Here is a 68,621-nt window from a genome sequence, read left to right as displayed (position 1 = left end):
TCAGAAATGGTGAGTCAAAATCTTTCCTCGCTGTAGATGTTGAAGTCAGATGTATTGTCATGGCAATGAGAAAAGTAATTGTAGACTCGATGGCTCACCCTCTTGGCCAGCACCTCCCTCCTGACGTGGTCTCCGGAGCTCGCTGGTTGAATCCAAATTGCATACATATTGAAAACTATTGAACCAGAGGGCCACCAATGGTTCAGGTGACAGAAAAGCTCCTCCAAACAACCAAAGTGCACAATTTGATCAGAAAGACACAGAGATACCACGACTGGAATGGGGGCTGGAGGAGGAGTGGTGTTGATGTTGAAAGGCGGTGGAAATAAAGAATGGTAGTATTCACCATGTCAAACCAGCATACATCAAAACTCATGAACTGGTACAAAAGCAGATGTGGGCATGTAGACGAAGGACGTGAGGCATACACAGTCCTAGACAACCCATCAGGGTTTGGACTTGATTGAGGAAGAAATAAGAATTCCAGTGTCTTTCATTTGAAAGAAACAGGAATAACGTGGTTTCTGAGAGAAGGGGTTAGCAACAAACCAGGTCCCTCAATTAGCACATACTCCCTGTTTATTTAGTATGCGGGCCATCCAGACTACTCCATTAGGAGGTGATGGTTAGCTGTTCAGTTAAGGACATCACAATTATTAATATGAAATGCATACCAAGTATTCCAAATTATTAATGGTTGCAAGAGCTGTCGTTTATTTTCAAATACCTTAACAAAAGTACATAATACACACACACACACACACACACACACAGAAGTTTGGCATAATGTTGTTGGATCTCCCTTGGGTAAAAAAAGTATTTTTACACTATTTTCTGTGTATTTGTACATTTTCATAATAAAGATGAAGCTAAAAATGCTGTATTTTGTATGCTTCTTATAGAAGGACAAAGACAATAAACTAGCAATGCTTATTCTGTGCCGTCTGTGTGCCAATGGTTTTGGCCTAACTCAGGCTGGGGCTGTAGCTCAGTTGGTAGACTGCTTGGCTGGCATAAACAGAGCCGTGGGCTGGAGAGATGGCTCAGGGGTTAAGAGCACTCACTGCTCTTCCAGAGATCCTGAGTTCAATGCCCAGCAACTACATGGTGGCTCACAACCCTGTAATGGGCTCCAATGCCTTCTTCCGGTCTGTCTGAAGACAGCTACAGCGTTCTCATATAAATAAAATAAATAAATATTTTAAAAAGCCATACACACCAAAGCTCAGGTGAGCACAGGTTGCCACACCCCACACAAACTACCCCACACTGATATTCCACCTTTAGTGAGTTCTTATTGCAGAAGCATCATTTCATGTAATAATCAGTGGCCATGAATGAAATGGAATGGCTTTAATTAAGTTCTCGGCCCTTTCCAGCAAAGTTTCCAAATGGGGAATGGTTTGGAAAATGGGACTGTGCCTTTGAGCTCCTGCAGTCTGACTAACTCCAGGTATAAGCATTCTTGTTGGCACCTTTGTATGAGTAATGAATATTATGTGTATATGAGTGATATGAACGCTAATGGTCATGACAAATCTTACTGGTTTCCCTGTGTTAACAGATCTAGAGAGACCTGGAGACATGATATTGTCCAGTATCACTCAGTGAACAAACAGTGGAAGTAGAATTTGAACTCTGACATGCCGCTGCAGAACCTGTGTAGTTGATAAGAAAAGAAATGTAGTTTGGAAATATAAGTGATGAGAATTCCTTGGTAGGTAGAGCCAGGGAGTGAGTGCTGGAGGTTCAGTCCTGTCTCCTTGGCCCTCTAACCAGCATTCAGAGTAATGACACATTTTCAGAATGAGACACTAAGCACAGAAGTATCTTGCTCCCTGCAGGAGAGATTCAGCGGTATTAGCAGTGTACACGCTGTTTTCCAAGGCCATTAAGTGGACTAATGAATTTTACAAAGAAACCCAAGAGCTTGAAGAGAGTGGGCCTCTTCATTAACCCTTCCCTCACCCGAGTAGCCAGACCCCCACATTGTCTGAACATGCTCGTTCATAACAAACTTGCTCTAAGATTCCAGTGGCCTGGGAAAATGCTTGAAAGGGGAGCAGCCCTGCACCTCTCTCCACTAATTGATAGTTGACAATAGTCCAAATCTAAATGGCCTGGGCTTCAGAATTGCAAAACAGTGTGGTGGAATTATCATGCCCAAGAGAAATTATATGAGGTAAGACCCATCCAATTATCACCGTTTCTATTTTTCTTCCCTTTTGTGAAATCCAAAGTGCTTCGGCCCGAGAGTTCTCAATTTAACTGACAGCGGGTTTCAAGACTTTGCAAGCCGTTTGATAATCGTTCTAAACTGACTAGCTGAATCTGCATCGCAGAATAATGTTACGAAATCCACACAAAAGCATTCTCTGCACATGCAAAAGGAGTGAGAATGGCCCAACGCAGTAGCCACCAGGGCCGGGCATGGATCTCTGAATGTGTGCACTGATGCGTTAACAAGACCCTTAGCCAGTTTGAGGGTACCACGCTTCTCTTACCATGACCAGAACCCCGAAGTGAGCAATTCACTACAGGGAAGAAATTCACCAACGCCAAGAACACATGAGAACAAGAGAAATTCAAGACTCCAAACCCCTGGTGCCATTTTTATTCCGTCCATGGAGCCTAATGACTAAATTAATTCCTAAAGAGTTTTAATCTATGTCCTTCAATGAAGTTCTTTGATTAGCTCATACCTCACCTACAAAAACAGTATCAAAAAAAAAAAAGCCATAACTCTGAATACTGTGCTTTGAGATGTTGTTCTCTCTGACCCCTACCAGGGTTTCTCAATCATTAAAGAACTTGATTGTAAGACGTAATTGCATATTGTCCCAAAAGCCTGTTGTAAAAAAAAGTAAAATAAAGTAAAACTATGAATTACCAACAAGGAAGGAAAACAACTAACAATGTTTCTATGTTTCTTCATCTGCAAAGTTAGAGCAATCAAACTGAACAAGGCCCTTGTAGAGGGAATAGTGTCAGTTCAATACCGGGAAACCTGTTCTGTCCCTCCATTGAGTACCATGAGGCCATTCTGGACGCAGAGCAGACAAAACGAGTTTCAAGCAAGTCCCAGCTTAGTGAGGCATCACACCCTCGGTTTATTTTCATTCTATGAGTTTTTGATTTCTGCATACTTTGAAGTTTGCCTCGAGGGAAAAAGTTGAATTGGGACTCTGTGACCAGAATCTTTGGCCTGGAAGACTGGCGCCTTCAGCTGTTTCTCATGCCAAGCTTTTGAGATTCCATTCCCATTCCAAATGCTGACAGGATCTTCCTTGCAAGTTCCTCTGAAAGAAATGAATGAGACAAAAATCTAACAGATTCCTGCCTTTATTGGTCCTCAACGAGACTAATTAGCTTGGTGAATTAGCAGCAAGGAGGGCAGAAGGCGGAGTGCATAGAGCCCCACCCCCCTCCGACTCAGAGGGGTGGGGCGTGGGGGGAAGCACGCAGCAGGCAGGATGGACCAACCATCCAGCCCCTGGAGTGGCCACTGGAAGAGAGTGCCAAAAAGCTGCTGTCCTCCTTTGCCTAGATCTACAGGAAATGTGGAGTTTTTGAACTTTGAGACAGACAAAAAGTATATTTCTTTCCAGAAAAGACTTAATAATGCCAAAACTAGTGGGCAAGGGATGTTACATCATGGACACCGTTGGATCCAAAAAGGAAAACTTTAAGGTGGTTCTGAGTAGTTCTTTCTAACTTCAAAGAGAAGAAAAAAAAGTAATTGAAAACGGCAAATGTCATTAAATAATGAAGGAGAAATCCAGACTAACCCGAGGCATGTCCAGATCTTCCGACGAGAAGTCTCAGCCGTGTAAGAGCTACCGGCTAGTGTGGCAAATATTTGATCGTCTCTTCTTTACTACCTCGGCATACAACTCATAGCCATACATCCACTTACATGCAGAATTTCAAAGCCTCAACGCTCTGTATCAAATATAAATGAACACTAAGAATATAATGTATAGTAACCTCTGTACATACACGTTTGTGCAAGGCTTTGCCAGAGGATGCGCTGGGGCAGGTATATGCACAGAACAGAATTGCTTTTATAACAAAGAATATTCCACAGATTATTAATATATTTCCATTTTACTGGAAGCTCTGGAAATAGCAGTGCGAATGGCTGCTATCGTACCGGAAATACTGCATACAGCACAGCTGTTGGCAGTGTGATTTCTCAGAAAGGGTGCATAGTGCACGTTAAAGTTTTAAACTAAACAGAGCTTAAAATCGGGGAAAAAAATTCAGAATATTCAATATGTATATCTTTTTTTAAAGTTAGGCTCTAGACTTAGATACTATAAATGGGATGTATTTTTAAATCGACACGAATGTTCAGTGGATATGAAGTCATAGGAACCACAGGGCAGTCACACATTTGACTGGGGAGGTTTGCACATTGCTGGGTGGGATGGCTGATGTGTGCGTAGGAAATGCCAGTGCCTCATCCCAGACTTTCCCTCACTTGCTTCCCTGCTACACCATTTGGACAGCTAGAAATGGCTTCTCGGGAAACTGTAGCATTCTCTGAATACAGGAGACGCCACTGACAGCACTCTAGAGTCTGCTTCTCTCCCCTCCCAAACTCAGAGAGGAATTCGAGGTCAGTCCCAAGGCACAGAATCTGTGTCTTGGGATGGCTGTAGTCCAACAATGGCCTCAAAGTCACAAATAAACTTCCTTCTCTGCCACTTCTAACACTTTTGAGTGATTTTTTTTTACTTGTTTTAAAGTAAAATTCTAAAAGTACACACATACAGACACATGTGTACGCCATGAACCCAGACACTAGAACAAATACAATTGTTTTAAAAAACAAAACATAAGGGTTTTGTGGCCCTGGGATAAGCAAGTGGGGGGTGGGATTTAGAAATAAGTTACTGGTGTTGAAGGGTGTTCATGGAAGAAAATAAAATGCTACTGGGAAATTAAAGAGGAGAAGAAAGGAGATGGATTGGAGGTAAGGAGTGCTTCCTCCACGGGCAACCGAGAAGCCGTGGCAGTGAACATGCAGTAGACACTGCAGCCTGTGACTCGCAGGCCATTTCTATGAATGGCACCAAGAGATCTTGGAGCTGACAGCTACACGCCTGATTTTTTTTCCCTAGCCTGGGCATGGGGGTTTTCATGGACTGTTATGAATAATCACGGTTGTAAAGAAACATGCGTAAGCTTATCGATACAATGTACAATTAAAACTGCAGAAATAAAGAAGCCAATAACTGTGAAGAGACAACCTGTTTCTGAAAGCCAGCACTGAACTCCTGGTTTTTATTGCCACCAGGACAACCCGATGGGCCGTACGGACTAAGAATAGAGTCTCTTCCCAGTGTTTTCTTCGCATGAAGGGAACAAATTTGATTCTGTTGTTGAGTTAAAAGTTGCCAAGAGGTCCTATCTATAGAAAACCTCAAAGTAAAGATACATGAATAGAAAAGCTTTAACAACTACGTTTTTAAAAAGTGCAGTAGGGTGCTGGATAGATGGCTCAGCGGTTAAGAGCACTGACTGCTCTTCCAGAGGTCCTGAGTTCAATTCCCAGCAACCACATGGTGGCTCACAACCATCTGTAATGAGAACTGATGCCCTCTTCTGGTGTGTCTGAAAAACAGCTACAGTGTACTCATATATAATAAATAAATTAACTTAAAAGTGCAGTAGGATATCAGCATCTGCTATAGTAAAGGATCAATTAATTTCAATATGCTAGCAGCGTACACTCTGAAATGTCCTAAAACTGCACTTTGGTGGTAGGAATATAATTTGGCAAATTTACCCACAAAACAGCTGAATTGTACAACTGAAAAATACATATATATGTATGTTGTGTTATGAAAATTATTTCTCTAAAAAATCTTCTTAATGTACGTGTATGTGTGACTTAATATACATGTATGCATATTCACATTCATATGAATACATCTATAAGCCAAAAGAGGGTGCTGGGTCCTCTGGAGCTGCGGTTAGAGGCAGTTGTAAGCTGTCCACCATGGGTGATGAGAACTGAACTTAGTCCTCTGCAAAGGTAGGATGCCTCCTTAACCAGGTGAGCCACATCTCTAGGCCCTCACGAAATCTTTTTAAAACTGAGATTTTTTTTGTTTTGTTTTGTTTTGGTTTTTTGTTTACTTTTTGCTGTGGCTTTGTTTTCTTAAGTAAAATGGTGAAGGATGGCTTTTCCACAGAAGGACTTCATTCAACCCATATGTCCAGGTCTGTGTTGTAATCTCTGGTGTCAAACACATTGACCTTAATAATTTTCAGGAAGAGATCAACCAGTTCGGGTATTTCCAGACCTTTTACAGACAGAAGTCAAATGTTCCATTGTTATACTTAACACACACACACACACACACACACACACACACACACACACACATCCCCCCACTGTTGTTTTTTTAACAAAATCTCAAACATTCAATTTTACCAATTAAGACAAGAGATTCAGATGCTGGTGTGAAAGCCTGCTAGCTCGGTGAGGCAGAGAAAGCACCCAGCTGACCTTTCTCTTCAGCTGACTTCCCATCAAAAATGGCCCTCTCTCAAGAAACCTTCAAAAGTCTCAAAAGACCTTCAAACCAAATCCCTCCCTCTACTTCCTGTGTATCTCTCTATCCAGCCTCCTGACTCCCTCTTACTCTCTATGGTTTTTCTCCTTAGTAATCCAATGTTTGCTTCCTGTCAAATGGATGCCTGCTCCACCTCTTGACCTATGGTTGACTTTGTTTAATCCTGTTTATAGTATTCAAGCAGAAAGCTCTTGGATTAAAGGTGTGTGCTAAGGCTGAGTCACACAACAACTAAAAACGGGTTTTTCCAGTAAATAACAGTCTAGAGGTTCATGGTGTGATTAAATATCCTGGAACACCCCTTACACACACACAGACACACACACACACAGACACACACAGACACACACACACACACAGACACACACAGACACACACACACAGACACACACACAGACACACACACAGACACACACACAGACACACACAGACACACACACAGACACACACAGACACACAGACACACAGACACACACACAGACACACAGACACACACACACAGACACAGACACACACAGACACACACACACACAGACACACACACAGACACACACACAGACACACACAGACACACACACACAGACACACACACACACAGACACACACAGACACACACACAGACACACACATACACACACACACAGACACAGATACACACACACAGAAACACACATACATACACACACACAGACACACACACACACACACACACACACTCCCATTTCATTACTATTTAAGGAGCAGAGTATGGAGCACAGAGGAGTTGCTTTCAGCAGAAGAGGTGAAGAGAGAGGTGCTCCACCATCAAGGAGAGGAGGAGTCACAGCCTTGATTTTAGACTGGGGACATCTCAGCTCCTGGGCCCTAGTCAGTACTGCCAACCACAGTAGAGATGTTGCCTTTGGGAACTCAGAACCAACAGAACACTCAGAACTCTCCCTGCTCCCAACCCCCCCCCCCAACATCTTTACAGACACAGATCCTGGGAAGGATCTGTAAATGATCACTATAGAAAATTCTAGACTATCATTCCTACCTCGGCCCTCTTCAACTTTTAATTGCCATCCCTACCCCATTATAATTTAAGTTACATAAATCAATAGGCACCACATAGAAGATTAAATCTTGACATGAACTCATCTTATTGCTAAACCGTCTGAGAGAAAACAGAAGAAACTTGCTGTGGCAACCGGTATATCCTCTATATTTCCCGTGCTGTGTGCACATTCTAATCGGTAATCCTCTAGTCTTCCCAAGTGTGTTGGGGTGGGAGTGGGGGTGGGGAACTATCATCATTCTTATTTCACAATTGAGGGATTTAGGAATAATGCTTGCCAAGAGATACTCACGAAATCTGCAGCTAAAACAATGAAACAGTGGCCACCCATGGTAAACCAAACTGTGTTCTGTGTTCTGCGTGGTATCTGTCGATTCTTTGGTGAGAAAGGATGCACCCTAAGTGGTGTGAGAGCTTCGATATAAAAATGAACTGTCACAGTTTTCCTCCAAAAGCTATGTCTAGTCTTGTGTGAGAAGGTACCACCCTTGTGATCCTTGGTAGCAAACGCTGCCTTTCCCTGAAAAAAGCCCCACAAATGTTATTAATGCTACTTTGTGGTTGGAAATCCCTAATGTGTAGGCAAGTTAGTAATCTCTTCAGATTCAAAATGTTGGCTCACGAGGAGGAACAGTAAGAGAAAACAATTCCATGTCTACAGTGTAACTCAGGCATTGAAAAGGCGATTTATTTTTAAAAGGCAGACTAAATGGGTTTCAAGATGCAGTAACGAGTGTTAAATTAGGCTTTTTATATCTTGAATAAAGGACGTTGCATAGTGACCAAATACAATTTTGTTCAAATTTTCTTCTTTTATATTGGCATTTGTTTCAGAATAGCCAGTTATTTATTCTTTAGCTGCCTCCTGAAATTAAATAAATTGAGTTTAGAAGAGAAGGTTTTATTAATTTTTTTAAATTAAAATACAATTACACCAGCTCCCCCTTTCCTATCATCCCTCTGGTCCTTCTCATGTGCAACCTCCCTGCTCTCTCTCAAATTTATGGCTTAAAAGAGAGGTCTTTAATAAGATATTTCTGTTCTAACACCTCCACCCACTGTGTGTGTCCTTCTGGACTCCAAGACCTAAAATGTAATTTGGGGTGGTGTGTCCTTAGGACCAGGTGAAGTGGCAGTCGTCGAAGTAATGGGGTCAGCAGAGGGGCAAATAGCTCTTCCCGAATTAGCATGTGAGAAAGGAATGTGGGTACATTAACCTTGTGACACAGACTCCACATTTTTCTGCCGAGTAGACTTACTGAGTAGTCTCTGGAACCAGATTCATCTTCAACAATGGAACTCCTCAAGAACTTCCCTCCGCGTCCCTGGTCATTTGTGGGCACTGCAGTGGCACTCGGGTGCATTCTGCACCTTCTGAGCTCTGTGCTTTGGGGTATGTGGTGTCATCACCACAAAACCATGTCGGGACACTGATTTCCTTACATTCACTGTAGGGAAAGACGACTGATTTTAGCCTGGTCCAGGAGGAGCATAAGGAATTAGCATTTGTAAAGTTAACAGAAAGACAATAGAAATAGCTTTTGGAGAGAAACCGTGACAATTTATTTATTTTTCTTGATGCTCATGCCTAAGTTTTGCACATCTTTTCTCATTACTAAGTACCATATGGGACCTAGAGCCGCCTCTCTGAGAAAGCTGCCATTTTCAAGGTTAACTGTAGACAAAAAGGCCTAACTTTCACCCCACAGGGATTAATCAAGAGTTTAATCTGAGCTAAACATGAGTGTCCATGGCCCAGGAGCATGGCTTCCGGCAACTGCAAATACCATATTCAAAGGTGGTGATAGTATCATGACATTTTTATAGTTACCGAACAAAACAAAGCCATAAATCAATGCACTTCTCAAATAGTGGTGAGAATATCATGTAGTTGGTTAAAGCAAATCCGGAGAGTCCTTGCTATAGGTTTCAGATGGCATCCTATGACATTTTTAGCCTTTGGCTTGATGTAATCTAATGTGTTATGTACTGGCTGGTTTTATGTGTCAATTTGACACAAGCTGGAGTTATCACAGAGAGAGGAGCCTCCCTTGAGGAAATGCCTCTGTCACGCACAAATGAAATCTATACAGCCGTTGTCCAGGGCTAAGGTTAGGAGAGATGGGAACAACCTTTTGCTTTTTTTTTTACAAAGAGCTGCTGCAGGCTACTGAGATGTCTCCATCCTGGCCTACTGCAGGCAGCCTCTTATTTCAGATGGCAGGTCCCCTGGAAGGATGTGTCTCCAGCTTCTCAGGGTCCCAGATGCCACCCTTTTTTACAAGGAGCTACCTTGGGCTTCTGAGATGTCTCCATCCCAGCCTACTGCTGGCAGTCCTTGTCATCATATGCTGTCCCCAGAAAACTGTAAGGCATTTTCTCAATTAGTGATCAAGAGGGAGGGCCCAGCCCATTGTGAGTGGTGCCATCCCTGGGCTGGTGGTCCTGGGTTCAATAAGAGAGCAAGCTAGGCAAGCCAGAGGAAGCAAGCCAGTAAGTAACATCCCTCCATGGCCTCTTCATCAGCTCCTGCCTCCAAGTTCCTGCCCTATATGAGTTCCTGTCCTGACTCCCTTTGGTGATGAACAACAATGGAGGAAATGTAAGCTGAATAAACCCTTTCCTCCCCAGCTTGCTTCTTGGTCATGATCTTTTGTGCAGGAATGGAAACCCTGACTAAGACAGGCTATTAGTAACATGCCCCCAAAGCTGTGTGTTATAGTCCCCAGGTGTTAGGTCAACTGTAGAGGTAGACAGTGCATGGCTGCTGAGGGGGCTTCAAGTAACCCACAATAATTCGGCTGTGGGTCTGCAACATTGCATCTCTCCATAATCAGGAAGTTTAAATCAGTGAATGGGCTTGCAGACACTTATCACAAGTGAGTCTTCCCCCAACTCTGAGAACTTCATTTCATAGTCACCCAAGACACTATATTTAAAAAAAAAATCACAAGGCAGAAATTCAGACTCAAGAATCTGTTGCTGACACTGCCTTTGGCCCCCAGGAAGCTAGCCAGAGATGTTAGAATCCTACTGCAGTTTAGACCTCACCTCAGACTCTGTCTTGCCTGCAGAAAAACAACCCAGTGAAACACAACAATGGCTCCCTCATATCTGCCTTCCAGATTTCAAACAAATTCATCAAAGTGACAGAATCAAAATCTAACCAATTCCAGCTGACTTTGGGAAAGGCGCACTTCTGCTTCCCAGCTTCTGTGGGAGAGGGCCCCCGGAGAGTAGGAGAATGGGGGCTAAACAAGGAAAGCCACATGAGTTAGAGAGTGCAGTTTTGGCCCTCACGCATCCCCCAACATTTGATAAATGATCAAACTGAGGGATGAAGTAAAGAGTCAAGGTCACCACTTGCCCTCTGTTCTTCAGCCTGGACTCTTTACCAGGAAGGTCTGATGCCCCACAGGAGTTCAGGGGCAGCCCGGTGTACCAGAGGCCAAATGGAAATTCCATAAGATTGTTTGCCAATGTGAAAATTTCCTATACCAATGATGTTGATGGTGGTGGTGGTGGTGGTGGTGGTGGTGGTGGTGGTGATTTCCCAACAAGGCTAGAGTGCTTGCCTAACATGTACAAGTTCCTAAGGCTGAGAAAAAAAAAAGAAATTAGGAAAGAGGATAAGCCTTGATACTTAACAGAACCTTAACAACTTTTACAACACTGAACAAAAATTCATTTACTGCAAGGGAGCTAGCAAAGCTCTTGAACTTTACCTTTTGTGACTCTCTGGACCATTAATTCAGATACTCGTAGATGTTGCTGAGGTAGAATGTTCAGGGGTCAAACACTGGAGAAATCCTCATTAATCACTAAATAATTCAACCCCCAAATCTCAGAATGCATTGCTAAAGAGTCACTAGGAGACTCTTTCAGAGATAGTGTGACCAAACTTCCAGAAGCAATGAGGAAAACGAAATCTACCTGTTAGTCCAACGCTTGTGTTAGTAACAGAGTCAATTGCTACACGTTCATTTTCTTTCCTCCTGGACGCTCCTTGGTGCAGCGCGGACCATGCAAGTTTTGTGAATGATATTTGGAGGCAGCAGTGCACACTACCTATAGGCCGAGCCTGTCCTGTGGTGACTGAACTATTTGTTGGCAACTGCTTGAGGCATCACTATGTAGCAGAAGCCCTGGCTTCTCCTGAACAACTGCCAATTCCATGTGGCTATATAATGTGAAAGGAACTTACTTTCACCTTTTCACCAACCTAAGACACTGTAGCCATGGGCTATTTGGTCAGAGAAGCTAGCTGACTAGGCCATAGGGCATAAGCTTCTCTCTAAGGCAAGGAGCTAGCCTGTAAGCAGAGGGAGGCCAAAAGGGTTTATAGGGGAATGTGGAAGTGGTGTTACTTCAGAAGCCTCCATGTCATGGCTTCTTACCTACCTTGGAATCATCGACAGGAGTCCAGTTCTCAAGGCTCACTGCATTTCCTGCTCCTGATGCTTGGCTTCTGGCTCTCAGGGTCAGGGCAGAGGATCTGAACAGTGTGCAGAGAGAGGAAAGAACTAAAATGGAACAGAGAAAAAGGGATTTCCCCCATGATCCCTTGCCTTTAAACTCCTCGTGAAGTCCCAACCACCAGGACCTGAGAAATGGTTCAGTGAATACCAAAGGGCAGTGTCTACATCCATCCTCAAAAGCAATTTGCAAGGGCACACACTTCTGCATCGAGATGAGAGCTGAGGCAGATGTGCCTGGAAGCTCACAGTCAGCTAGAGTGCATAGCACATCGGGAGAAAGCATTGCCACTCTCGTGGAAGGTGAAAACAGACTCCTGAAAGTTGTTCTCTGACCTCCGTACACACAAACCCTCAGAACCCCCACATTCAGAAAGAATGACCAAATAGGCAAATGTTAAAGGGAAGTTGCCCTTCTGAGAGTCAGACATCCTCCCTGTATACACTGAAGTTACACTGTTGGGGTCTGTTCTCCTACACGTGGGCCCCAGGGGTCGGAACCAGCCCCAGGGGAAGAGGGAAGCAGAGAGAACAAAAGACTTGGTCTTCTAGGATCATTGATGATCAAGGGACAGAGCTGGGAAATGAACTTCTTTTTTGCACTATGAACACAGGAACAAGCTAACCCAGGTTGTAGTACCTTAAGAAGAAAATGCTAGGGGCCGGAGAGATGTCTCAGTGGTTAAGAGCTCTGTCTGCTCTTCCACAGGACCCAGGTTTGGCCCCCAGCACCCACATTACCTGGCTCACAATCTTGTTCCAGAGGCTCTGACTCCCTCTTCTGGACTCAGTGGGCACTGCATACACAGACAGATTTGCATAAACAAAAATTATTTTAATTTTTTAAAAAAATGTTTATGTGTATGGGTGCTCTGCCTGCATGTGTGTCCATGTATCACAAGAGTGTCTGGTGCCTTCAGAGGCCAGAAGAGGCTTTCAGAGCCCCTGGTACTGGATTTACAAATAGATATGATATGCCAGGATGCTGGGAATCAAACCTGGGTCCTCTGGAAGAGAAGCCAATGTTCTTAACCACTGAGCCATCTCTCCAGACACAAATACAAGTCAATTTAAAAAATATTTAAAAAAAGAAGAAAGTGCTAAATCACCTTAAAGGCACCATTCCTATGGATAGTGTGCAACCACGGGCTTTTCTCCCATGTCCCAGTTTCCGCTTACTGACTTGGAGGCTATTTATGTATCAATAAATGCCTAGGTCAGAGTGTTGGGCTTGTTCCTTAACTAGCTCATAACTTATATAACCCATTTATTATACTCTATGTGTGCCGCATGGCTGGTTACCTCTCCTCAGTTTCATAAGTCCATCTCCTCCAAGTCGGGGGCAAAAAGTGACCGACTCTTTCCCAGAATTACTATCTCTTTCTGCAAGATGTCCCGCCTTCTAATCCTGCCTCCGTTCATTGGCCACCAGCTTCTTATTGACAGGGGATGCTCCCGTACGGTGCGTGAGAGATTCTTTGTACAATAGTGAGTGTGCTCACTGCAGATCACTCTTAGCCTATTCTTCAAACTGAATGCCCCCAGGAACATTTCATCCCAACACTTTGGAAATTAGACTTTGCGATGCTATGTAATTGAAAGCAATAAAGCTGAGCACCTGTTCTATTTCTGTTCAGTTGGAAAACTGGGCACCCAACCTCACATCTCGTCTAAGGCCCCTCAGTGACCTCAAGAGTAGTGGCAGGAAACTGTGTGTGTCTTTTGTTATATCACACGAGCTTGTAGAAATGGGGCTTTTAAGTTGAAGCTATATGAACTAACTAAATGATGAGTCCGTTTTTTTTTTTTTTTAGGTACAATCAGTTATCACAAAGGATAATAGGAGTTATTTCATGCTATTTGGAAATTCTGAGAAACATTTTAATGTCTTTGATTACATTAAGTGAGATGGATTAATCAACTCTCTAAGACTTTCATAAAGAGGGAAACTTTAAGAAATAGTCTCCTTGGAAAGTTATTGATGACATCTTAACCATCTATCCAATAAAATAGGGAGGGCTCCCAATGGTTCTTAAACACTTTAACCTCCCTGTATCCCACCACCCACCAGGGGTTGTGGAAAAGATAGGATACAGTGGTGGGGGGAGTGAACCTGTTTAGAGAGGTTCTTTGGAGCAATGCCCATCTGTGTTGTCTGGAAATCGGCAGTTCAGTTCACAGCTCAGAAGCGGCAGCTCGATCTACTCACAAACACATTCACGGAGTCGGGGCAGCAAACAAGAGTCAGCAGCAGTGGCACTACCTAGCAGAGACAGCCAGAGAGGGACCAAGAGGGACACCAGGAGAAGTTCTCAGCTGTACCTCTCTCAGGGAAGTGAAGTTCAGTGAAGACTAGAGACCTCTATGCAGTGCACAGCTAGCTCTATAAGCAAGGCACGCTCTGCCTCTGTCCCTGTGGAGTCCTTTTTATAGTCCCTCCAAGCATGACGTGTCCTCCATGGGTCTGTTTCTGCTGACATCGCTCTGCTAATCAGCCGGAGTCCACAGAAGCAGCAAGAAACTGCAGCACATCACCAGAAGTTTGGTGTTTGTTTGTTTGTTTTGGTGTGTTTCTCTCTGTGGAGTCAACTATGTAATAACTTAAGGTGGACCAATATGTGCGTGTTTTTAGCAAAGAATCCGTCCTTCTTCACGTGCCCTTTCACTGGCTTGCTTTAGCAGGACATCTTCTCTCCTGTGTCTGCTTCAGTGAAACATTCCTTCGGGAGTCTGCCTTAGTCTTTCACCTGTGTCCACTTCAGGAAAATACTCCTTCACGTGTTTGCCCCAGCAAAACACCATCCAACACAACTGACTCCCCAAAGAACCCTTAAATTTCCATTTCAGCTCCCCGCAAGGCCCAGTGCTCCCTGAGATTTAGGCCCTCAAGTAGCCTTAACAGTAATAAAGAAAATGGTCACCTACATGATCCATGCACAGGAAAGTAAACCAAAAATTACAATGATTGTGTTTTTATTTAACAGTCCAAAGGATTGCTCTCCCTATGGCTTAAACCCATAGGACATGTTATTTAGATGACCAATTCTCACTGATTTCATCTTGATAAGGAAAATGCTTCCAAGACATAGGACATTATGAGCTTGGCTCAGTTTGACACTGCACCACATACTTGTAGCTACAAGAGGGTCACTATTGTTTTGGCCTAAAATGCAACCAACTAAAACATAAAACAAACAAACAAAAAAACAAATGATGGTTAATTCTCTCCCTCTCTAGAAGTATCTGGAAGGGACCTTACACTGATTTCTAGACTCTTCAACAGTTAACAAACTTCTCGAAGGCAGATCCCGAGTTCATTCCGGGACTCTTGACTTAGTCTTGGAAGATAAAGGAAAAAGGAAAGAAGATTCCAACCGATGGGTTCTCTTGTGAGCCCGTCAAAGGATTCCGATGGACTTTGATTTTGACATTTAAAACTATTCTGCTGTAGCTTCTTCTGGTTCTCTGCCTAGAACATATGATACCAATAACTCTTGCCTTTGCTGTAATTCTCCCTCCTGTCTCAATCTAAGCTTGAGGCACCAGCCAAGAACTTCTATTTCTCCCTACACTTGCTACTATAAAAAAAATGGGGCTGGAGAGATGGCTCAGTGGTTAAGAGTACTGACTGCTCTTCCAGAGGTCATGAGTTCAATTCCCAGTAACCACATGGTGGCTCACAACCATCTGCAATGGGATTTAATGCCCTCTTCTGGTGTCTCTGAAGACAGGTACAGTATACTTATAAATATAAATAAAAATAATTTTAAAAAATGGAACTGCTGATACACTCTCCTAGATAACTCCTCTGTAGGGGAACCCCACTGTTACGTCTGATGACCCACTCAGCTCAGAAAAGCTAAGTGGCTAATGCACCGAGTCCCTAAGTGGCAGTTATTTCCTATGCAAGGGATGGAGAAATGACAAGAATAGGAGAAAGAAACTAGCCAGACAGGCTTAGGGCTGGCACCAGCAGCAACAGTTTCAGGAATGTCCCTGAACCAGAAACGTCAGAGGGAGCTCTGGCTTCTTGTCTCCTCCCAAAGGATCATCCTAACCTGGAAGCTGTGTGTGAGGTTTCGGACTTAACACTCCTAGTCCAGACACTAATCTGTTTCAGCCAACAGCTTTGGGACTGGGCCTCAAATTTCCATGATGAAAATGGAATATATACTCTCCGATTTTAACCCATCTCTAAATATTATACAGTACAATCTTCAAAACGGGGTGTTACAGTAGCCTTGTAAGGCCCTTTTTTTTTTTGGCAAGCAATATCAGGGTACTTTACTGGAAGCATCACTTCTTCACAGTTGCATTGCATATAGTCTGGTCCATTCATTATTATCTGGCTATCAACTGATCAACTGAAATCAACAAAATAGCCAGGACCCTCCCTTTGTAGATAAAACGCCTTTTTTTTTTTTTTTGGCCTAGTGGGGACAAACTAAACAAAAACCTAAGAGTTAATCCATTTGTGCTGGTCACTCATCTGGCCAAGGGACCACCCCTCAGGAAGGTGGGCCACCCTTAAAACATTCTGAAGACAAAGGTGGAAAAATTTCAGATAATGTACTTTTTCCTTACAGGATTTCCCCACCCGGCCCAACTTTTTTTTTTATTAACTTGAGTATTTCTTATATACATTTCAAGTGTTATTCCCTTTCCCGGTTTCCGGGCAAACATCCCCCTCCCCCCTCCCCTTCCTTATGGGTGTTCCCCTCCCCAACCTCCCCCCATTGCCGCCCTCCCCCCAACAGACTAGTTCACTGGGGGTTCAGTCTTAGCAGGACCCAGGGCTTCCCCTTCCACTGGTGCTCTTACTAGGATATTCATTGCTACCTATGATGTCAGAGTCCAGGGTCAGTCCATGTATAGTCTTTAGGTAGTGGCTTAGTCCCTGGAAGCTCTGGTTGCTTGGCATTGTTGTACATATGGGGTCTCGAGCCCCTTCAAGCTCTTCCAGTTCTTTCTCTGATTCCTTCAACGGGGGACCTATTCTCAGTTCAGTGGTTTGCTGCTGGCATTCGCCTCTGTATTTGCTGTATTCTGGCTGTGTCTCTCAGGAGCGATCTACATCCGTCGGCCCAACTTTTTATAGCTTTGTAAGTTTGTACACTTTAATGAATTACTTAGAAAAGTATAACTTTTCCTTTTCTTCCTCCTCCTCTTCCACTCTCTCTCTCTCCTAAGCATTCTTTCCCTAGCGCTTGGGAATTCCTTACTCTTCCCCCAAAGTTCCTCTCGGAACCTAGTCCACCCTGTGGCTGGCTTCCATGGCTTAGCTTAACTAAAACAATATGGCTTTCTGTCTCCTTCCTTGAGGCAGCTGGTGAGATTTATAGCTTGCCTGCTTCAACATTTTCCTTTTAAATTCCAATAAAACTACTTGAGCTGAAAATAAATTAATTATTTTTTTAAAAACCTAGCCAAAATAGAGACAATTAAAATATTTTTCAGCTACCCAGTAGATAAATAAAGAGTAATATATCCAGGCAATGCAATGTTATTCGGCCCTAAAAAGGAGCCAAGAGGGATGGAGAGATGGCTCGGTCATTGAGAGCACTTGAAGCTCTTGCAGAGGACCTGGGTTTGGTTCCTAGGAGCCACACCATGGCTCAAAGTCATTGGTAGCTCCAGTTCCAGGGATCCAACATCCTCTTCTGGCTTCCTTGGATACCAGGTGTGTGTGTGGTATATATGTATGTGTATGTGTATATATGAATATGTGTGTATGTGTATGTGTATGTATATATATATGTGTGTATGTGTGTGTGTAAAAACAGGTAAAACACTCATACATGTGAAATGAATAAATTAGGATAATTTAAAGGAGCCAAGGATCGATACATATTATAATATGTATTAGCTTTAAAAAGTATTCTTAATGAAAGAAACCAGTCATTAAAAAGAGCGTAAGGCTGAACATTTAGCTTAGTTGTTCATTGCCTGTCATGCATGGGAACCTGAGCTCACTAACACTGATTGTTCCCTAACTCTGTGTGAATAGGTGACCATGTTCAGACTCAGTGAATTATACACTTCCATGGGTAAATTTTACACTATAGAAAGTATATGTCAATAGAGCTGTCAAAAATTCCCAGGATCACCAGCTGAATGCCACATTCCTCTTTTTTAACTTTAACCCCCATTTTGCCTAAATTAATGGAATATAATGGCCAGGGAGGAAAATTAGCATCCCGGGCCTTGGCAAAAGCAAAGAGAACTGTCTATTTTCCCCCGGGGGTGGGGGATGGGAACATAGCCCTCTCCCGTTCACCCTGCCATCTCCTGCATCTGTTCTGTTCTCTGCAGTTGAAGCCATGGGATTTGGATATGGCGCAGGGGGAGCGGTTTCTCTGAGGCTTCACACACCTGCACTGCCCTGTTGAAACTAAGCCCCAGAGCCCTGCTCACAGAGCCTAGTCCTTCTCCCAGGAGTCTTCACTCCTTTCTCTAGCCAGACTCACTGGGTGTGAGCTCTGTATATTTGATATCTTTTCCTTCGTTCCCTCTGAGGTGCTGGGAAAATTTATACAAAAGTCATCGAGAGGCACAAAGGCACCCTCCTAATTATAAGCTGTAAGTCAACTGTGAAATTTTCAGAAAATGTATAAAAGGACAAAGAAGAAAATATGACCCACCACCGTAGCCTAATAATAACCAATTTACATTCAGTGTACATCTCTCTAAGATTTTCTACATATGCATGCATACATGCATATTTCCTTCTAAGGTTAGATCATTATTTTTAGCTAATTGAGAGCATACTATAAATTAGGATTTTTTTTATAAGGGTCATGTGACTAGTCTTCTTGTTGGCAGTAGCTTCTAAAAAGCCTAGAGTCAAAAGCACAGGGCCTCACAGCATTCATGCTGTGAACAAAACACTCAGTTTAATTTTATCTTTTTCAGATTTATTCTGTCCTACTTTCTGCATTCTCTTATTTCTATATTTAATCTAATTTTGTTATATGTGTTTCTATAAAACATTCTAAAGGCTTTCTAAAATAAACAATTTTTCCATCTGAGCTGCTTAGTTTGAATCTTGAATGTTCCAAGGCCTAAGTGCCTGTGTGTTAAAGGGCTTTTGCTTCTTAACGCATGCCACTATGGTCTGAGATGGACCTTGTGACAGGATATTCTGTCACTGAGCCTGTGCCCCTGACAAGATGACACAGCTCCAGCCCTCTTTGTTTCCCAGCTACCACGAAATAGGCATCCCTCCTCTGCCACATGGTTGCTTCAGGATGTACATACAGGGAAACCACACACCCAAAGCATTGCGATCAACTAACCATGGGCTGGGCCAAAGTAACCTTCCCTGCTTTAGTGGTAGTGACTTGGGTATTTTGTCATAGTAACAGTAAACTGACTTATACAATAACTATCTTAAGTGCACAGTCCTGTAGTGAAATGGATCTCAAGGAGATCTTTACAAAGTAAAACCTCCTAGCCAGGTGGTGGTGGTGGTGGTGGTGCACACCTTTAATCTTAGCCCTTGGGAGGCAGAGGCCAGCCTGGTCTACAGAGTGAGTTCCAGGGCACCCTGGGCTACACAGAGAATCCCTATTTTGAATGCCTCCCTTCCTAAGACAGGCAGAGAGAGAGAGAGAGAGAGAGAGAGAGAGAGAGAGAGAGAGAGAGAGAGAGAGAGAGAGAGAGAGAGAGAACAAACCCCATGAATAACATTGTTGCCTGACTTTATCTGTTTACAGACTCTGCCTCACTCCTCACTGGACTCAACCCACTTGGATTATCCAAGGTGATCTCACCATCCTAAAATTGATCCTTTTCAGGGATCCCACGCAGCCCGCTACACTTTCTTTCCAGAATCTTGTTCTCTAGCAAATGCGACTATAGGCATTGTTATCCTCTCTACACAAGCGAAGAGATAGAAATTTAAAGGGAATACATTCTTGGTAAAGACTTGTAGTTATTCTGACCTGCCCTGGTGTGCATGGTGGATAGAATTCACCTGTGCCTGGTCAGCCCTCCAGGCCTGAAAACAGCCATTCAAAGGCATTCATTTATCACAGATCTCTGGGTTTCGACACCACCGTGGCTTTCCACCTAATATAAAAGATCATGTAGTCAGCTGATTGGATTTGATCTTTCACATCAATTCCAAGTAGGTATGAACGGAACCTAAATTTAGATATTCACAGGATGTTCCCAGATTGCCTCTCTCCATTTTTATAATTCCCCCAAAAGACACCTTCCTTCCAGGTTAGTCCACTCGGTTCTTTCAACACTGGCTGAATATCTGCTGTAATTCAAAGCTCGATGTCCCTTGAAGGCCTTTTTCCCTGCAATAGACACGTTTTATTTTAGAGTAAGGTACATTTTAATTTCTCTCTCTCTCTCTCTCTCTCTCTCTCTCTCTCTCTCTCTCTCTCTCTCCCTCCCTCTCTCTCTCTCTCTCTCTCTCTCTCTCTCTCTTTTCTTTTTATATGCCTCTTCTATCTCCCCAGACACCTAACACTCCCTCACACACATACTTAGCCACACACACACACACACACACACACACACAAAGGCATTAAGATATTCTGCATTTCCTGTATATTAAAATATTTTTAAAGCTAATTTTTATTTTGCTCTTTTCTTTTGTTTAAATTCATGTTGCCTTTCTTAAAAGAGGCATACAGATTTTATATAAGCACGACTGGTAATTTATTTTTAAAAAATTATTTGAATAAAGCTACATTTACAATTCAGATTTAACAGCAATTTGAACAGGGCCCAGTCAAGCCCATCAAAGCAGCTGTAAAATAAAATATAAAATAAAAAAAGAAAGGACACACTGCTTTCAAAGACAGCTTTTCTTGCCAAGGATGGGCTTTTGTTATATCTCACAGATCCAAAAATGCTGACTTAATCTGAGGGGGTGGCTCAGTTCATAAAGTGCTTGCCTTGGAACCACAAAGAAAGGCCTGGTTTGATCCCAGTACTCCTGTAACAACCCAGAGATAGTGGTACATGGTCGTAAACACAGCCCTGAGGAGGCAGAGACAGGAAGATCCCTGGGGTTCACTGGTCATGGGCCCATCACACTATGCTAATGAGTCCCTGTCCCAAACACCAAGACTGATGGCTCAAAATCACCTTCTGCCTTACACACAGGTGCACCCACATACAAAGACCACAGCCCGCCCCAGGTCGGTCGGTGGTTTAGAATCCCCGTACCTTTTAGGCAAGGCATAAATTTACAGATAACTTGCTATGCTTAAGTAAATAAGATACTTAGTGAACTCACAAAACAACATGTATCGTTGCTGATTGAGGAACTTTAGTTGAAATAAAAAAAAAATGGAAACAGCATTAATTTGGTCCCATCGAAAAGCACCAGCCAGAAACTCACATGTAAATGCTTTAAGATGGAAATGGTACTTATCAGGGGACACGGCCTCCCTCCCTCTATTGGTTTTGATAAGCAAGAAGGAAATGTTTGCTAATTCTATAGAGGCATCATTAAAAATAATTAACTGGAAAAAACGTGTTCTATAAAAATAATCTTTAAAAAAGATGGTTTTGCATGTTTTTAAACTGGTGAATGTACATGTCTAGGATCTAAAGTCTTCAATGATGTAAGCTTCCTTCCTGTGTGCATCTGTTAATTTACTTTTTAAAATCCCGTCACCAAGGACTGTCTCTAGAGAAGACAAGAAGGTATGTGTTCTGTGACTCAGTCCTTGGCAACTATTAAACGACGTGCTGTTATAGTTAAAGGCAATCAGAAAGTAACACTTGTTCTGTCAACCTAAAATAATACTAGTGTGGATGGATGAATAGATAAATAGATAGATAGATGCCTTATGGTGAAGTGGGGTGAGGGATACAAAGGCAGAACAGTGAACACCAAGCCTTTGCTACAATTGCAAAACAATGGCCATGTTCAGGCCAACCATAAACATTCTTATCCTGATGACATTACCTAAGGGATGGAGACTATTGCCTAGATTTGTGCTGAGGTAACCCGGGCTCTAAGTCTTTCTTTAAGAATGCACATTAAAGGAGCAACCACTATTTGGAACATGTAAGTGGACAGAAGTTAGGGGTGACGGGTAGGATAAAATCAAATCATACAAGGAAGCTTCAGCTGGTGCATAGCACTCTTCCCGAAGCTCACAACTGCTTTGCAAATCAAGTTCAAAGTCATTAGGGTAAAGAAGTACAGGCACAGCACTACAGGGAAATATGGAGGTAGAGAGGAATGAAAATCTGTGAACAAATTTAACTAATACAATGGAAAGTATGTTTCCTAGAGAAAGTCTGGTCACTAAGCAGATAGGCAATACAGATATAGAACCCTAGCCAGTGGTGAGTGGATCCAAATTTTAAAGCATCTGAAACATGCTTTTACGGACCTCTTTAGGAAAACAGAATCAACAGTTAGGAAATTAAGAGCCTTGAAGCATAAACCTAATTAGAGTTATGGTTAATGCTGCCTACAGCTTGTGTAGTATACCTAAAGAAAGCTAACTCCATTAATCAATAAAATCATTTCAAAAAATATTTATGCCACTTGAAAACTTAAAACTGTTCTTTGAAAATAAAATACTTTAATATTTAGTTAAGGTCATTTATTTGGGCCTGCACAAGTTATAATTGGGAGGGAGGTGGAAATTTTCTGAAGGTCCTTCTCTGAAGAAATCCATGTATTTTCATTTTTATTCAAAGGATCCAAATGAATTGCCATGTCACGCACATATTTGGGGACTTCTTTCATGGTGCTAATATACTCAGTGAGTTTCATTTTGAAAACAAAATTTGGAGCCATTCGCCAGAAGATGGATGGTGTGTCGATGCCAGATAGGGGGAAATCAACATTTCCCTTATCTGGTTTATGGAAATAAGTCATCTATTTCTCATCAATTTTCTATGCTCTTGGATATTATTGGGGAGCATAATGAATGGAATTATAGATGCCCTGAGTTGTGAGGCAGGTGTATAAGAGTTGTGTGTTTTTGAAATGTGTCGGAGTGGTAGTTGGCCCAGACACAGCCAGCACTCTAACAAGTAAGAGAATGTTGAAAGGCACAGGGGGGAAGAGCCTGTGCCCCAGGTAAATATCACCTTATTCTTTGTGATAGGCAGGATGATGGTTACAAAAATAAGAATAAAATAAAAAGAAGATGCCCTAATCTCTAGAATCTTAAGAGAGCTTAATAGATATCGATGTGGCATATCTGCTAGTAAACAGATATTATAAATTATACGAATAGATATAAGCACTGGCATGCCGATTATTCTGGAATATCCAGGTGGACCGTCTCCCATTATGAGTCTCTAAAGTCCTTTTCCTGGATGGTCAAAGGAAGACATGGGGTAGTAGATGTTCCCAGGACTGATAATATTGTAGCTTCTAGAAGCCTGGCTGGCATATTGCTTTTCAGTCTGTGAGAGTCTTACTAGAATATCTGGTGATAAATTTGTGTTGCATTAAATTTGTGATCTTGTTAGTATAGTGAGAGAAAAGTAATGCCCATTAAAGCAAGGGAGCGAGTCATCCAGTGACGCACTGGGATCTGTCTTGGCTTCCTGGTGTGAATCTTCCTGAAGACCAACATCCCCTCAAACTCAGCATCAAGCCCTCGTGTCTGATTGTCACCATTTGTTGGGCTACCGAGGAACGCACATCACCATTCTGCGGTGGCCCACTAGGATGTTTTCAACAAAAACTGTCTTTTAGTTTATTTCTTCCTGTTTCCTTAATTTCTGCTTGTGAAGTGACATTTTAGGTCCTCATAGTTTGATTATTCTGCATGAGGGAAGGTGGCAAAACACATTTCAGCAACCCCCAAGGGTCACATTGTCAGGTGTAATCAAGCTGTTTGCATCAAATCAGGAAAACGATTTTAGAACCATGTCCTTTCCCCACTGGTACAGTGTTGGGTGATTTGGTTTGTTTATATTGATGAAATGGCAAGCATTGATTGTTAAATTCTTCTGTGGCTTTTGAAATATAGACCTTTTAAAAAAATGTTAAGCTGTACTGCGATTCAATCCACGTAAACTTTGTTCCAACTCATGTGGGTTCTTTTGTTCTTGGCCGGACTGACTGCTGTGCAAAAGATTATCCGTCTTGGGGATTCTCAGGAAGGAACCATACAAAGAAACTTTAATTAAAAACAAAGGCAAAAGTGAGTCATCTGGGAGAAGTTACCAAAAGGTATCGAATAAATCCAAAGGAGAGGCATGGATTGGTTCCAAAGCCTTGCTTAAAATCATAGGGACGGTCATTAAGTGAAGGTGAGAACAGCCACGCCATCATGAGTGGCTTGCCTCGCACATGAAATAGACTGGAAAGCGGATTTCGGCAGTGGTGGAAGCGTGAAAAGTGTATCTATAGAGTGGGGAGAGAATCCTGGAAAGGGGCACCCATTTGTCACATAATGGGCGATAATGATGACTTGTCACTAATTGACACTGTAAGTTCATTATGTAATATTTTAATATGCTCCAACTCATCTTCTTCTCTCAACACCAGACAGTCTAATAGTGTGCAGCATCCTCCTCACAGAGCTAACTCTCTGGATTTCAGCCATGCACCATTGAACAAACAGGGTATTATGTTAATGGAACATCATTTTGCCTGCAATGTTGACTATTTATAATATACAATCATGAAAGGAAGCACCAATCTATTGACAAGCACCAGAAATTGGCGAAAGAGGTTATTTATGTTCCTGAGATACTTACAGATGCCAACTTTCCACTAAAACCCAAGTCGGAGCTACAAGCGTATGTCATGTGTTTCCTTTGAGAGCACAGTAGAACAGAGAACGCCGGACTCCGTGCCAGCACACCTGGGTTCTAGTCCCCCATCCCTCTGCCTCTGGCAACGGCAAGGCCAGGAGACCTCCCAGGGTCTGCTGCCTGCTTGACAAACAGAGATAATGTTACCTATTTTTGTCTGAGTCACAAAATGAGGCAACATGATCCCCTGCAGCAGGAGAGTAGCTTTATCTACATTAGTCTGTTTAAAATGTGCCATACTGATCATTAAAATAGTAGTTCGGCTCAACTATATGTTGTTAAAACGGTAGGTGGGATTTATTAAATGACTGGTTCTTGATCATGTTCCAATCATGATTTTAGTCTTGTTCTTTATAGTAATGTCCGCTGCACATGACTTTTCGGAAAATAAACATAGATTTCCCTGCCGTTCTGCCTAGAGAGCTACCTGAGTGAACTTTGCTTTGGTTTCCAAGTTCTCTCCTTAAATCACATCTCCATGATTTAAGGTGCCAGAGCAGACATCTGCTTCACTAATTAGCTTTCTAGTATTGTCAGTCAGTCTGTCCGGGGAAACTCAGCAAAATGACAGTTTGAGCTTGTTTTGCCTTTTCTAAACTAGTTTTTTGTTTTTGTTTTTTGGGTTGTTTTTGTTTTTTGTTTTTTTGGTCTGAGTTGATCAAATCAATCAGTAGGTTTAGGCTTTCTACAGCCACAGCTTAAATGTCACTTTCTATCTTCATGGTGCCACTTTGGGAATTGGAGTGAAAAAACACTTTGCTGTATGGACTGTGACCCAATACCACTTATTAAAGGGTTATCTTCATGGGCAGATTTACTTTAATAACTTTTGTTATGGAAATTTTTTAGCATGAGCATAGCAAACAGTACGAAGAATGTCTGTGCTCTCCCTCCAACTTTCACAGTTAACAAGTCATAACCAACCCTGCCTTGCCTGTCTCTACCCATCTTTCTCCACCCCATAATTTTTTTAATAAAAGTAAAAGTAAAGTTTTAAACTAAGTGTAATAAACTATCACACCCAAAATAAAATAAGCATTTTTTTAAATTTGCAGCTTTTTCTGAGTTACCCTTTTCCTTCCTTTTTTTTTATTGGCTATTTTTTATTTACATTTCAAATGTTATCCCATTTTCCCATCCATAAACCCCCTATCCCATTCCCCCTCCCCTTCTTGCAGGAGGGTGTTCCTCCACCCAACCACCCACCCCTTCCTGCCTCCTTGCCCTGACATCCCTCTACACTGGGGTTCCAACCTTGGCAGGACCAAGGGCTTCTCCTCCCGTTAGTGCCCAGCAAGGTCATCCTCTACGACATATGCAGCTGTGTTGCTGTAAAATTATAAATAAAAAGCATGCTGTCTTTTACCCCACACTAGATCCAGCACTGTAGTGCCCCAAGATATCTGGTAGACATCTTCATCTCAGTCAGCAAAGCGCCTCACCCGCTCTGCTCCATCCCCTATCACACTACCAATGGCTTCTCTCTGAGCCTGGCAGCAATCTCTCTACCCATCTAGTTCCCAAGGCAGGTTGCCGCCATGCCAGAAATAGCCATCCCAATTCCATGGCGGCCTAGTGTCTCCAGCCACACAAACTCTCTTGAACTTAAATCGCCACATGAAAGAACACACAACACTGATCCAACTGATAAGATATAATTGCCCACCTAAACATACACAGCCCTGTACACATCCATCCCTTAAGAATATTCATAACAACCTGTAAATACACAGAGTGGAATCTTAACATCAGCCTCCATGTTCTCTCCATTGCTTCCCCTGCCTCCTCCAGTCTCCTCCTCGCTCTAAAACTTTTCTCCCGCCCATCCTTCCTTCTCGTCCAATGACAGGCCTCATTCTATCTTGTACCTGCCTTCACCTGTATGACATCCTACACAGCTGGAGCCACGGATCTGTCCACGTGTAGTCTTTGGATGGTGGTTTAGTCCCTGGGAGCTCTGGTTGTTGGTGTTATTGTTCTTATGGGGTTGCAAGCCCTTTCAGCTACTTTAATCCTTTCTCTAAACCTCTAATAGGGAAGCCATTCTCAGTTCAGTGATTGGCTGCTTGCATTCTCCTCTGTATTTGTGATGTCTGGCAGAGCCTCTCAGGAGATAGCTATTTCTTGGCATCAGCAGTATTGTCTGGGTTTAGTGGCTGTATGTATATGGGCTGGATCTCTAGGTGAGGCAGGCTCTGAATGACCACTCCTTCCATCCCTGCTCCAACTTTGTCTCCATCTCTCCTTCTATGAATATTTTTATCTCCCCTTTTAAGAAGAACTGAAGCATCCACACTTTGGTCATCCTTCTTCTTGAGTTTCATGTGGTCTGTGGATTGTATCTTGGGTAATTCGAGCTTTTGGGCTAATATCTATTTATCAGTGAGTGCATACCATGTGTGTTGTTTTTGGTATTTTTTGTTTTGTTTTGTTTTGTTTTGTTTTGTTTTTGTGATTGGGTTACCTCACTCAGGATGATATTTTCTAGTTCCATCCATTTGCCTATGAATTTCATGAAGTTATTGTTTTTTTGATAGCTGAGTAGTACTCCATTTAAATACACATCTTATCCATACAAGAATGAGAATTCTGAGAATTTTGCAGAGCCATACAATGTATTTAGATTTTATTCACCTTCCACCCCTCCCTTTACCTCCTCCTGTCAGCACACCATCCCAGGTTTGTGTCTTCTTTTCTTAGATTGAAAAAATGGTTTTCATACATATTCCCCCCAGATCTTCTCAACTTCACCACCCACACAAATCCATACCCTTCCTTTCTCTCGTTCAATACAAACAGGCATCTAAAAATAAATAATAAGATAAAATAAAAACATACACACCAGATTCAGACAAAACAAACAAGCATGAAAAAAAGTCAAATAAAAAGCACAAAAACACATACAGATGCTGACACACATACATGGGTATTGTTTTGTTTGGGTTTTGATTGTTTACTTCCAGAGTCTTGACTGGCTTCCCTCCAGGATAGAGCTTAGAAGAAATTGCTACACCACAGTTACTCATCACATAGGAAAAGTGCGTTTATCAGGCTTCTCGTTTACAGAGAAAGCTCCTGAGATTCCATCTCTCCCGTGCTCTTTAAAAGGAAGGCATTGGACAGAACCTGAACTTAAGGAGCGGAAAAACCAATGACTTATTTCTTTTAGTCAGACTTTTTGCACAATTTTGTTGGTAAGGGGCGGTTCTCCTGCATGTGAGATTCATTTCTCCTCCATTCATTTATTTCTTTATTTTGGGGGATTAAGCCCGAGGCCACCAACATGCTAGGCTCTGTCTGCTGTTTATTTTGAGACAGAATTTAAGTTAATGTAGCAGGCCTTTGTTTTCCAGGCACACTTTGTAGTTCTACTGCCTTGGGTTCTTGAGTAGCGGGGACCATAGAACATCATTACCAGATCCCACTCTCTATTAATTAATTTTAATTTACATCGGTCTGGATTCATGGGCATTCATTTCATGTTTTGGTGTTTAATCCAAGCCTGCTTTGTTGCTCACTGTGGTGGTTTGAATAGGTCTGGGCCCCATAAACTTGTATGTGTGAATGCTTCACATATGGGGAGTGGCACGAATGCTGATCTCTATAAAATGTACGCAGCCTAATCCTTCCAAAGTTCAGTAACAGGCATCCCTTCCTTATATATAACATTTTACATTTTTTACATACTTAATTTTTCTTTAATAATAAACATTTTGCTAATTCATACTGACTTCACAATTAAAAGTAAGTTCCAATAAATGAAAATTTGGTGTGGTTAATGTTTCCCAACTCAGTGCTTTAAGGGAAATATTTTTTCATATATCAAAGATTTTTTTCCTTTTATATTCCTTAATGTGTGACTTTCATTCATTCTTTCCAAGACAGTGGAATTATAGTAAATCTGGAATGCAAAAAGAAATAAAACTTTAATATTCAAATGTTAGTATTCAAAGTGGGCATTTTAAATTGGCTTCCCACTCTCATATCCCGAAATTCAGAATTATCAAAAAACTCAGCAATTTGTTGAGTACTTTTTATTCCCTGTTGACTTCATTCATGGAAATCACCAAGTATTGGGAATGGAGAGAATTCACGATAAGATCTAAGAGAAGACCTCACAACTTAGAAAGATCAGAGACCCAAGAGGAGAGGGGCGTCAGCCCATCTGAGCCCAAGTGAACTTTTCAACAGAGAAGAGAAACAGAGGTAGAAAATGAATCTTACTCCCAACCAGGTAGAGCCCTGCTTGATGTCTAGCAATCAGGTGCGCTGGAGAGCATTGTAAGCTGATAGACTTTTCTTCCTTCTAGAACAGAAGGAGCATGAGATGAGTAGAGTTGCCTAGAACAGTGTATCTGTGCTCCCACCTCTTTAGCCTGTGTGCAGTGAGCATGTAGTCCAGAATTGCCTATGCATCTTGGTGGTTAAAGCAAGGACCTTGAAAGGCCCATTAGGCTGTCAATGTCCAGAGGTGACGCACACAGGCTAATGGACAAGCGGTGGGGTCAAAGGAAGCACCAGCAACCACAAGCCCAAGGACCACAGACATCCAACTTGAAAGCCCACGCGGGTCCCTCAGGCCCATCGCGTGAACTGAAAGTCAGAAAGCCCCTTCCTGCTACCACTCTGCCCACATGCAGTCTTGACAGTACCTTGGAACTGAGTAAGGAAAACAGAAAATCCCAAATAATTATCATTTCCCAAGGGGAGGTGAGGCTCTAGAGATTATGTAAAACTCGTACTCCCATTACCCTCCGTTGTTGTGTATTCTTAAATTCTGTCCACGGGTTGAGAGAGAAAAATCAGTTAAGAGAAAGAAGGTTACTCACTTTGCAAAACATACCTGGAATTGAGTCCCAGCGCGAGGTAAGTGGAGGTAGAAAGATTGGAAGTCCAAGGTCTTCCTCAGCCAGCCTGAGTTTGTAAATCTGTCTCCAACAACAACAACCACCAAAAGCACCTCACTCTGTGAAAGGCTTTGCAAACAACAAGTGTCTTCCTTTCTGGGGAACTGTGAGGAACATGGGCTGTTGCCGTGACGCAAAATGGAACCTAAAAGTGAGCACTCAACGCAGCCACACACCCTGCCCTGAACCTGCCCGGGTCAAGGCCAGACAAGCATCAGGCTCATCACTTCCAAACAAGGAGGTGAGGACACTGGCAGGAAGCCAAGCCTGGGCCAATTATGAGGTGGCAAAGAGCAGAAACCAGAAGCCAAGAGTGGAAGATTCAGATAAGAAGGCAAACTGTGACAGAAGAGCAGCCAAGTCCGATCACAACCTCCCCACTTTGGGGAAACAATGTGGGAGAATGTTCTCCGAGAATGACACAGTCTAGCATGGGCTAATATTTTCCCTTATTAAACGTGTGACTGAATTTCTAAACCCAAGTCTCTGGGGATGCAGCAGAGAACACTACAAGTCCCTGTGGGCAATCTTGAGTAAAATGACTTGGATCCACATTGGGGGTCGGGGCGAGAAAACTGACTTGCACAAATTGTCTAAACTGTGAGATTATGGAAATTCTCTCCTTAATATTCAAATTGAGGAGCCTTTACCAGAACGTTGCAAAAAGAAAAAAAGTGTTGGGGATTGTGGTGGATAAAATGTTCATACATTTACATTTATGGAAGTAGGCACCATTGGTCCTTGATAACAATTCAGTAGTAATGTGGGTCCAGGAAGGACAAATGCACAAGGAAAGAATAAGTCACAGAGCAATGGAAAAATAAACATGGGTGAGCTGAGGCAAAAGAAAATGATGTGAATGTGACCCAAGAGGCTGCCTGACACAGCAGACGGTAGATGGGTGATGAGCAGTAGTGTGGGTTCTAGGCAAAGGAAGCAAAATGGATCCCCACCACCGCGCGCACCCTCCACCTCCCTACCCGACTAAACCAAAGAACTTTGTACCCACACAGAACTCAGCATGGTTCAGTACTACCTAAGGATGAGAGTCAGGGTGTCAAGAATGAACAGCAGAAGAAAGCAGAGGCCACAGGAAGCAGAGAGAGGATCGATCGTGGGAATAAAACAGATGTGAGGGTGTTGGGCAGGTAAAAATGACTGAGTTTGAGATTTAAGTGGGCTTCAGGGGAAAGGAGGAGGAACCCAGAACCTGCCCCTGTTCCTGCTCCAGCCGCTGGAGATGCTGTTTACCAACCCACCCACACTACTCTGGAGACACACCAGCAGGTGTTGGGACTCAGGGACACAGAATCTTCTGGGGCATGCTGAATTTGTTTTTTGCCAAATGGAGAGCTCAAATGGAGCTCGGAGAAACACGGAGCCGACTGTATCTGGGGATGCAGAATGAGATCTGCCCAGGGATGCAAATGTGAATGCTGTCAGCGTAATCTAGATTCCTGATTATTGGGGGGGGGTATGAGGGCTGTACATGGTTCTTTGCCTTAATATACCTGTGTAAAATGACCTTTATTTTCAAGTTTCACTATGTAGTCATATGAGATATGAATCAAGAGCATCAGTATCCAGGCTGGTGTGATTACTTTAGCCAGTTAAGGTGCTGTCCACCAAGCCTGCTGCCTTGAGTTGGATGCCCTGAACCCACACGGTAGAAGAAGAGAACTGCTTCCTGTCAACCGCCCTCTTACTACCGTATGGCTTGAACAGCCTCCCAGTAAACATGCATCCACAAAATAAATAAGTATAGTTAAAATGTTTAAGTCAATACTAAATCAGATTCACGATTTAGTACATGGCCACTTTAAAAGAAATCAGTTTTTACCAATCTGAAAAGTTAGTCTCTTCGAATGACATACTTTGTAATTATAAAGATGTATATTTCACCTTAACTTTATGCCTACAATAAAAATGTTTTACGTTCTCTTAACTTTTATTGTAGCCTGGTGGAGTTTTTCAAAGTCACAGGTTGTATTTTAATAATTTCTTACTGGATTCAAATTATCCGTAAGCTTGTTTTACTCATCCTCAGACATGAACACGAAAATTCTGACGTTGTTTTGGAGAATAATAATATAACGCAATCCTGATTGGTTTGTTGGGGGTCAAACTTAACAACAAACAGAGGAATCTATGACAGAAGCCCAGCGAAGGGCAGTGCACTGACAGTGTCTGGGAAGACTTTAAGCAGAGCAGGGTCATGACGATCACACATACACCTCAGCCATTTATAACTCAGATAGAATTTGACAATGGCAAGCATCTAGACGCTGAGAGAAAGGAAGTATCTCTCTGGGTTGCAACTGAAAAAAAATTCTGAGAGGAAGAAAAAGCCGATCCTCAGACCTAAGATAATCGACAATTACCAAAACAATTCTAGTTATTAAAGAGTTATCTTATAAAAGACCACTTAAGTTGATCTGTGCTCCATGCTAAGTTGTGAGACTGTATGTGTCGTCGAGCTGCTATATTTTGTTAATTTTAGTTCCAAAGTTCCACTCATTTTAAATATCTTTTTTAAGCTAACATCATACAAATCCATTTCCAGGTAATATGAATGTAATACAATCTTATGAAAATGAGAGATAACCCGTAATCGAATAGGAAATGTTACAGCTTTTAAAGAGGCTCCTTAAACTGACGGGAAATATAAGCCAGTAGTCACCCAAAAAGATATTAAGTTAGTTCCTTTCAGGTTTCTTTCAAATTCACAAGATAGATTCCCCAAACACCTAGACCACTGTGGCTCCCTCCTGTATCCATCCATGAGTTACTATGAACCAATTTTGCTAAAATAACCACACGCCTTCCAACATTCCAACACATTAAATCCCCCCACCCTCCAAGTCTACTTAAGTATTCTGCAATAAAGACTAAATTGAGGGACAATTCAGTCCTGGAGTTTGCTGGGGAAAGAGAAAAAAAATAACTATAAAAAGGAAATAGTGGTGTAATTTTAAGAGGAATATTTATAGCTATGGGTATTAATTTGTTCTCTCAAACTGGCATGGTACTTAGAATTAGTCTAAAATAGATCAAGGCTACCAAATTTATAGTGGGTGGTTATTGGTTTCAGCTATTACAAATGTGCAGAGCGGTGGATTAAACTAAACCCACAACTCCAGATTCTTACATGTTTGGGTTCAAATCCCAAGCCTCCTATCTGTCCTGGAAAGATTACCTACACTTTCTCTCATTTACTCAACAATAAAATAGGAGTATAGCACTGTCTGCCTCTGCTGAGACACGTTGGGACCTTGAAAACAATTCAAATTCTGCATAGCAAAGAGCAGGCACTGATTGCCAGCCTTCGAGTTCCTTCTGTTTTTATGAAGGGGTAGCTGCAGGCCTGCTGTGTCTTAAATAACTTTTCGTCCTCCCCTCTCTCTTCTGATCTCTCGTATCGTCTTTCCACAGCAACTGTGGGTTTTTTTTTCATGATTATTTTTGTGTTTTGATTTTTTTTAGACTTTCATATGCGAGCGCACTGTACTCACATCGTTTTGACCCTTCTGACCCTCCAACTCCTCTCATGAACCCATTAACCCCTCTCAAACCCTTAACCCCTTTTTTTATGATTATTATTGTTATACACACACCACCACCACTACCACCACCACCACCACCACCACCACCACCACCACCACCACCACCATCACCATCAACGACGACGACGACGACGAGACGACGACGACAATGACGGCAGCTTACTGCATTCCGAATAGTGCTGCCCAACCGTACTTCTATTTAGGGCTCACCATCTGGGATTGGGAAACCTACCGGGGAGCTCTGCCTTGATGAAAATTGATCCTCCTCCTTTAGTAGTCACTGATCTGTAGCCTTTCGTCCAAGAGCGAGGTCTTGTTAATGCTTTCTCCTTCCCTTTGGCATATCTACTGCAGCTGTGTAGGTTGGGCGAGGTCTCTTGTCGAGAGTTCCTGTGTGCATCATCCCTGTCACGTCTAGAAGACATTATCTTGCAGCATCGTTTCTCACTCTTTGGCTCATATGACCTTTCCATCTCTCTTGGCAGATATTTTCTGAGCCCCTCCAGACATTTCTCATCACCTAACATGCTGACTTCACACAGGCACTCACTGCTAGGTGAATGGATATGTCTAATGCTTATTTCTCTGGAGTCCCCTCTGAGCCAACTTTGTCTCTATTCTGTCCTCTAATGGATAACAGGCCCTCATCCTTGCTTTCATAAATAACCGATGTCTGCCGTTCACATATGGAGATGGGTTTTCCTTCAGCTTTCTTCCAATTCATGAGATTCCTTTGGTATATAGGAATTGGTAACTACCAGAGTGTGCAAGCATTTGTACAGTAGAGTCTCTCATCGGCTTCCAAAGACATTTGCCACACTATGGGTCTGCAAATGATTCACTTGAATCAGTAAGGAGATAGGAGAGTCATGGCGACTCCTCTACGGAGACTAGATGTTCTCTTCCACTACTCAGGTTCCAGAAATTATAAACACCCTCAGGAGAGCTGACCCTGGCAAGCATGGCAGAAAGCAGCAGCAAAGAGTTCTACTCACTTTTAATTAGTGAGAGAATGGATCCTGCAGCAGGAATTTACCATAGTCCTTGGTGAATGGAGAAACCAAACCTTAGGAAAGGTTCTGTTAGTCCAGATCTCCCACCACATTAATGAACAATGGGAATACAGCTTAGGTCCTGGTTTGTAGGCTATGCTCATTCAAGTGCAAAGAGATTATGACAATTGATAAATCAGTGTGTGCTGTTTTTTTCTTATTCATTATTTTTAATGAAACCTTTGTTCGGTTATAATAACCTCCCATATGAATTCTTTAAGTACCAATGTTGTTAAAGTCATATGTAGCATTTATTAACAAATATTAGAATAGCCGCAGCAGCCTGCATTTTAGAATCTACGTACCTGCTGGTTTCTTTGTCTCAAATCTTCTCCCTTCAGGGAAATCACAGTTGGCTCTCCCGTCTACTAGGTTGCATTGTGGAAGGTTCATGGGCAACATCCAGCCTGCCCCAGGCAAAGTGGCCTTTCACAAACTGCAGAAATCTGTATCAGGAGTAGGATAAGGCTCACACAGGAAATAACCAAAGGGCATTCACCACAGAGGGGCTTGCCTAGGACACCGTCAGCAGATTCTTCCTGCCTTCCTACCTGCACTGCCTTAGGATCTGCCCTCCCAGGTTCCGTCTTCATCAACCTTCTCTTTGATTCAGTGAGCTCATCGATAGCCTCCCAAAAGACTTCTGTTAAATTAGCTACAGTTTGTTTTCATGACTTGGAATCAAACTCTAGATGCCATCTAACTTGAAGGTTTCACTCTGCTTCATTTTTGTGGGTCTAAACCCTAGTTAAGTCTGTGAGTAGCAGCCTGAGAAATAAAGGTAGAAAAATGGTGCGTGTGTGTATGTGTGTGTGTGGTGTGTGGTGTGGTGTGTGTGTGTGTGTGGTGTGTGGTGTGGTGTGTGTGTGTGTGTGTGTGTGGTGTGTGGTGTGGTGTGTGTGTGTGTGTGTGGTGTGTGTGTGAGTGTGTATGTGTGTGAGTGTGTGTGTGGTGTGTGTATGTGTGTGTGTGTCACCTCCTAAGTCTACAACTATACAAGAAAAAAAAGACTTTGTATTGTAATGTATACAAAAGAAAGACAACCTCGGTTTTATTATGGAACTCTATTTGTCTTAAGATGGTCTGCAGTTTAAGTTATTCAAGCAAGAGTCTTTTTGTATGTTTACAGTTGATGCAATTGTTTTATGAAAGCAAAAACAATATTACCAAGGCTCTATTTGTAAATGTAGGTGCTCTGTGAGCTGGTGACACACATATATTTCCTTTAAAATTTCACATGGAAATTAATCTGTTTATTTGTGTAGGTGATGGTAAGCCACATAAACATATCTAATTAATAAATTAGGGAAAACTATGTAATTATATTTTAATTTATTCACATTAAGCCATAGATATATTCTGTTTCTCGAATACATAGACACAGCCTGTGAAAATGAGATAATGATTTTACCAGAAATTGTATCTGTTCTTCAGTTGTAAACTGCACTTATCAGGTTAGATGAGAAAATTTATAAAAGGTGTTCATTTTTAAAAGCATGAAACAGGATTTTTTTTTCTTGGTTTGGTCTGCCCTGTGCAGAGAACTGTATGAGAGGAGAAACAGTGAGAGGAGAGGAGAGGAGAGGAGAGGAGAGGAGAGGAGAGGAGAGGAGAGGAGAGGAGAGGAGAGGAGAGGGGAAGAGAGGAGGGGAGGGGAGGGGAGGGGAGGGGAGGGGAGAGGAGAGGAGAGGAGAGGAGAGGAGAGGAGAGGAGAGGAGAGGAGAGAAACAAGAACTGGACTGAGGGGCAAAGGGGAGGTGGGGGAGAGACTAGGAAAGAGGAGGGAGGGGAAATGGGTTGAGATGTAAAATAGTAGTAGTAGTAGTAGTAGTAGTAGTAGTAGTAGTAGTAGTAGTAGTAATGATGATGATGATGATGATGATGATGATGATGATGATGATGATGATGATGTAAAAATGAATAAAACATTTTTAAAGAATTAATCCATCATAATAATACACTTATATTCTTTCTGGAAAAAATAGTCATTTTTGAAAGAGTATAAAACAAAAGTTCTAAAATGTAATATAAAACAAAGCTTTACCCTCCCTTTTTAATATAAGTTCAGGGAGCCAAACTCCAGACTTCATGCTTCCTGCGCAGACTTTCAGGAGACTGAAGCACCTCCTCAGCCCCAAGGTGGTCGGTTCCTTGCTAATTGAATCTATTGTCCCTACCAGTCGGTAAGTCCCAGGGCGCAGGAATGGAGTCTTCACTCCTTAGCCCTCTGCTCTGCAAGTCCCATCCCATGGTCCCACAGAACCCTGTAGTTCGCTTTTATCCACCTCAGTGCTCAGAGACCAGTCTGGGAGAGGTTCAGGAGCCCTTTCCTTAGAGCTGCTGGGGTTCAGAGCTACGACCATGAACAGAATAATGAGCTGCTCTAGCCATGGCCTATTTCTATGCTAATTTTTGTTTGTTTGTAGTCTTGTACAACACTAGGGACCAAACACGGGCTTTTCCCATTCTAGGGCGCTACTCTGTCCCTCAGCACCACCCATAGCAGAGAAACCTTGTATTTCGTTGGTCTAAATATTTTTGTCCGTACTGAAGCTTAAATCGTTGAAACTCAAAAGCAAGGAATTTGTTCTCTATAGTCTACTGTCTCGTTCCCTCGGCCAGTGCAACAGCCAAAATGTAAGGGTTCGGCGTTGTGTGCGGCAGGGGAGAGACCAGAGGAATGCAACTTCACACAGCCATGGCCGGAGGGTAGCATCTGTTCTCCCTGACTTCTAAAAGGGTGTAGAGCTGCACCGCTCAAATTCCTGCTCTCTGACTAACAGTTTTAGTCCTCCAGAACCTAGGCATGTCCTTTAGTTGACAGCAGCTGCCCTTCTGAGCCTCTTCCCTTGGGCGAAAGCTTCTAAAAGTTCTTCCACTTGCGACCCTTTCCGCCTGAGCGATTCCTAGATGACTTTGGGTATGCTGATACAGAAAATAAGGGTTTATACCCTTTACACCTTGACTGATAATAAATCAAACAAATATTTAAAATTCGGGATGCACACAATTTCACCATTTATTAAAGATAAAGGCAAATTTGCATACTAATGGGACAGATGTGCTTTTTATCTTCACACAAAGAATTAAATTTTAGCTGAATGTTTGATGGGTCAGGACATTGAGCATCTTCAGCATTTTCCAGGGTTGATGGATATTCTGATGTTCTAATCATCAGTGCCTAGAGAGCATGATAGCACACAAATACCTACAAAATGGCGCAAGTCTTTTCGGGCTTATTTCAGAAATCATTGGAAATTCAGTATTAATCTCATGCCAAATTCATTTTTTAAATGAAACCGAAAGTAGCAACTCACATAAAAAAATTGAAATCGGACAGTCCAACCCAGTGTAACTCAAAGACACACTATTTGATGAATGCTGAGCAAACATTAAAGTCTGTTTTCACAGTTGATGCAGTATGGGTTTTGTTGTTGTTTTGTTTTCTTTTTTTCAATTGGATATTTTCTTTATCTACATTTCAAATATTATCCCCCTTCCCAGTTTCCCATCCGGAAACCCCCTATCCAACCCCCTGCCTCTATGAGGGTGCTCCCCCCCCCCTCCTGCCTCTCGGCCCTGGCATTCCCCTACACTGGGGCATCAAGCTTTCACAGGACCAAGGACCTCTCCTCCCACTGATGCCTGATAAGGCCATCCTCTGCGCTCTGTCTTAGTAAGAGCACAAATCTTTCAAGAAGCATAATGAAGACATTCTAACCCATGACAAACCACAGTATCCACTGGAGTATGTGGTGCAAAGGCATGATCGCTGCCACCTGCACATGTACATGCTGTATGCTCAGACCTGCAGTGATCTAGCAGGATAAAACTCTGGCACTCCCAGAAACCCCTCAGATTACTTACGGGTTTGATTTTGAATTAATTTTTGATTCTTACATATTCAGATCTTTCACTATTGCCAAATTTTTGACATCACCACATTTAGTGACATGATTCCATATGTCATCACAACCCACACTTTAAGAAGCTGGAGCCTAGGTATCTCATATCTAAAGGCTGACCCTGCTGGGACACATACACAGGTGCTGGATGGTGTCTTTTGACGTCACCATAGACCATCTTCTTGATGGTCCCATTCTGCTTCCTTCCCTTTCTTCAGGTATTGCTCCTCAAATTGTCTCCAGGAAAATTTTTGTACATAAATCCTTGACACGTGTTACTTCCAGAAGACAGAAGACATTTCATATATTAGTTACATTTAGACTCTGTCTATAAATTCACACACACACACACACACACACACACACACACACACACACATTTCCACTTGCCTCCCAGGTTCAAGGATCTAGAAATCTAAAACAGTAGGAGAATTTCAGGTTGCTTAGAGGTTTTTGTCAAGAAGTCACATGTGAAAATTTTAGATTATTTCTGTTAATTTTAGAATTAGAGAAGTTGGCAGGGATGTTGATAAAAGGGAAAAGAAAGGATGGTGAAGACAAAGTCTCTCATACTCCTGCAGAAAGAACGAAAAGACAGACAGGTATTTATGATTTATGCACATGCCTTTCATCCCAGCACTTGAGAGGCAGAGGCAGGTGGATTTCTGAGTTCAAGTCCAGCCTGGTCTACAGAACAAGTTCCAGGACAACCAAGGTTATACAGAGAAACCCTATCTCAAGAAACCAGAAAGAAGGAAAGCAAGTTGCTTAATTTTTGTCAACTTGATACAAGTTAGGGATACACAGGAAGAGGAAACAACTGAAGAACTGTCTCCATCAGACTGGCCTGTAGATTGTCTGTGGGGCTTTCCTTGACTGATGGTGGTCTGGGTTGTATAAGAAGGGGGAGCAATCCATGCAAGCCAGTAAGCAGCATCCCTCCACGGTCTCTGCTTCAGTTTCTTCCTTGAGCTCCCAGTTTGACTCCCTTAGGTGATGGATGGACAGTGACACAAAAACATGAGTTAAATAAACCTCCCTGAGGTTGGTTACAGTCAGGGCTTTGTCACAACAGCAGAGACGCTAACCAGGGCACTATAGAAATAACTTTTAGATAATGTTTATGTAGAAATTACAAAATTACAGACTTTTCCAAAACACCTACCATTGTGAATGAAGAACAGAACCCATGCTTATGTAGCCAATTGTGGAATCCCACTAGTCTAAGACATTTAGTATCAATCGCTCTTCCCGTAGGAAATTGAAAGATAAGTCATCAGACAGACAAAGGGCAAAGGTGACAAATTTGTTACCATTTTCAGTGCTGAAGGATGGTAATGGTGCTTTCTATTCTGGTTTGGAGGGTCTTAAAGGCAGACCAGTCAAAGGCTATGGCCAGTACTTGACGATCTCATATGAGTCCTCCTGATTTCACTTAGAACACACAATTATATTTCATTTTATTATCTTTGTTTTGAAGTTTAACTGTCATGGCCAAATATCCTGAGGCCTCATGCACACATTGTGTTTTCTGTTCCCTGTGCTGGTATCGATTCCTTGGCCTATCTTTTATTTAACTTGGCCCTTGGGATTTATTCCACTTACTTAGGACAGTGTCTAAAGTAGATAAATTGATTTGCTTTTGTCTGCCCTCAAACTTGTACTACACTTAACCTATGCTCATGATTGTGCAGAAGGCTTCTCCTCCTTGCTGAGTGTTCCAAGGCTGAGGTGGACAGTGTCCGGCTAATGCAGAGTAATAACTCTCTTGAGCATTGCCTTGTTATGTATGAATGATGCTCCCAAGAAAACATCTGATTTTTTTCCCTTGGGTGTGCATATACTACTGAGTTAGAAGCAAGAGCTAAGATGCTTCCCCTTGATATGATATTATTTTATTTTGCCCTTTTGTGAGCATAATAGAATGGCTTTAGACTATGGACAGTAGACAAAATAAGAGTAGCTCCTTTTAAATAAGTGTTTCCTGTGTTCAAGGCCCCATTTGAGTGTTTTATGAATGTCTGGATCCTTCAGGCCTCATACCCTCCAAGCAAGTATTGAAGGTACTCTGTAGATAAAAAAACAGAGAGATTTAAGGAATGTGTTTAAATCACATGCCTGGGAAGTCATAGGTAATATCTGATCACACTTAGCACTTGGCCAAAAATCATGACAATTTTCTCTCCAGATTTTGTCTGACTTCAAAAACAGTCTCTCTGCCCTCAGCTTGGCCTGATTCCCCAATCCGGTTCCATCCTGTTTCCTTCCAGCACATCAACAGGCTTCACCCTCCTTCCCATCCACAGTCCTGTCCACTCTTTCAGCCTTCCCTCAAGGCTCTCTGCACTTTCTCTTCCCCCTCAGAGAAGGAGCTGCCAAAATCCACAGGAAGGACCATGCCCCTCAGCCTTCTGATCTAGCCTTTGCTCCCTTCAGCTTCTTTCTCAGAATGTGTTCAAGCTCTCAAGGAACTTTCCCTAGGGAAGCCCAGGAGCTAAAGACAGCCTGCTGGGTGTGCTAGCACCTAGTGGAGTTTCTTGGGTGACGAGAAGCTAAGCAGGAACGATGAGATAAACTGACTTGTTAGGAAAGCAAGACAGGGGACACCCGACACACCCCTGCTGCTGGGATGGCGGGCTCACCCAGGGTTAGCTCACAGAACTCTTAACTACTTCAGAGCAGAAGGATCTGGTGCACTTCCTACTCAGACAAAATGATCTGTTCCAAGGGCATCGGACAACACAGTGGTTGAGGAAGAAATGTAGTTTCAATTGTCATCCAGGAAGGAGGCAGAGACACTAAAAGTTACTAAACTGCTAAATAACCATCTTTTAAAATGTGTTTAACTGAATATAGATATTAAATCACATTCATTTATTTATTTGATAATCTATGATGAATATCTACTATAATGGTTTACTTTATAATTACGTGTTAGTAAAATGTTTGAAAATGTAATTAAGCCATTGCAAATTATTGGAAGAAAATTTACTCTCACATCATATATTTTGGAAACGATTTCAAAAAAAGAGTACAACAAAAATTTATAAATCCATACTAATTCAGACTCTCCTTATTTTGCAATAACTTTTACCCACAACAGAAAGGGCTAGGTTATTGTGGTGGCTTGGAAATGCTTCACCCAGGGGGTGGCAATATTAGGAGGTGTGGCCTTGTTGGAGTAGGTGTGGCCTTATTGGAGGAAGTGTGTCACCGTGAGAGTGGGCTTTGAGATCTTCCTCCTAGCTGTCCGAGGATGCCAGTCTCTCCTGGATATGGTCGGATCAAGATGCAGAACTCCCAGCTTCTCCTCCAGCACATCGTCTGCCTGGATGCTGCCATGCTCCTGCCTTGATGACACTGGACTGAACCTTTGAACCTGTAAGCCAGCCCCAATTAAATGTTTGCCTTTATAAGAGTTGCCTTATGGGGTATCTTCACAGCGATGGAACCCAAAACTAAGACTTCCTAGTTATGCTGATAATACCTGTAATTTCTAAAAATAGCTCAATAGGTAGAGAGCTTGTTTACCCTGTGTGAAACCTTAGATCAGTGACTTCCAACCTGTGGAATGTCAAATGACCCTTCCCCAGGGGTTGGCTAAGGCCATCAGAAAACACAGAGATTTACATTATGATTCATAAGAGAAGCAAAATTATATCTATGATGCAGCATTGAAATAACTTTATAATTGGGGGTGGGGGATCACCACACCATGAGGAACTGCGTTAAAAGGCCACAGCAGAGTAAAGTTGAGAACCACTGACCTAAACTCAGTCTCCTGTACCACAGAAACCCAGCAGGGTAGCACAGCCTGTAATCCATTTTTTTTTTAAATCTTTATTAACTTGAGTATTTCTTATTTACATTTCGATTGTCATTCCCTTTCCCGCTTTCCGGGCCAACATCCTCCTAACCCCTCCTCCTCTCCCTTCCCCTCTATATGGGTGTTCCCCTCCCCACCCTCCCCCCATTACTACCCGCCCCCCAACAATCACGTTCACTGGGGGTTCAGTCTTGGCAGGACCAAGGACTTCCCCTTCCACTGGTGCTCTTACTAGGATATTCATTGCTACCTATGAGGTCAGAGTCCAGGGTCAGTCCATGTATAGTCTTTAGGTAGTGGCTTAGTCCCTGGAAGCTCTGGTTGCTTGGCATTGTTGTTCATATGGGGTCTCAAGCCCCTTCAAGCTCTTCCAATCCTTTCTCTGACTCCTTCAACGGGGTTCCCGTTCTCAGTTCAGTGGTTTGCTGCTGGCATTCGCCTAGGTATTTGCTGTATTCTGGCTGTGTCTCTCAGGAGAGATCTACATCCAGTTGCTGTCAGCCTGCACATCTTTGCTTCATCCATCTTATCTAGTTTGGTGGCTGTATATGTATGGGCCACATGTGGGGCAGGCTCTGAATGGGTGTTCCTTCTGTGTCTGTTTTAAACTTTGCCTCCCTACTCCCTGCCAAGGGTATTCTTGTTCCCCTTTTAAAGAAGGAGTGAAGCATTCACATTTTGATCATCCCTCTTGAGTTTCATGTGTTCTGTGCATCTAGGGCAATTCAAGCATTTGGGCTAATAGCCACTTATCAATGAGTGCATACCATGTATGTCTTTCTGTGATTGGGTTACCTCACTCAGGATGATATTTTCCAGTAAACTGGAACTGGAAAATAGCAACCTGTAATCCTAACTCTCCTTTTTCCCTTGAAGGCAGGCAGGTCAGAGGATCAAGACTGTGCTCTGTGTAAGGAAGAAAGTAAGACTCATACAATCCCTTACACACTAAAAAAAATCAAATTGTGACAATTCCTTTGTACACACATCCCTCTGCTTAAGCCAGTCAACTCACTCTACCCTAGCCATGGGGTTCACAGTGCATCCAGCTAGGGCCATTAAAAGTGTGAAAAAAAATGCAGTACCTTACCTCAGTCTATCTCCAATATGTAATATATATTACATATGTATGCATTACATATGTATATATTAGGCATCATGTATTATAATATACTATATACTATAATATATAATATATTGCATATATTACTACATATATAATATATATTAGAATATATGTTCCTTTTGGAAGTTTTACTATTTTTTCTTTTTGAAACTAATATGGTACTTTGCAAAGGATAGGAAGTAATAATTTAATTAGTTTTTCCAATAAATTGTTGATTGTGCTACTTACTAATGTGTGAATAAAGGACTTATTTCCTGAGCTACTCTCTCCTTCTCATGAAATATGACCTTCAATCTAGAGCAAGTTCCCGTGCTTACTGCAGTCTTGTTCAGGCTCCTAATCAATCAATCTATCCCTGAGGTGTAATACCCAATCATTAGTTATGCTGCCTTTGTACGATATTTTAACATTCTGACAAGGACTCTCATTATTTTTCATGTTCACATATTTCTTGGCTTCTTTCGGACATTTGCTGTTCCGTACAGAATGTAGGATAATTCACTTTTCTTATACCATAGGGATTTTAGTTAAGAGTCATTAAATATATATAACAATTTGGGCAGATTGATGTATTTGTAATAATAAGTCTTCTCATGTAGGAAATGGGAGTGGTTTTTTTTTCTATTTTGTTAGCCCTGGTGCAGCCCTTCAATAAGATCTTATGACTCTCTTCCCTTGGGCCCTGTACTTTTCTTATTAAATTTATTCATTTATTAATTTACTTTGCAATATTGCTTGTACTTTATTTTGTGCTGTTTTAAGAGGATTGCATTTTCTACTCTTATCTGGTTATTGCTAGCACAGATCCTGCTGTCCCTTTTTAGATAAGCATCCCATACATTTAAATAACCATCCCAGCCCATACACAGGTGGATTATGGAACTCCCAAAGAAGACTTTTTAAATGCACTCTGCAGTCGTATTTGTTCGGGGTTTTGCATAAGTGATTTTTATCCCGTCTAGGTGGTTTCCTTCTATTCACACTCTTTGTAAAGTTATAATAAAAATTTCTGTTAAATTCAGCCTTTTAGTAACACTGTAATGTTACTTCAAGTCACAAAAGTATGTTATTTATGTTTTCAAAAGGCCTCTGATATGAAGTGTATTTAGATCTTAACAATGAAGGCCATTTACTGATACCCTCCTGGATTTTGTTGTTAGCTGTTTATTAACAATTTTACATCATATTTTGATAAGTGAAAGTGAACTATTGCTTTCTTTCCCTGTTATTATCTAACTCTAGTGTTAACGTGTTTGATGATTTTATAATATATTAGTGAGAATGACATCACTTGTATGACTTTAGATAGTTTAAATAGCATTGGATTTATTTATTTTTTTAATAACCTTACATGTAGCAGAGGCAATTACATTATTTACACAATAAAAGATATAGTCAGATTTTTTTTTACAATTTAGGATAGATATACTCCAGAAAGTTTGTAGCCAATGTAGAAACAAAAATGGGTATGTGGGGGTTGGGGATTTAGCTCAGTGGTAGAGTACTTGCCTAGCGAGCACAAGGCCCTGGGTTCGGTCCCCAGCTCCGAAAAAAAGAAAAAAGAAAAAAAATGGGTATGTGAACTAACATAAACCAAACTAAATGCAAATTAATTTTCCAGAAATGCTGGCTCAAGGTGCATATACTTCCACTCGTTTCCCTTAGGAAACTTCTTACTTTATTTCCCATCAGTCACAGTTGGTTTTTCACTTTCAAAAACATCTTAGCCAAAGTGGCCCTGAGACTCCCCATTCACATGAACAGATTTTACTTCTTTGCTCATCTCCTCCTGATGGATGAAGATGGCTGTTTTATTATTGATTCACTTTATTCTACATGAATGTGTATGGGTGTTTTGCCTACATATATGTCTGCAATGCCTACAGAGGCCAGAAGGATCCCCTGGAGCTGGAGTTACAGATGGTTGTGAGCTGATGTGTGGGTACTGGTAGTTGAACTCAGGTCCTCAGGAAGAGCAACCAGTGCTCTAAACCTCTGAGCCATCTCTCCAGTCGCCCACATAGCTCTTTCTTGATGATGCATTCTCTAAAACACGGACAAGGAGAGGCTGTTCAGATTCTCATGCCCTCTCTCTTGGCTACAAGTTGTAGGGGTGGCTACTGAGTTTTGGAAGCTCACACCATGGTTATAACACTCTTTTCTCCGAGCCTCCTACTCATTCCTGGCTTAGCGTTCTCTTCATCTGACTTCTTGACATAGGCAGTGCCCACACACTGAGCATCCACCAAGTCTTTGCCTTGCAGAGCCTTTCTGTATTCATGGCACCTCGCCTGCCGTGTCGGCATACACCCCATTACAATCATGGCTACTCGAGAACTTTATGCTGAGTGTTACTCTAGGAACTTTATGAGTCTGCATTCCTTTGGATGTCTGTCACAAAACCGGTGGATGTAGGTTAAATTTTCCTATGAAGAACCTCAGTGAGGCTTGGGGGATGGGAACATGGCTGACTAGTCTAATGTATCACAGCAAGTTAGGGACAGAACTGCCAGAAATGAAGAGAGATATTCTCAAGCAGTTCATTACCTTGTGGCCTGACCACCATTTCTACACCCATAGACTGGCCCTGTAGTCCCATCAAAATATCCCGTTTCTTGCAGAGGACTTTGCTTTACCAGCTTCCCTTGTTGGTTCCACAGCCCTCTCTTGGGAATATCAGTATCTTCAACTCCCAAACTTCTTTAATAGTCTAGACTGTCTCTTTACACAGTAACTTTCCAACCTCAACTACATACACTATCATTTTTTCCATGTTCCTCCTATAATAGCAGTCACTGCTATAGAGAATAACAAAATCATGCTGATTGGCTGCTGTAGATTCATGGGGCCAGAAGCCCAGTGGGCGAGCACCAATGCCCAGCCTCTACCCTTGCCTCCTGTCTACCTGGCTCTTTTCCAGTCTTCCTAGTAATGCTTCCTCAACAACTACTTTATTTTGCTTTGTTTTCATTTCTTTTTTGCCTTCTCATGAGATTTATTTTCTGACATCACAGCAATATAGTAGCTGTCATAAATAAACAGCTTCAACTTCCTTCATTTCTGCTCCTAAATTTTCCTGTATTTTTTTTGTCTCTCCCTAATCTTTTCTACATGGTTCACAAGAAAAGTGATGTCCTTTCTCTAAAGTCTTTTATCTAAGGAGCTTGGCTCTACCTTCCAGCTTTCTCAACTTGTGTTCAACAAGGTATTTAATTTTAAATCTGTATTTTGTTCAAAGTCAAGTATGCTATAACACACATGCATGTATATGTGCATATATGCACATAAATTCAATGGCTTAATACAAAGTACTTTGTGCAACTATGGGGTACACGTTTGTATGTGCATTCACACAGTGCAGAATACAGCCTTAGAGTTATTCCTCAGAAGCCATCCACTGCCAACTAGACAGATTGGCCAGCAAGTCCAGGGCATCCACCTGTCTCCCCCCTCCCCAGGCATGGCTTCTTACATTTGTCCTAAGGCTTGAGTTCAGGTCCTCCTGCTTGGGTGGCAATCACTTTACTGACTATGCCTGCTGACTGTTCAGACCTCCACACAATTTCAAACTACACCATCCCACCCTCCGTCCTGCTCCCCTGATCTTCAATCGCCACCCATCAACTTCATTATGCACATAACCAGCTCTGCAGGCTAACTTTATCCATTAATATCCTCTGTCTGGCAAAAGCAACTTAAGGGAGGAACGAAGGGCTTATGTTGGCTCACAGTCTGATAACATTATGGTGTGGAAGGAACAGCAGCAGGGACATGAGACTGCTGGTCGTACACTATCTTGAGTCAGAAAGCAAAGAGGTATGAGTGTCTCCAGCGTGAGCGCTCCTTCATTTCCCATTTTATTTGGTTACAGGATGTCGCCAATCCACAGTCAGGGTGGGTCTTTCCTCCTTAGTTACACTGAAATCGCCCTAATTGACATGCTCAAGGATGTCTGCTGAGTGGTTCTAAATCCATCGAAGTTTACAGTCAAGGTTAAGTACCAGAGAAGCGGTCTTTGTCCTGGGGACTCAGGACTGAGCCAGTTGTGATCTTGCAGCTGCCTCATCGGCAAGACCCCACCCAAGAACAGGGAACAGAAGAGTCTGGGAAATTGCACCAGAGGTCTTTCTTCACTGCCTCAGGCCAGAAGTAACGCACTGAACATCTGTTCAGTTTATTGGCTCGAACTAGTCGTGTGACCTGGCCTAACAGCGAGGGAACTAGAAGTGGACTTTTCCTTTCCAGTGTGCAGTAGGCTTAAGGACCAAGTAGACCCTCTCTGTCCTTTCTTTTCTCTCGGAAGCTTTCCATACATTACTTTTCCTGACAGACAGAGGCTCTCTATTTTCAGTTTGTAAACACCTATTAACAGATATCCTAGTGTATTACAATTATTCACACAATTTCTTGATTTTTATCTAAACCATGCAATTTTTAAAAGAATAATTTTATCATACCCATATATTTCACACTCACACAATAGTGCCTGGCACTCAGAAGGCTCTCGGTGAATGTTTATTGAATAAAACACTGAACAATATCAATTTTAAAAAGCCATATGCAATTACTCACATTTACATTTTAGTTGGTAGCAAAAGTAGCATGAGTGAAGAATTATAAGTACCGTTGTAATATACCACTATGAGACATTCAGGAAGCATAGCGTGGCACAAAACACATTCCAAACAAACTATCCAATACAGCGAGTTAAAATATGACTCAGTTTTCATGAGATGCCGTCTTAATAGCCAGGGTGCTGTGCTGTGTCACCTGTGACAGGTAAGAATGCTCAGACCTCAGCAATGGGAAAAGCAATTTTTCTAAGTATGCCTGAGGCTTACAAATCAGCATGTTTCCTCTATAATATTAGTGATGAAAAAGAGGTGACATTAATAGCAGTAGTAAAACTAACCAAAAAGTCATTTTAAGCATCGTCATAAGTTTATAATTATTAGGTGAGTTTCTTTACATTTAAATTTTAAGTAAGTGACAAGGCTTAGGCTATGAATAAAGCAAGATATTAACAATTATAATGACACTGATTGTGGCTTTCTATCATCTGTGCTGTGCTCCTGCACAAACTATATTATATTCTGTGTCTTTTTCTTTAGTCAACAACAACAACAACAACACAGACAAGGGGATCTTGACAAAGACAGCAGAGTTTTATTCACTCACATCACACAGAACTTAACCAGTGAGTGCTAATTTAGCTTTTGTTAGAAAATGCTCATTGCAAACTAAGGTCATTTTATATCTGAAGCTCATCACCTGACTCCTAGATGGAGATCACCAGTTAATCATGGTGGGATCATAAAGGATCCTGGCCAACCTTCTGAGACCGAGTGTGGGAGAAGCCAGAGAGGGCAGCATCAGGAGGGCAGCAGCTGGAGCAGATCCCAGCTAGGATGTGCCCTGAGATGAGCAGGGAAGCCAGAAGGAATCAGGAGGAACCAAGTGAACACAGGAGCAGAGGGAGTCCGAAGGCTAGAGACAGGAAGGAGAGGCAAGTTTGAGACTACCGAACAGGCAGGAGGAAACACATGCAGAGGGGGGAGTAAAGAGTCAAGTGGAGTCTAGGAAGTGAAGTAAGAGGGCAGGCATGGGGAAAAAAAACAAAAACAGTAAAAGGTAGGTGGGACAAGAAAACACTCAGAGGCAGAGGGATTATAGAGAGCAAGAATAGTGCTCAGACCTCCGCCAGAAGCTCATTCTGCTTCTGCTTCTATTTATTCCTATTGAAAGTCTTGAACACGCACACACACACACAATACACACACACACACACACAATACACACACACACACAACACACACACACCTTTTGAGGCTGCAACTATTACAAATATTTTCTTTCTTAACAAAAAAAGCAAACATCCTAGCATTTTTAAATCTAGAGGTGAAAACATATATCTGAGAAGTTTGTTTCTTTTATTTTAACAAAATGATAGTCTTGAAAATGCACAAAAGCCTTTCTTCTCTATGTGTTATTTCAAATTCTATCATGCAGAATTATAAATCATATACATATGTATGATATACCTATTCCTCCTGGAAGCCAGTGGTCAAACAATTGTCAGTCATTCTGTATGGTTTATTTTGTGTAAAGGCTTAATTCATTTCCTACTTACTACTAGAAATGACTAGAAAGTGCTCATGGGTTTGTGTGTGTGTGTGTGTGTGTGTGTGTGTTTGGTTTGCCATTCTGTTTGGTTAAAAGATTATGGAGACTAGCAAACTACATAACAGTATTTGCCAGCAAGCCTGAAAACCTGAGTTCAATCCCTGGGACCTACGAGGTAGAAGAAAACTGACTACTGAAAGTTGTCCTTTGACTTCTACACATGTGCCATGGCATATCATATGTGCACAGACACACAAGTGAAATAGATAAAATATCTCAGTTGACAAGATGGCTTAGTGGGTAAAAGTACCTCCTACCGGCCCAGATGGCCTGAGTTCGATCCCCGGGCTCATGTGGTAGAGGGTGACAACCAATTCCAGCACCTTGTCTTCCAGTCTCCACCCACATGGCCCAGTCATACATGCCCCCTGACTAATAAATGTAATCTTTTAGAAAGATTATGGTAAAGAGAAAGCACATACATGTCTACACCGCTAAAGGTACTGCCTTGCAGTTTCTGTCGTCTTGAGTGATAGTTACTGCTGTCAATTTGACAGAATCGAGAGTTACCTAAGAGATAGGCTTGAGAAGGCGGGGGTGAGGGTTGGGGATTTAGCTCAGCGGTAGAGCACTTGCCTAGCAAGTGCAAGGCCCTGGGTTCAATCCCCAGCTCCGAAAAAAAAAAAAAAAGAAAAGAAAAGGCGGGGGTGGGGGTGGGGAGTGGGGTGGGTAATCTTGATTGAATTAATTAAGATGGCAAGACCCACCCACTATGGGCAGCACCCTTCCCCCGGCCAGATTCTGAACTATATAAGTGGAGAGTAGAGGTAAGCAACAGTATACTTGTATCACGCTCTGTTGATGATTGTAGATAGGATGTGACCAACTGCTTCAAGGTCATGCTGTCTTCCTTTCCTTGCTGTGACAGACTACATACACTCTCACATCGCTTTCATCAGGGTATTTGATCACAGCAGTAGGAAAAGAAACGAAGACACCCTGGAAGTTAAGGTTTCTGATGTGTTTCCCAGAGTAAATAAAGTTGGGCTAGGAATTCTTTCATAGCTTTCAAGGAAAGCGTGTTACAGGTGAGAATTATACAGGTTGGGTGAGAAGTGGGCGGGGTCAGCTCTTCGAGGGGGAAACTGATCAAGTGAAGCTCCTGCCCCCACTGAGTATGTTCATTACTCTTCTGACTGTGACAAAACACGTGATTAAAGAAGTAAAGATTTCTTTTAGCTCGCAGTTTATGAGTGGTTGCACTCTGGGCCAGTGACACGGTCTAGCAGTTAAAAATGCTTGCCGCGTGAGTCTAACAACCTGAATTCAATCACTGAATCCCGTAATGGAAAGAAAAAAAATCAGCTCTCAAAAGCTGTCCTCTGGCCGCCATGTGTGCATGATGTTATCTGCAAGCCCCTACCCCAGTGGTAATTACAATACAACTACAACGTTTAAAAAGGCTTCTCTTGGGGTTGGGGATTTAGCTCAGTGGTAGAGCGCTTGCCTAGCAAGCACAAGGCCCTGGGTTCGGTCCCCAGCTCTGGAAAAAAAAAAAAAAGGCTTCTCTTCAGGGAAGGCACATGGACAAACAGTAAGGCTGCTCGTGTTTCCTCCAAGGTCAGAGAGTGGACAGGAAGTGGGGATGTCCCTCCCCAGTGACCTACTTCCTCCGGCAAGGCTCCATGTCCTAAAGGTTTCATATCCTTCCAAAATAACACCACTGTCAGGTTATCACATGTTAAAACACATGATATAGGCCACACAGTATAGCGCTGAATAAAGCCAATACAAAATCATAAAGCTGGGGTTGGAGAGATGGCTCGGAGCTTAAGGGCACTTGCTGCTCCTGCAGAGGACCCAGCACCTACATGGTGGCCCATGACCTTCTATAACTCCAGTTCTAAGGATTCAAATGCCCTCTTCTGTTCTCCTTGGGCACTAGGCAGATATGTAGTGCACATACATATATTTAGGCAAGATACTCATACACACACAAATGAAAGTATTTTTTTCAAATATCATAACCTTACAAAATATTATGATTATTTCACAATCTTCTTTTTTTAGTAACCCTTATAAGTGTCTTTTTTTTTTTTTTTGGTTCTCTTTTTCGGAGCTGGGGACCGAACCCAGGGCCTTGTGCTTCCTAGGTAAGCGCTCTACCACTGAGCTAAATCCCCAGCCCCATAAGTGTCTTGAATGTGAACTTTATAGGACAATGTTGTTTCACACTGTCAAAGGTTGGACAGTCCTGGATAGGGAGCGTTTACTTTCAGACCACACCAGGCATCTGTTTAGTAGCAAGCATGTTCTTGATGTTCAGGTTTTGATGTTTAAAGTAAGATCCTGAGAGTGAGTATCTAATCATTTAGGCATCATCAGCAGACTAGCTAAAATAAAAACAGAAGTTCGGAGAAGTTTAAAAATTCATCGAAAGAAAACCTCATGAAGCTATTAAATGACCATAGAAGAGTTATAGAATTCAAAAATGCAATAGCTAATGAAAAATAAAAATGAACAGATAGATTTCAAAAACAAAAACCAAACAACAACAACAAAATGCCATTTGTTTCAGCGTTGCTCAAGAATGATTCCAATGCTTTGGAAGCCAGTCTGGATGCTTTTCACAAGGCTAAACATACCCTTTCCATACAAACAGGCATTCTCTTCCACATCTACTCGAAGGAATTGAAAACCATTTCCACCCAAACCCACACAGATGTTTAAAGCAGCTTTGTTTGTAGTTGTCAAAGTTTTGGAGTGATAAAAATGTCTTTCTGTAGGCGAATAGATACACTCTATCCTAAGAATGATACAGTAACCTCAACCCTTCCAAAAGAGCTACTGAGCCATCAAGGGGCACAGAGCTTTGGATATACATGAAGAGTGGGGAAAGGACTCTGAAAGAGCTGCACAGTTTGTTTGCAACTGTGTGACATTAGGAAAAAAACGTGTTGACTTTAGAAGATCAGTGACTTCCTGGTTAGTGAAGAAGGGATGGATGGGAAGAGCTAGGTGAACTTTTAGGACAGTGAAACTATTCTATAGAGCACATAGCGCTGTGTCCATGTCATGAGAAACGTGTCCAAGCCTGCAGAATAAACAACATGGAGACTGACTCCCAGATGTAAACTATGGGCTTTGACTGATAAGGATGTGCCAGGGCAAGTTCACCAAAGGTGCCACTCTGGCAGAGTGTTGAGAGCTGAGAGGTGTACACATGTGAGGATGGTGGCATGTGGACAGTCTTTGTCCTTCCTGTTAGCACCATGACTCTAATAGGAAACTAGTGCTGGAAAGACTCTAAAATATAAAGTTTTTTTTTTTTTTTTTTTTTTTTTAGTGTGACCATGATATCCATGCTAATGAATGTTACAATAAGATCATGGACAGCTGGGTGGTGACGGTGCATGCCTTTTATCCAAGCACTCAGGCGGATCTCTGTGAGTTCAAGGCCAGCCTGGTCTAAAGAGAGAGATCCAGGACAGCTAGAGTTACATAGAAAAACCCTGTCTCAAAAAAAGGTGGGGTATTGAGAGGGCTCAGTAGATGAAGGCACATGCCAAGAAAGCTTTGCGACCTTAGTTCAGTCCCTAAAAGAGAGTGTCTACTCTACAAAATTGTCCTCTGACCGCATGTGTACGGTGGCACACACCCACACCCACTAATTTTTTTTAACAAATAAATCAGAATTCTTACTCAAATAATACGATTCCCATACTGAGTAAGTTGTAACCTACTCTGTGCTTTGGTTTCCTCTACACTGAAGAAAACCAAAATATTTTTAATTCTAACTCAGATCTTGGTGCATCAATGCAGACTGTCTAGGGGTAAGAACTTCAAAGTGAGAGTACAAATGATGAACGCACCAGACCTCCTCTTCAAGAGAGGGGAGCATGGAGCCACCGGCTAATTCTCAGACAATGTCAAGGTCTCTCTGAGGGACAGTCTGAAGTACAGCTTAGGGCACATCAGGAAAATGGAAATGTAAACTTCTGCCTCGAGGTTGTTGTGAGGAGCAGAGTAATCCGCTGGGGCTTCCTCGCAGTAATCAGGGGGATGTGTTACAAGTGATCGGCCTTTCTGTTATCACTGTAGGAAGGTTCTACAGCAGCCCTGGAGTACAGTCACCAGAGTCAATGGTGCTACTGAGATACAGTCGCTAGGAGCTACAATGTCTCTTCTGTTGTGCTGGCTTTACTTTTAATCAGGAACAAAATTACTTCAAAGATTTTCATTGTACTTATTTATTCGTTTTGTGATCACACAGGAAACTAGGGCTTGTGTGTGAATGAGGTCAGAATATAGCCTGTGTGGCTCCCTCCTTCCATTATGTGGGCCCTGAGGATCAAATCCAAGTTGTCAGGGTTGCAGCAAGTGCCCTTACCTGCTAAGCCACCTTACTGCCCTTCCCCTTTTAATTTTTTTTTTTGTGTTGAAAACATAAAAAACAACCCCTCATTCAAAGAAATATAAAGGCATCACCACTACCTCTCCTCTTGCTACTGTACACCAGAGCACCAGAAATTATCTACTTTAATTAAGCATAACTTAGTACCTATTGGATAGTCCTCCCACGTCCTTCCCTCTCCTCTCCCCAGCCTTGTAACCACCTCTTTACCAATGTCCGTACATCTTTCTAGCTTCCATATATAAATGAGAAAATGGTATTTTTCTCTCTGTGTGCCTGGATTATTTCACTTAACATTGTGACTTGCACAACCTCCTCCACATTGTTGCAGATAACAATATTTTATTCTTTTATGGCTTGGATACTATCCCACGGTGTATGTATACTATCTATTCTTTGTCCACTGAACAACCGAAGGGCCTTAAGTTCTTCATTTCTTAGCTATTCTGAATAGTGCTGCAGTCAGTCATGACGGTATATACTTTTAATCGCAGCATTCAGGAGGCAGAGGCAGGCAGATACCTGTGAGTTCCAGGCCAACCAGAGCCATCGAGAGAGACCTTGTCTTTAATAAACAAAAATAAAATGCCTATAATAAATAGATAGATAGATAGATAGATAGATAGATAGATAGATAGATAGTGCTTCAATAAACATGAAAACTCAGATATATCTTTGGAAAACCTTTTCATTTCCAGTAATATATATAATATATAATATATATAATATATATCCAGTAATATAATTGATGAATTAACTGTAGTTCTAACTGTAATATTTTTGGTACCTCTGTATCTTCTTTATAATAGCTGTGTCACATTACCAACAACAGTGTGTATGTCCTTTCTCCATATCCTTGTAAGTACTCTCTTTCTTTAGGCTTTTTTTGTAATAGTCCTGAAGGGAGATGAGACACCTCATTGTGTTTTGGTTAGGTATTTCCCTTAGACTCACACCATGGGCATCTTTTCCGAGTACTGGTGGTTATTTGTATGTCTTCTTTTGACAAGTGTCTCTTTAGGTCTCTGTGAAAACTTAAACAAGAATGTCCCCCATAGGCTTAAGTACTAAATGTTTAGTTACCAGGGAGTGACACTCTTTGAACATGATTAGAATGTTTGACCTTGCTAGAGGAAGGGTGTTGTTGTGGTTGGCCTTTGAGGTTTGGAAAGCCCTTGCCAGGGGTTCAATGTCTCTCCCTTAATGCCTGTGGATCAGGATTTAGCTCTCAGCTTCGGCTCCAGTGCCTGCCTGCCTGCCTGCCTGCCTGCCTGCCTGCCTGCCTGCCTGCCTGCCTGCTGCTGTGCTCTGCCCCACCCTGGTTATAGCGGACTAAACCTCTGACACTATAAGCAAGCCCCAATTAAATGTTTTCTTTTAAGAGTCACCTTGGTTGTGGCACTTTGTCTCAGCAGCAGATGTATGGCTAAGACAGTCTGCTCACCATTTTGAACTCTGGCCTAGGGAGGGGAGATACCATTGACTTGTTTTCATTGCTCATGTATTCTGGGTATCAGCTCTTCTCAAGTGAACAGTTTTCAGATGTTTTCACTCATCTGATAGGTTGTCTCTTCTTTTGGTTCATTGTCTCTCTCGATGCATAAGTAACTTTTTTTGTCATTTGACACAATCCCAATGGTCTACTTTTGCTTTTGTTTCCAGCACTTTTTGAGATTTTATCAAAAGAAGAAAATCCCATTTCAGAGTCATGATCACTTTCCCTGTGTCCTCCTCTAGCTGTTTCATAACTTGAGTCTTATGTTTAAGCCCCACCTATTCTTAGTTGATCTTTGTGGGAAATGATCGGGGTCTAACTTCATTCTTCTTATGGAAATCCAAGTTATTCGGGGCTTTTTACTGAAGAGGCTGCTCTTTCCTCCGCATGTGTTCTTGGCATCTTCCTCAAAACTCACCTGGCTTTGGATGAGGGAGTTTTCTTCTAGGATCTATATTCTGTTCCATATGGCTGTTTCTATGCTAATATCCTGCTGCTTTCATTACTATGGTTCTACCGTGTGTGTGTGTTTCTCTGTATATATTTACATCTATACATTTTATGTCTATAAATACCTTTTCCCAGAGCTTAGGACTGGATGCACAGTCTGAGCATGCTATCCCTGATGTCAACAGAATTACACCCTAGGTGTCAGGTAGCCTGTCTCTCCCTTGTTCTTTTAGCTAAAGATCGCTCTAGATATTCACGTGTTTTGATTTTTAGCTTTTACTTGTAATTCCATATGTGTTTTGGGTTTTCATATGGAGTTAATTTTTAGTTTTAGAAAACATGAAAACTGTCATTGGAAATCTGATATGACAGTTTCACTTTTTATTGCTTGAGAAGCCTACACCGGTCTTCATTTCTCAAGAAGAGCACGGGGCAAAACACTGGTGCTCCCAACAACAGACGCTTGTCCAGATCAAATGAAACAATCGTCTTAAACACAGGCTTTAAAATTATAAAATAAAAGCTTTCACGTGTCTCATTGCTTAGAGAGTTTTGCTTGATAGTTTCCACATTTCTAAGTGTTTTCGCCAAGTTATCATCAGGATTTTTGATTCTGCAGATAAGACTGGCCAGCTTTCTGGACATCGACATGTACTTGTTGAAAAGGTCAGAATCTCTGGAGGTGGAATAAAACCTTCGAGGCCCCAGCCAGTTCTATCTCCTTCTTTAGACACCATCTTCCTTCCACGCATAATTTGGATCACATGAAACTTACCCTACAAAAGAGGCAGAAACCGAAAAGCTCAGTTCCAAGTGACCCCCACAAGGATATTATTATATTATTATTACTATTACTAATATTACTACTATTACCAGTATTATTATTAATGGCAAGTTAAATAGAAAAAGTAAGCAAATGATGTGTCTTTGATGTATTAAAAAATAATTAATAAGAACTAGGTCAACATATCCAAAGCAAGAATGGAAAATACAGCATGAAATGAGTTCCTGATAAGGATGGCCATATGCAAATTGAGTAATTGCCGAATCAGGTGACCCTCTGTTTAGGACGGTGTGGTCACAGAGGGAAAGTTCAAATCACGTGGTGTGTACAAAGCCAGTGGCATTTCATGCTTCAGTGAGCAAGAAAGTTGAAATACTTTAATAGATCCATCAACCATCCGAAAGATCATGCTCCTACTCGGATTATTTCTGATGATGATGATACTTTCACAAAGATCAAGTATGAATATCCTTTTAGAAAGGGAAAAAATATGAGTTGTTTGTTAAGGGCATAGCATTTAGAAACAACATATGTTCCCTGTAGTCAAGAATAGGTTCCTTACATCAGCTGAAGACATTCACAGAGGGAGGAGTTGGAGGAAATAGTATCAGAGGCAGGCGGGGGAAGTTGTCATCTCCTTTCTGTTCTTGTCTTTGCCTGCCTGAAAGTAATTTCCATTTTGTATTGCTTCAAGATGTAGAGCTTTAAAAATGTTGTCTCAATACAATGTCCCCTGATATCCATATCTTTTGTGCAGTTTTATGATGTATTTCTCTTAAGACGGGGTCTCAGAGTTCAGACTGTCTTAGGCTTGGCTCTGTACCCCAGATAGAACTTAGTTCACAGCCCTCAGAATCCCAAGTGTTAGATTTACATTCATGCCTTGTTACTTATCATTATCAGTGTTATTAGTGTAGAGGGCTATGTCAGAGCTGCGTCGTAATTCATTCATGCTGGGGAAACTTTCCTGTCCCCAGGTTAGGCCCTCCCTCAGTCATAGTATCTCCTATCCTTTCACGATTATAGCCTAGCTTCAGGGCAGAAGACAGACTCAATGCGTTTCTGTGTGTAATCATGCTCTCTGACCTCTTTTTACTATGCAGAGTAACTAGAGGATTACCGTACTTCCCTGCTGAAAGCCTTCATTGCTTCCCATGTTAGTGAACAAGCTTCAGAAGAGTCACTTTGTTTAATACACTCCCTGTGATGGTTTGACTATGCTTGGCCTAGGGCATGGCACTCTTTGGAGGTGTGGCCTTGTGGGAGTAGGTGTGTCACTGTGGGCGTGGGCCCTCATCCTAGCTGCCTAGAAGTCAGTCTTCCACTAGGAGCCTTCAGATCAAGATGTGGAACTCTCAGCTCTACCTGCACCATGTCTGCCTGGATACTGCCATGTTCCCACCTTGATGATAACGACTGAACCTCTGAAGCTAGACCCAATTAAATGTTGTCCTATATAAGACTTGCCTTGGTCATGGTGTCTCTTCATAGCAGTAAAACTCTAACTAAGACAGTCCTCAATGATAGTTCCTTTGCTTCTCCAACCCTGCCCAGTATCATCCTCTGGTCTCATTCAGGGTCTCACAGTTTGCTAGCTTTTCTCTCTTACCAAAGCTTGGCATGTGTTAATCTTCTGGAACACACAGAACCTCATTCTTCAGATTACATCTTACATATAATATCTTGACATACTAACCCTAAAATTCATGTGAAGTACAACTCTCTTCACACGCTTTCTCTGTCTTCATTACCATGCTAATTGATTTTTATACCATTGATTTCAATCCCATTGGCTTATTGATTTCTATGTTTTTCCCAGTAGATAATGCATGAATTCCATGAGGATGTTAACAGTAAGCATTATATCCCCTGTCTTAACTAGATTCCTATGTTTGGCTGGCTGAATATTAAATGAATGAAACAAGAAAATAATTGCAAGGCAAAATTTACATAAGCGCACAACAGTTTCTATATTTCTAGATGTAGATTTTAGGAAAAACTGATGAGCCAGGAATGGAATTACAGTCAGATCTTTCAGCAGATGCGAAGTGTTCTAGCTTGTCAGGCAGGTCCCCAGAGAGATCTTCACTGAGTCTCATGAAGAACAAAGTAATGCCCGTTTGGCCGCTATCCTGCATACTCTGAATGTTCCTAGAGGCAGTTTGATTCTGTGCAGCTTCAGGTAATCAGGTCTTATTTTATACTTGGAGAAAATCCACATTTTTTTTCTGTGAGTGACCCAACTATTACAGTTGAGAAACAGAGCCAGTGTCTCCTTCCAACTCCACTTCCATTGCTAGCAAACTAAGACTCTCAAACTGCATAGAGTTCTTGAGCATCTGCCTGTGGGCTTCCCCATACTTAGTGCGCCATATCATTTCAACTCAAATACTTACAAGTATCTCTCTTCTCTGTTTGCTAGTCTCCTTGGGGTTGTTGTTCTCCTCCTTCTTCTCCACCATCACTTCCTCCCCCTCGTCCTCCTCCTTCTCTACCACCACCTTCTCTTCCTCTTCTTCCTCCTCCTCTTTTCTTGGTTTTGTGAGACAGGGTGTCTCTGTGTAGCCCTGGCTGTCCTGGACTTCACTCTGTAGACCAAGCTGGCCTCGAATCCTGGGGGTTTCTTAATCCAGTTACATTAAAATAAAGATTGATCATCACACTTTATTAAAATTGAGGGATTTCTATGTTCACTCGGTTTATATTTACTTGCTGTTTTCTGTCTTGTGGTCATGGTGCTAAGGATTTAACCAGGCAGGAGGAGATGTGTTTTGTTTGGCTGTTTTTCATGTCATCTTCGTTTGGTTTCAGTGTTCTCGTTCCTTTGCTTTTTGAGACTGCTATTTTCCCTTTGCTCCCGACTTGTGCCTGTACTTTGGAACCGCTGTAACTGTTGAACCTCCATCAGTGATATTTTCTGTTTCCAGATCTCATTGGCACTGTCAAGGACAGATCGCACTGATCCTAGGCCCCATCCTGAGCTCTCCACCCCTCTTCCAGCATTCTTAGGACCGTTAGAGAAGCTTCTGTGCCTTCACCTGCACATCATTAAGTTTCTCCTGGAGAGATGTGCATAGACTGCACACGCAAACTGTGACTGCACACTTGTCTTACATGCCAGCAGTATTCTTTTATTTCATTTGCTGTGCTTAGAAAATTCCACTTAATCACATTTGAATTCCAACTTCTAAGAGTATGCAGATAACTGAATTATAGTACTTTAAAAGTACTTTTAAAAAAATCAGTTGAGTTAGCACTGGTACTTGCCTCACATATGGTTAAATTAGACCCCATGAAAATTTACTTTACATAACTGCTTTATGACTTTCCATCTAATTTCCAAGCTAATGTAGCGAACTTCTAATGCCAAAGGTATTGCACATGTGAATTTATTATTTTATCTTTAGAGAACTCGTTAATGAAAATTGGGTTGCATTACTGTCTATTTATATCTCATTTTAGCAGCCATTGAAAGTCCCCGTAACAGCTCTCTCCAAGGATTTGAGGTTTGGCATCCACCTTAGTAAGTGTTGATTCATCATGTAACTAGTTTCCATGGAAGGGATTTGGGGTTTATCCTCCTTTCAAGCCTAATAATTATGTCAAAATAATGTTACTCTGGATATAACGTGATCGGTGGGAAAGAAATGATCCATTTGACAAACGTTGATTAATGGTCTGCTGAGTGCCACCTATTAGGCAAGGTGCAAGAGTCAGAATTAAGTAAGAAGGGGAAAAGATATGCCCACAGCATTTTTCAAGAACTATAAAAGAAAGATTTAGAAAGTACAGGCTTGGCACATGTCTCCAGAGGCAGCGAGGTATTCTAAAGGGGATTTTTAAGCTATAACTGGAAGTGAAAGTAAGAATTTCCAGTAGCACTGGAGGGTAAAGCTGGTCAAGGGATTGGCATCCTAAGCATTAGAAACAGTTAAAGTCTTGGGGCATGAAATAACAGTGCACATTGCTCAGCTCTATATGAAGCATGGAGAGAGAATGTCTAACAGGGTATCAAACACCTACTGAGGTGTTAGAAAGACCCAAACTCACTGCCTAGTTTGAGGAGTTCTAGAAGTAAAATGACAGCCTGTCAAAAGATCTCCTAGGAAACTAAATATTCAAACAAGTGGTTTCCAGTGTGTTGTCCTCTTCAAAGAGGAAATAGAAGGTGCTATGAAGGGAATGTTGCTAGATCTAGAATGATTTGAAACAAAGTTCCTCTCTGTCACTTTTTCCACCTTTGCCTCCCTCCAAGACCATCTCTACCATTCTTTATCTCTAGCCTCAAAGTAGTTGGTTTCATTGCTTAAAATTGATGACAGGGAGAAGGAGAGTCTCCAAAGCTGTGGCTTGGTCATCACTGGTGTAAGATCTGAAAGGTGGCGATTAGCGGCTGATCTAGAGAGAACAAATGGGACAAAGTGTTAACAGGTCAGAGCTTGGCAGAGAGCTATGCAGGGTGCTCACGGGTACCAAAGAAAGAAGAGCGAGACAAGATGCTTCAAAGAGGGAAGGCATATGAGAAGAGGAGGTAGCAAGCCCCAGGTTATGACGAGTCCGATATCGGAGCTTTTAATATGGTTCCCTACACCCAGTATTGTCAAAGGCTACTCAGTCCTTTGTCCACTCCCCTAGGGGCTATTTCTTCTCTCTTCCTCAGCCATTGCCTTGGACCCACCCTCCTTTTGGACTTGTCAGACTTCACCGTGGGGAGTATGGGGCTGATAAAAAGAGCTTCTTTTATTTTTTTTCTTGGACAATCATGTTTTGTAGGTGTTTTAGAAGTGTATTTTGGGGGTTGGGGATTTAGCTCAGTGATAGAGCGCTTGCCTAGCAAGTGCAAGGCCCTGAGTTCGGTCCCCAGCTCCGAAAAAAAAAAAAAGATTTTAAGAAGTGTATTTTGTGACGGTGAAATTCATAGAGTTTAAGCATATGCTTCCATGAACCCAGAAAGTTGAGTACAGAGTGTAAGCACCACTACAGCCATGATGGAGCACTTCCGTCCTCACCGTCCTCCCTCCTTTCGCAGTTAAGCCCTCCCCCTTTCTCTCTAGAAAATCTTGACTAGATTTCAAACTTTATGGTTTTCTAGAGTTTTATAAAATGGAATCGCACAATATGCAGTTCTTTCAATATGATTTCACTAGGCAGTGTTTTATGCCATGAAGTTTGTGGCATCTGCGATTATGCGTATAGATAATTCATCCCTTTGTTGTTGGATAGTAGCGCATAATGCGGACGGACATACCACAAGTGCCTAGTTCCTTCACAAGTTGATGTGGTTTTGAATGTTTCTAATCTGAGTCTATTCTGGAAAAGTTTGCTTAAACATTCCTGTATATGTCACCATGAACATGTACATGGAGGGCCAGTTTTCTTCTTTTGATATGTGTATGTTTAATGATCATGAAAAGATTGAAAATTCTTTAGTGTATACTGCTTAGATTCTCTCCAGCAGTGTGTGAGTTAGAGCAGCATCTGCACCAGCGTTTGGCAAGCTTGGGGCTGAGCCGTCCTAGCAGTGGGCGACTTGGCCTCACATCTCTTTAATAAATAATGATGTGAGACAGTTTTATATGCGTATTCACCCCTTGCTTTTCTTCCTTGCTGAAGCATTGGTTCAATTTCATTTTGCTAGATTTTTAATTATATTTTTATTACTACTGAATGGTAAGAAATCTGCATATACTGTAGATATAATGTGTTTTGCAAATATTATCCTTTAGTTTATGTGTTGTCTTTTCCTTTGCTTAACTGATGTTTGAAGAACAGTTTAATTTGGATGGAGTCCAGATTAACTTCTGATTTTCCTTATAACTTTAGCTTCTAAGGTCATTGACATCTTTCTTGTTTTTCATTTAGGTTTATCCTCTTAAATCTTATACCTAGATATGTGATCGAACTCAATTGACTTTTCTCCACAGCATGCAATAATGTCAAAATTAATCCTGCGTATGTATTATACTTTCAGTGCTTTTAATGGTTATCTTTGCCCTTACTGAATTAGTTTGACTCTTCTGTTCAAAGTTAAGTGATCACATATTTATCTGTTTCTTCATGCTTTGTGTTTCATTAATCTCTATAGCACATTCAGTCAATTATTTGAAATATAAATATATAAATCTGTTCTGCTGCTTTATTTCAAGAACGTTCTAGTTATTTTACATTTTTTAAATTTCTTTTTTTTTTTTTTCAAGCCCATATAAATGTATGTTTAATAGGTAGCACAATCCAGTAGTTTATGCAATGGGTATTGTTCAAAAAACATCCTTGCAGGGCACTTTCAGTGCACTCTGGGATTTAATTCATGGTTATATTTTCATGTTGATGACTTCCTGATATAACTTCAATGTATCATTCTATTTTTAACTCGCCAGATTTTCTCACACACTTTTAATTTTCTTTTTTTTTTTTTTTTAATATTTAAGTATTCTTTTTTTTTTTTATTAACTTGAGTATTTCTTATATACATTTCGAGTGTTATTCCCTTTCCCGGTTTCCGGGCAAACATCCCCCTCCCCCCTCCCCTTCCTTATGGGTGTTCCCCTCCCAACCCTCCCCCCATTGCCGCCCTCCCCCCATAGACTAGTTCACTGTGGGTTCAGTCTTAGCAGGACCCAGGGCTTCCCCTTCCACTGGTGCTCTTACTAGGATATTCATTGCTACCTATGGGGTCAGAGTCCAGGGTCAGTCCATGTATAGTCTTTAGGTAGTGGCTTAGTCCCTGGAAGCTCTGGTTGCTTGGCATTGTTGTACTTTTGGGGTCTCGAGCCCCTTCAAGCTCTTGCAGTTCTTTCTCTGATTCCTTCAATAGGGGACCTATTCTCAGTTCAGTGGTTTGCTGCTGGCATTCGCCTCTATATTTGCTGTATTCTGGCTGTGTCTCTCAGGAGCGATCTACATCCGGCTCCTGTCGGTCTGCACTTCTTTGCTTCATCCATCTTGTCTAATTGGGTGGCTGTATATGTATGGGCCACATGTGGGGCAGGCTCTGAATGGGTGTTCCTTCAGTCTCTGTTTTAATCTTTGCCTCTCCCTTCCCTGCCAAGGGTATTCTTTTTCCTCATTTAAAGAAGGAGTGAAGCATTCACATTTTGATCATCCGTCTTGAGTTTCGTTTGTTCTAGGGATCTAGGGTAATTCAAGCATTTGGGCTAATAGCCACTTATCAATGAGTGCATACCATGTATGTCTTTCTGTGATTGGGTTAGCTCACTCAGGATGATATTTTCCAGTTCCAACCATTTGCCTACGAATTTCATAAACTCGTTGTTTTTGATAGCTGAGTAATATTCCATTGTGTAGATGTACCACATTTTCTGTATCCATTCCTCTGTTGAAGGGCATCTGGGTTCTTTCCAGCTTCTGGCTATTATAAATAAGGCTGCGATGAACATAGTGGAGCACGTGTCTCTTTTATATGTTGAGGCATCTTTTGGGTATATGCCCAAGAGAGGTATAGCTGGATCATCAGGCAGTTCAATGTCCAATTTTCTGAGGAACCTCCAGACTGATTTCCAGAATGGTTTTACCAGTCTGTAATCCCACCAACAATGGAGGAGTGTTCCTCTTTCTCCACATCCTCGCCAGCATCTGCTGTCACCTGAGTTTTTGATCTTAGCCAATCGCACTGGTGTGAGGTGAAATCTCAGGGTTGTTTTGATTTGCATTTCCCTTATGACTAAAGATGTTGAACATTTCTTTAGGTGTTTCTCAGCCATTCGGCATTCCTCAGCTGTGAATTCTTTGTTTAGCTCTGAACCCCATTTTTTAATAGGGTTATTTGTTTCCCTGCAGTCTAACTTCTTGAGTTCTTTGTATATTTTGGAAATAAGGCCTCTATCTGTTGTAGGATTGGTAAAGATCTTTTCCCAATCTGTTGGTTGCCGTTTTGTCCTAACCACAGTATCCTTTGCCTTACAGAAGCTTTGCAGTTTTATGAGATCCCATTTGTCGATTCTTGATCTTAGAGCATAAGCCATTGGTGTTTTGTTCAGGAAATTTTTTCCAGTGCCCATGTGTTCCAGATGCTTCCCTAGTTTTTCTTCTATTAGTTTGAGTGTGTCTGGTTTGATGTGGAGGTCCTTGATCCACTTGGACTTAAGCTTTGTACAGGGTGATAAGGATGGATCGATCTGCATTCTTCTACATGTTGCCCTCCAGTTGAACCAGCACCATTTGCTGAAAATACTATCTTTTTTCCATTGGATGGTTTTGGCTCCTTTGTCAAAAATCAAGTGACCATAGGTGTGTGGGTTCATTTCTGGGTCTTCAATTCTATTCCATTGGTCTATCTGTCTGTCTCTGTACCAATACCATGCAGTTTTTATCACTATTGCTCTGTAATACTGCTTGAGTTCAGGGATAGTGATTCCCCCTGAAGTCCTTTTATTGTTGAGGATAGCTTTAGCTATCCTGGGTTTTTTGTTATTCCAGATGAATTTGCAAATTGTTCTGTCTAACTCTTTGAAGAATTGGATTGGTATTTTGATGGGGATTGCATTGAATCTGTAGATTGCTTTTGGTAAAATGGCCATTTTTACCATATTAATCCTGCCAATCCATGAGCATGGGAGATCTTTCCATCTTCTGAGGTCTTCTTCAATTTCTTTCCTCAGTGTCTTGAAGTTCTTATTGTACAGATCTTTTACTTGCTTGGTTAAAGTCACACCGAGGTACTTTATATTATTTGGGTCTATTATGAAGGGTGTCGTTTCCCTAATTTCTTTCTCGGCTTGTTTCTCTTTTGTATAGAGGAAGGCAACTGATTTATTTGAGTTAATTTTATACCCAGCCACTTTGCTGAAGTTGTTTATCAGCTTTAGTAGTTCTCTGGTGGAACTTTTGGGATCACTTAAATATACTATCATGTCATCTGCAAATAGTGATATTTTGACCTCTTCTTTTCCGATCTGTATCCCTTTGATCTCCTTTTGTTGTCTGATTGCTCTGGCTAGAACTTCAAGAACTATATTGAATAAGTAGGGAGAGAGTGGGCAGCCTTGTCTAGTCCCTGATTTTAGTGGGATTGCTTCAAGTTTCTCTCCATTTAGTTTAATGTTAGCAACTGGTTTGCTGTATATGGCTTTTACTATGTTTAGGTATGGGCCTTGAATTCCTATTCTTTCCAGGACTTTTATCATGAAGGGGTGTTGAATTTTGTCAAATGCTTTCTCAGCATCTAATGAAATGATCATGTGGTTCTGTTCTTTCAGTTTGTTTATATAATGGATCACGTTGATGGTTTTCCGTATATTAAACCATCCCTGCATGCCTGGGATGAAGCCTACTTGATCATGGTGGATGATTGTTTTGATGTGCTCTTGAATTCGGTTTGCCAGAATTTTATTGAGTATTTTTGCGTCGATATTCATAAGGGAAATTGGTCTGAAGTTCTCTTTCTTTGTTGTGTCTTTGTGTGGTTTAGGTATAAGAGTAATTGTGGCTTCATAGAAGGAGTTCGGTAGGGCTCCATCTGTTTCAATTTTGTGGAATAGTTTGGATAATATTGGTATGAGGTCTTCTATGAAGGTTTGATAGAATTCTGCACTAAAGCCGTCTGGACCTGGGCCCTTTTTGGTTGGGAGACCTTTAATGACTGCTTCTATTTCCTTAGGAGTTATGGGGTTGTTTAACTGGTTTATCTGTTCCTGATTTAACTTCGATACCTGGTATCTGTCTAGGAAATTGTCCATTTCCTGAAGATTTTCAAATTTTGTTGAATATAGGTTTTTATAGTAAGATCTGATGATTTTTTGAATTTCCTCCGAATCTGTAGTTATGTCTCCCTTTTCATTTCTGATTTTGTTAATTTGGACACACTCTCTGTGTCCTCTCGTTAGTCTGGCTAAGGGTTTATCTATCTTGTTGATTTTCTCAAAGAACCAACTTTTGGTTCTGTTGATTCTTTCTATGGTCCTTTTTGTTTCTACTTGGTTGATTTCAGCTCTGAGTTTGATTATTTCCTGCCTTCTACTCCTCCTGGGTGTATTTGCTTCTTTTTGTTCTAGAGCTTTTAGGTGTGCTGTCAAGCTGCTGACATATGCTCTTTCCTGTTTCTTTCTGCAGGCACTCAGCGCTATGAGTTTTCCTCTTAGCACAGCTTTCATTGTGTCCCATAAGTTTGAGTATGTTGTATCTTCATTTTCATTAAATTCTAAAAAGTTTTTAATTTCTTTCTTTATTTCTTCCTTGACCAGGTTATCATTGAGTAGAGCATTGTTCAATTTCCACGTATATGTGGGCATTCTTCCCTTATTGTTATTGAAGACCAGTTTTAGGCCGTGGTGGTCCGATAGCACGCATGGGATTATTTCTATCTTTCTGTACCTGTTGAGGCCCGTTTTTTGACCAATTATATGGTCAATTTTGGAGAAAGTACCATGAGGAGCTGAGAAGAAGGTATATCCTTTTGCTTTAGGATAGAATGTTCTATAAATATCCGTTAAGTCCATTTGGCTCATGACTTCTCTTAGTCTGTCTACATCACTGTTTAATTTCTGTTTCCATGATCTGTCCATTGATGAGAGTGGGGTGTTGAAATCTCCCACTATTATTGTGTGAGGTGCAATGTGTGTTTTGAGCTTTAGTAAGGTTTCTTTTACATATGTAGGTGCCCTTGTATTTGGGGCATAGATATTTAGGATTGAGAGTTCATCTTGGTTGATTTTTCCTTTGATGAATATGAAGTGACCTTCCTTATCTTTTTTGATGACTTTTAGTTGGAAATTGATTTTATTTGATATTAGAATGGCTACTCCAGCTTGCTTCTTCTGACCATTTGCTTGGAAAGTTGTTTTCCAGCCTTTCACTCTGAGGTAGTGTCTGTCTTTGTCTCTGAGGTGTGTTTCCTGTAGGCAGCAGAATGCAGGGTCCTCGTTGCGTATCCAGTTTGTTAATCTATGTCTTTTTATTGGGGAGTTGAGGCCATTGATATTGAGAGATATTAAGGAATAGTGATTATTGCTTCCCGTTATATTCATATTTGATGTGAGGTTATGTTTGTGTGCTTTCATTCTCTTTGTTTTGTTGCCAAGACGATTAGTTTCTTGCTTCTTCTAGGGTATAGCTTGCCTCCTTATGTTGGGCTTTACCATTTATTATCCTTTGTAGTGCTGGATTTGTAGAAAGATATTGTGTAAATTTGGTTTTGTCATGGAATATCTTGGTTTCTCCATCAATGTTAATTGAGAGTTTTGCTGGATACAGTAATCTGGGCTGGCATTTGTGTTCTCTTAGGGTCTGTATAACATCAGTCCAGGATCTTCTGGCCTTCATAGTTTCTGGCGAGAAGTCTGGTGTGATTCTGATAGGTCTCCCTTTATATGTTACTTGACCTTTTTCCCTTACTGCTTTTAATATTCTTTCTTTATTTTGTGCGTTTGGTGTTTTGACAATTATGTGACGGGAGGTGTTTCTTTTCTGGTCCAATCTATTTGGAGTTCTGTAGGCTTCCTGTATGTCTATGGGTATCTCTTTTTTTAGGTTAGGGAAGTTTTCTTCTATGATTTTGTTGAAGATATTTACTGGTCCTTTGAGCTGGGAGTCTTCACTCTCTTCTATACCTATTATCCTTAGGTTTGATCTTCTCATTGAGTCCTGGATTTCCTGTATGTTTTGGACCAGTAGCTTTTTCCGCTTTACATTATCTTTGACAGTTGAGTCAATGATTTCTATGGAATCTTCTGCTCCTGAGATTCTCTCTTCCATCTCTTGTATTCTGTTGGTGAAGCTTGTATCTACAGCTCCTTGTCTCTTCTTTTGGTTTTCTATATCCAGGGTTGTTTCCATGTGTTCTTTCTTGATTGCTTCTATTTCCATTTTTAATTCCTTCAACTGTTTGATTGTGTTTTCCTGGAATTCTTTCAGGGATTTTTGCGATTCCTCTCTGTAGGCTTTTACTTGTTTATTAATGTTTTCCTGTGCTTCCCTAAGTGTGTTCAGGTCTTTCCTGAAGTCCTCCAGCATCATGATCAAATATGATTTTGAAACTAGATCTTGCTTTTCTGGTGTGTTTGGATATTCCATGTTTGTTTTGGTGGGAGAATTGGGCTCCGATGATGGCATGTAGTCTTGGTTTCTGTTGCTTGGGTTCCTGC

The 68,621-nt window shown here is 41.6% G+C and overlaps 1 long non-coding RNA gene across 1 annotated transcript; it reads right to left on the bottom strand.

The window, feature by feature from the left end:
* Window positions 1-8,302: 8,302 nt before the first annotated feature.
* On the bottom strand, window positions 8,303-34,846 carry LOC120094214 (uncharacterized). The gene is made up of 5 exons (XR_015627359.1): window positions 34,706-34,846; window positions 12,861-12,916; window positions 12,046-12,139; window positions 8,904-9,092; window positions 8,303-8,509 (listed from the first exon to the last, which is right to left on the bottom strand). It is a non-coding gene; the product is annotated as an uncharacterized LOC120094214 (long non-coding RNA).
* Between the last annotated feature and the right edge of the window lie 33,775 nt (window positions 34,847-68,621).

Source organism: Rattus norvegicus, chromosome 8 (genome assembly GCF_021556685.1).
Source record: "Rattus norvegicus strain SHRSP/BbbUtx chromosome 8, alternate assembly SHRSP_T2T, whole genome shotgun sequence".
In the NCBI taxonomy this organism is placed as follows: domain Eukaryota; kingdom Metazoa; phylum Chordata; class Mammalia; order Rodentia; family Muridae; genus Rattus; species Rattus norvegicus.
This window is presented reverse-complemented; position numbering and strand designations above follow the sequence as displayed.